Below are 70,509 nucleotides of genomic sequence, written 5' to 3'. Positions count from 1 at the left end.
CATACACCAATAACTATTTAACTAACATCACACCACTAACTATAGAGAGCAAGCACATCAAGCATGGCACAAGTTTCCCAAGATCTCAGGTGCTCTAACTCAGTCATCATTCAAGGCATACGTCACACTTAACAATATACAAGCAAACACTATAATTGGAATCTGCCAATTTCTGGACATGCAAACAGCAGCTACAAGATTTAGCTATAACTGGAGTTACACAAATCCAAATGACTTGCAAGAAGACATTTTGGAAATATTATGAAATTGTCTACAATTCATATCTAAACCTATCAGCATGATTCCAAAGTTAACAAGGTTAAACATGCACATTTATCAAGGCTGGTCCAGAAATTTCAGAAAGCTACAATTTCTGAAGACCAACTTAGAACAGTCATAACTCACAAACTACTTGGCCACCTGCCATGAAAATTTAACACAAGCTAGTTAGGTGAGTTATCTATAACTTTGTTATTATCATCATAAGATGATTCTACAGTTAGAAGGGTCAATTAATCCAATAATTGCATCTCTGTCCAAAACATAGACAGAAACTGACACGCCACTTTAAACAGCTATAAATGGAGTTATACATATCCAATAAATGTGGTTCTAGACTTTTTAGAAATCTTATCAAATTCTAAACAACTTTGTTGTAAACACCTAAAGCAAATTATACTATTAAGAAGGCCCCACAATACCAACAAGGTAACCCTGTCAGAGTTTGGGCAGAAACAGCCACTGATATTTAAGCAAGTATAACTCAAGATCTACTTAACCAAAAATCATGATATTTAGCTTTTTGAAAAGCTTAATAAAAGTACTACAACTCATGTATTATCATGAAGTCATGATTCATAACTTAACTAAGCCAAATAATTCAAGCATGCAGGACTATTCAGGGTTGGAGCAAAGCAATACAGTACATTTGTTATTTTTATAACTCTTAAAATATAAATCCTACACTTCTGAAATTTTTACCAGACAACAACAATAACCTTATGAGCACTCCATAAAAATTTCACATTTATTTGATTAAAATAACTGCAGTTATAAAAAGAACAAGACATGACTAGCATTAAGAACCTAACTTCCTAAATCTATTTTTACAGCTAAACCTTTAAAGTAAAACATGTAATATTATAGATCTAGTGCATATAGAATTTCACAAGGATTCCAAAAAGTCCACATTTGTTATTTTAGGATTTTTCTACTAATTAATACGGATTTTCAAAGTGTAGCATTCAAATCTGTAAAAACCAGAGAAAACAAGGAAATTGAAATATTGCATCGGGGACCCAGGAGTTTCCACAAATCAACCAAGCCCGGATTTGTAAATGTATGTGTCTGGCTATTTTGCAAAGTGAACACGGTAAAGAGTTTCTATTCGCATTTCACCCCTTCTTCAACCTAGACCGAGCTGGTACGAGGACAGACCGTCGTCGGGCGTTGGGGGCCGTCGTCGGGCCGGCCAACGAGGGCTTCGGTCGGCTGGGGAGTGGCTCCAGCGGCCAAGGGGAAGGGCCACGGCGGCCAGCTTGGCGCAGCCAGCGGCAGCCAGAGGCTCAGCCGGCTCGGCCTGGCCGGCAGCCTGGCCGGCAGCGGCGGCGCCTAGCGTGCTGGGCCTGCCGGGCCGGCAGCAGCGGCCGGTCTCCGCCGCGGCTAGCCCCAGCTCTGGCTCGGCGCTGTTCGGCTGCAGCCCGCAGGAAGGGCCAGAGGTGGCTGGGCGCGGTGCCTGCTGGGCGGCCAGCCATGGCGGCCTCGTCGCGAACAGCAGGGAGCGGAGGTAGAGAGCGAGAGGGAGAGGGAAGGAAGTGAGGGAGGAGAAATGGAGCTTGGAAAGGCTCGGCACCCCCCTTCAGGACGAGCAGGGACACGACAGGGAGGCGGCACGCGGCAGCAAAGCCCGTCAATGGTGGCCACGTCCACGGACAAGTGTCGCCCGTTGAGGCATTTCACCGAGCATGTGGCGGGCAGCGACGTGGGCAAGGTGGGACGCCGTTTTGGGCTGCATCCAGGCCGAATTAGACATTGGGCCATAAACGAAGTTTGTTCACCTCGGCCTACTCTACGTTTCTTATTTAAGGTGCCCGGCCATTTGAGCTCTGTAACAGCGGATAATTAAGCTCCAAAATGATAGTGTCAATATGTTAACAGCGATCACGGAAACTCGCTTTCGGAGGTCGAAACTCGATCAAACTTAGTGCAACTTTTTGCATTCTCTTCTCCATAACATAACCTTGAACTTTTATTTTTGGACTAACTCAAGTTGCTTAGCAAAATTTGGAGAACGCGGAATGCCAACGTCATTGCTTAGCGAAACTGACTTAGAATAATTCTAAGTGTTGAAGACTGCAGCAAAATCAATCTTGTGCCCTTTGTTTGTCAAGCTTAGAGATAGATTTAGACTTAGGTCCTTCAATAAAGTTTGTAGTACACAAACTTTTCTTCAACTTTCATTTTTGGTCAAACCTCATATCTGGTCCAGAAGTCGACTTTATTTCTCGGTCAACGCAAAGTCCTTTCTGCTACAAAATATAGGGTTTCCATTATTTTCGGACATTTTCACCACCTTCGCTCAACACGAACCCTTCATAACTTTTGTTGTAGAGTTCAATTAGAGTTGTTTGAGCAAGGTTACAAGGTTTGGTTGACTTCATATGTTTCCATTCACTTGATAAAGCAATTCATGCAAAGATATGACTTATCATTTCCTGTGACTTTTTGATTCCAAACTTCATGAAACTTTTTCACGGGTCTAGATGGATGCATGTGGATGTAATGTACATGGAAGAAGCATGTTTAGAATTACTCTTGCATAATCTTAACAAGGGTCCATATGTAAGCAAGGGTGCAATATCCGAGTTTAGGTTGGGGCTTATTTCCATAGGTTTGACCTTGACATCTTCATCATCACTTAATATACCATGTTTTAGCTCAAACCCATTGCTTAACTGGTGGCAAACACCTAGGGTGTTACAGTAGTTAGTTCAATTAGTTTTTCATGCGAGTTCGGAGTCGTGGTCCCTAGATTTTTTTGGAGCATAGTCGGAAGTGAAGCTGTTACACGAGTTCGAAGTCACGGTCCCAAGCGTAGCCGGATGTCGTAGATCCTATCGATGCAAGTTTGGGGTTGCGGTCCCTAGATTTTTTGGAGTGCAGTCAGAAGTGAAGCTAGATGGAGCCAAAGCGTAGTTAGTTAGCTAAAGATCGGACGAGGTGGTGCTTGTGGATCCTAGCGTCGGTGCGCGCCATGGGACCGGGCGAGTCATAGTCATGGATCTGGCGAGTTCGAGGTCGTTGTCCTTGGCGTTTGTCTTGAGCCCCCGAGCCCTATCGGGCCTTCGTGGGGGTCGATGTGAGTTGTGTGCGTAACCCCATCTAGCTCCTCATAACCGGAGGGGCTGAGTTTCGTCGCTTGTCCCGATCGCTCGTTGTCGAAGACCAGCTCGGTGAGTTCACTAACGGGTGTGATCGAGCGAAATCTAGGTCTGTTGTTCGTGACGGGGTCGGCATAGCTCTCTTGTAACATTCCACTACTCCTTTACCTGCAACCCAGCAGATGCCTAGGTCGTTTTGGAGACTGACCCAGGTGGCCTAATGGCCTCCCCTCGATGGAGATTCTGTAGGCCGGGCGAGAGGTTCAGGATCGAACGAGAAGGTTGAGATGACCCGGTCTGCTGGACCAGGCGAGGGCCACACGGTGCTCATCTATGGTTTTCTCCCCTAGCTCTATTGGTTGCTCATGTCGAATGAGGCAACCGCCGCTTCGTGATGCAACATGGAGCGTTCTAATGCATTTCGCTGCACGTGCGGTGCTTAGTTCCCGAGCCCCCAGGCAGTTCATGTCCTGAATCGTCTGGGAGGCGTGGGCGTATGGAATGAATGTGCGTATGGATGTATGAAATGATTGTAAGGAAATAGAGGGGGTTGGTAGTTCTTACCTTGATGGCTTTAAGTGACGGGGTTCGAAGAGCTTCAGTCGGAAATGTCTGACCGGGACATGAGCTCATCAATCGTGGGTGAGCCCTTGTGTGAATAGTTTTTGTATTAATAAACACATGCTCACTTTGATGACCTGAGTGACGGGGTTCGAAGAGCTTCAGTCGGAAATGTCCGTCTAGGACCCATACTCGTCGTTCATGATGAAGTCAGCATGGCCTACATGGGGCGCCCCTTTGCTTCCTACCTGTGTCTCATGGTGGATGTTGAGCGATTCGATCGACTCAGGGGGGCAATTGGTCTCCCAGCGGAGATTTCGTTTTTGGTCTCCCCAGGTCTGTCCTGGGGAAGCGGGGAGCCGCCTGCGTGCGGTGGCGCTTCGGTTCCTATGCCCGTCGTGTGGTAGTGGTTGATCGTGTGGTAGTGGTGGTCCATGGCTAGGCCACGTCCCTTCTGATCAGGAGCCGTTCCGTCAGGCAGAGCATGTCTCATCAGCCAGGGCACGTCTTATTTGCAATAAATGGAAAAGAGAGAGGTTCTCGCTCCGTCGTTCTGGCTTCCCCGATCGGCGTGTCCTTCCCTAACCGTTGTTCCCTTTTGTCTTAAGTAGGAGAAGGGGGAGGGTTTTCGTTCCGTTCTTTTACCTGTTCTTCATCTGCCACCGCCTTTTCTCTTCCTTGAGCGTTCCTAAGAGCCACGGAGGTTTCTAGGAAAGAAAGAGGAGAGAGCGAGGGAGGAGAGAGGAACTCACAGAAATGTCGGACTAGAGGTCGTCCACCGTGAGGACGTCGATGCTGGAGGCTTTCGTCACAAAGGGGTTTCTGTCGCCGTAGGAGGTGGCGCACTGGAGGGTCCCCAGGAGGGAGGAGTTCCCGCAACCTCGTCGCGACGAGGTGGTTTCTTTCCTTACCTTTCATGAGCACGGATTACGATACCCCACGCACTGGTTCCTGCGCGGGCTCCTCAACGAGTGGGGTCTGGAGCTGCAGCACCTCAATCTGACGGGGGTGCTGTACATTGCTGGTTTCGTCACTGTCTGCGAGGCTTTCCTCGGGATGGAGCCGCACGCGGATCTCTTCTGGCTTTTCTTCTCTGGGAGAGCTATGACGGCGGGGAATTCGGTCAAGACTGCACCAGTGGGGGGGTTCGCCCTGTAGAGGAAGCCAAGCGCAGGAGGTTTGTATCCCGCGTACACCCGATGTGACTCCAACCGGGGATGGCATGGGGAGTGGTTTTACATCCGGAATCCGGCGGAGGCGCCATTTTCGGCGTTCACTGGTGGGAGGCCGGTGAAGTAGAAAAGTTGGTCGTGGGGTTGTGCCTGCATAGAGAGGCGCAAGGTGGAGTTCATCAAGGAGGAGCTGTGGAAGCTCATAAGGAGTGGCCTTGACGGAGTGCAGGTGTTCCACACCCTCTTCTGCCGCTGGGTTGCGCCGTTGGCGGAGCGGACGCGGCCGATGTGGATGTACGGTGGCCGGTCGGACCAAGACCGTGTGTCATCGGAGGATCTGCCAGATGATGAGGTCTGGAGTCACCTTGGCCGGGTGCTACAGCTGAGGCCCAAGGATACGGTTGTGGGGAAACCCATACCGTTTAATGCCTCGGTCGTGTCTAACCTGGCATGTCCTTTATTCTGTTCGTGTTTCTTCCTCTGCTTTTATTGTTTCTTGATCCTAGGCCATCCGTTCCATAGGGGCTTGAAAGGTACAAGTCTCGGCCGCACCTTCCTAAGGGACCAGAGGGCAAGGCCCGGTAGGCCGCCCAGAAGGAGGCGGTAGACGCCCGAAAGAAGAAAAGAACCAGGGAGGTTTAGCGGAAGCAGACGCGATCACCGCACCCCTCGGTGGTGTCGCCGATTCCGTTGTCGCCTGTGGCGGACGCGGCTGAGTGAGCCGAGCGGTCCGAGGAGTGGACTAGTATTTGTGCGCTGATGGGACTGGTGCCAATGCCTGGCTCGCAACCGAGGGAGGCCCTGCATGCTGTGGGTGCGGTCGAGCAGTCTGGGCGATCTGAGGAGCAGACTAGAGCCTAGACGATGTGCGACTTGTAGTCAGAGGACGCTCCACCCGCTGCTCCGATCGGGGAGCCCCAAGACGAAGGTCGTAGTGACCCGTAGGCCAGGCAGGAGCTTGTCGGGATGACTCCACCCCCGTCTAAAGTGAGGGGGCATAGGTCGTAGCCTGGGAGCGGTCCTCGTGCTGCAGGCCCGTCGACATTGGGCTCTGCTTTTAGAGTCATGTTGCTCACCTCCCGGTATGTTTTTCTTTCTGTTGTTTTTTGTTGCGTTGGTTTCTTTCTTCAGCCTGTTCCTGAGCTTGTCGCCCTTCCTTCAGAGCTAGATGGAAAGGTGAAGACGCTGGAGCAGGACCTAGAGACAACCAAGGCGACCCTCAGCCGGAATGCGGAGGAGCTGGCCAAGTCCCATGAAGAGCGACGTGCTCTCAAGGGGGACCTTGACCGGATCCATAGCGTTGCCTAGCTCGTCGTCTTGGAAGTCTTTGGGTTAGTGCCAAGTACCTGCGTGCCCATGGTCCAACTGGCGGAGGTCCCGGACGTAGTCAAGGACCTTGTTAGGAGCGGGCTATTTTACGGGGCATCGGGGGTGCTGACCTCGGTGGCGACGAACCACCCAAATTTGGACTTTGCCACTATCTACAGCGGGTATGCTGAAGGCCTGAGCATGGAGGACATCCAGTCGATCGGGGAGAGCTTGCTGCCGCACGCGTGGTCGGTGTTGGAGCAAGTCTCTGCCGAGTGGGTGATGGACGTTTGCCGTGAAGACATGGCCCGAAGCATGCATGGGGAGGACGTTTTTGAGCCTGCAGATAGCACGAAGCCTGGTTCAAGGGGGAACGTTGCCTCGGCCCCGATCGAGCCGAACGTCGTGCTGCCGGGGAGTGAGAAGCCTGCGCCTTCGTCGGTCGCGCCGTCAGCAGATGTCGCCGGGCCAGTTTAATAGCTTGCATAATATAAGTAGTTAGTAAATGTAAAAAGTTTAAGTTCATGGGGGAGCCCTTGTATAAAACGTTCATGTGTGTTTTAATGACTGCAATCGGTTTTTGTTTTTGTGATGGACTTGCTCCGTTCGGGGAAGCTTGTTCCCTTTCGTTCCTTCGTTTTCCCTTAGCATAATTTTGTTTTTTATTTCTTTCTTTCTCGTACCTATCCGTTTGTCCCATAGGTTGCAACCTTGTGAGCCCAGGGCATGGCCCATGAGGCTCGGCCGCTCGTAACCGTAGGAAAAGGCAGGGTGCGATCAATCGGAATGTTTTAAAGCAAAGCTACGTAAGGTAAATCAAAGGAACGAACTACCCTTTTGTTTGGGTAGGAAGGAGTTTCTCCATATGAAAGTAAAAGAGTACTCAAAGTAAAAACAAAATAGAGGGCTAGTAGAGCCCCCTAGTGGAGCCCCCAAGCACCCCGAGCTGAAAAGTGTTCGGGTTGGGGTGCTTTTATAGGAGCGTTCGCTAAGTAAACAAAGGTAAGACTGAAACTTAGGAAAAGGAAAAAAAGACATACCTGTTCCAAGGTGCTCGAAGAGAGCGTCGTTGTTGTTGTCCTTCAGTTGGTAGGCGTCCGGTCAGATCACTTCATCCTTCAGTCGTCTGGATCCTTGCTCGCTGCGCCCCCTTCTTCGGTTGCTGCCTCTTCGCCTTTTTCTTTCCTTGGCATGCCAGTCTACCTCAGTAGGCGCTTGAGGAGCTGGCAGTCCTTGTAGAGATGATTGACGGGATAGTCATGGTTAGTGCACGGGTTCTCCATGAGCTCGTGAAAGTGGTCCGAAGGGTCTTGCTAGGGCTGAATGCCCGCGTGATCTGCCGCGATGACCAACGCAGAGTTGGTCGGTCGGCGGCGATCCTTTCTGTTCTTTTTTCCCCTCTGTGTGGAGGGGCCCTTGTCTTGATCCTGGCGCTTGGCCTTACCTTTGTCGTGGCCTCCGTTGAAGCATGGTGGGAACGACGCTTGCTGGAGGTGTTGGACAGAGGTCCATGGTCCTAGGCTATTAGCGCTAGGACTCTGGTCGACGCTGCGCGTGTCTCGGTTCGGCCCGAGCCACGTGTAGATAGGCGATCGACACGGAGCGGTCATCAAGTCGAGGTGAGGTGCCATTGCGGCTTCCTATGTTGCACTCTATGGTTGTTGCGGTGATAGGGCGTAGTGCCCCATCTGCTACGTCCATGTTCCCCGGACGGGGAGTGAGGTCATGAGTCGGTGTCGTGATACAGAGCACTTTGCTTATTGAATGGTGGCGGTCTCCAGCAGTGCTCAGAGGTTCCGGTGGATCGGCCATTCGCTAGGGTCGTTCGGCTCGGACAGGCTGCGCAGGAGCATTGTCGCGGCGGCAATGTTCTGACTAGCCTGAGCAAACTGCGGGTGATCGGTCCCCCTAACCGGGGTGTTGCGCTGAACCTGACGGGCGCGACCCCAAGCGTCGTTCGCTGATCTATGCGCATGGGGCACAGTGTGGTGCGTTGAGCGCGTTGGTGCAGTCGGTGGCCGATGCGGCCACTATCGTCGTAGATCCTCCCTGTGCTCAGGTGTGAGAACGAGGGTCTCCGCATGAGGGCCTAGGGGGGCATGAGCCCGTAAGGACTCCGTTACCCCTAGCGGCTACTGCGGAGCGTCCGCCATAGCGCACTCACGGGACGGACGGTGGCTAGGTGCCACGTCGCCGATGCTGGAGTCGTCACTCCTGGTGTCGTCATCCATGATGTCGAGGAAACAGGTGGGAGCATAGCTCACCATCCCCACGAATTCAGACATGAGAGGGAGCGGCGCCATAATCTTTTGGAGCCCCCGGGCGCACGTGTCCGTAGGAGACACGAGGTCGTAGGGGAACCGGTCTTACGGTGGCGGCGATGGGGACAATGGCAACCCTCTGGGTATTTGGCAGAGGATAGAACATAGTAAGTGAATAACGGCATGTGTGTTACTCACAGCGGGGTTTGAGCAGAGAGTTTGCTCGAAATGAAGTGCAGATGCCACGTCGTCGAAGTTGCGCGTCTCGGAGTTAATGGAGGACGTCTCTCCGACGGGTGTCGGGTCACAAGTCTCCTCACGGAGGTGGAGTACGCTGAGCCGATCGACGATGAAGTCCAGGCTTCTGAAGAGGAAGGCCTGGGATGGCTCAAAAATGGGTGGAACCCACATCCCGGTGGGCGAGAGTGCAGGAAACTCCAACAAGCCGAAGCGAATCGTATCGCCTGAGCTCGCCACGCCGGGGGTGGCGGAAGAATGGGCCATCAGATGACCAGAAAAGTGTTGAACGTATAGCGTCTTCCCCACGGACGGCGCCAACTGTCGGTACAGAAAGTGACCAACTAGTGAATATTTGTAGTTTTGTTGTACGTTGTGATCGGAGGTGGCCTAGCACTCAATGACACAGGATTTATACTGGTTTAGGCAACGTGCCCTACGTCCAGTTTGGGTCAGTCGGTGACTTTATTCCTAAGCCCAGGTGCTCAAAGTTTGTTGTGGGGTTACAAACGAGAAGGAGAAAGATGGGGTGTACAAGAGTCATGGTTGGCTCCGGTCGAAAGGGCCGAGAGCGACGGGGACTCCGCTATGAGCTAAGTGTTCAAGCGGGTGCTTGAGGTCCGAACCTGGCGGTTTTGTGGTTGTGAGCTATTGGACTAATGAATCTAAAGGGACTGAGCTTGAATCAATCCGTCCGTCCTGTTGGAGGGAGTGCATCCCCTTTTATAGATGAAGGGGATGGCTTTACATGTGAGAGGGAGAGGGTACGGTTGTTTTTAAGCCTTGTTATCCACGCCGATGAGGATTGGATAATGGCAGGCGTCCACAACACTGTTGATGTCACTGTAGAATGTCAGGTGCATGTGTTAGGTTGTGCTATCTTCTTTAGGAAGGGTTGACGTCGGTACCTGCAAAATATCACTGGATGCCTAGAGGCATGTGAGGAGTCTTACCACGTTTATCGGGTATGGTGAATCCCGGCGCCTACAACACTATTGATGCCTAGAGGCATGTGAGGGGCTTTTTGCCATACGGGAGTCCGGCGGCGCCTACAATACTATAGGGATAAATGTCGGTGCCTACAATACTGTTTGTGTCAGGGCAGTTGTGGAACACTGTTCCCACAGGTGTACAGGGTATGGTCCTTGTGCCGTGGTTTGACTCACGTGCTGCTTTCTCCATTCGTCACTGGTCCCTTCCGAGCGGGCGTCCCCGGTCGGATGGCCCCAGTCGGCTTTGGTTGCGCCGGTCGGAGAAGAGCGGCGAGCAGGGTTCTTATGTACCTCGGTCAGAGAGATGCAAGGTCAGAGTCGGAAGTAGGGCTCGGGGCAGGCCTTCCGATTAGAGAGGCCGTCTAGAGACGGCTGGATCCCGAATCGAGCGCTACAGTTGGATAGGTGGGCCAAAGTAGCTGATGAGCGGGCATTGCTCTTCTTGGGCCTAGCCTTCCGATCGGTTGCTGGACCGCCCATTTGCCCTGTTGTTTTTAGACTCTTGGGCCGAGCCTTGACGCAGAAGCCGGTCCCCGAGGGACCCTGGGTTTATGAACCCGACAATTTCAAAGGTGACAACCTCAAAAACTAGTTGTGGACATGTGCTAGGTCCACCTGTGCGAGGCATTGGGAGAAGAACATGCAGAAAATGAAGGAAATAGATGCAGTTGCCCACCAATGGTTGGAGCAAATGGCACCAAATACTTGGGTCAAAGCCTTTTTCAGCACTTTCCCAAAATGGGATGTGTTGCTCAATAACAACTATGAGGTCTTTAACAAGTACATCTTAAAGGCTAGGGAGCTACCCATCCTAAGTATGTTGGAGAGGATCAAAAACCAAATAATGACTAGACACTACAACAAACAAAAGGAAGTAGAAAACTTTGTTGGAACTGTTTGCCCAAAGATAAGGAAAAAAATGCCAAGAATGCTGAATTTGCTAATATTTGCTATGCCATGCCTGCTGGCCAGGGAATATTCCAAGTGTAGTCCAAGGAAAACACATACATTGTTGATATTGTCAACAAGCAATGTGAGTGTAGGAGGTGGGATCTCACGGGTATTCCATATTCCCATGCCATTTCCTGCTTGAGACATGAGAGGATACCTCCAGAGACAGTGATCCATGCCTGTTACTCTGTTGAAGCTTTTGCAACTGCATATGCCAACAACATTTGGCCATGTATGGACATGGCTCATTGGGAGAAGACTGATGGACCTCCAGTTGCTCCACCAGTTTATGAGAAAAGGATTAGGAGGCCACCAAAGGCAAGGAAAAAACAAGCATATGAGGTTCAAGGCAGAAATGGACCTAAGCTAACAAAGCATGGGTCCAAAATGCACTGCAGTTGGTGCAAATCACTATATCACAATGTGAGGACATGTGAATTGAAGGCAGGCATCAATCCAAGTGGCATTGAAGAAATACCTCCAATAGTTACTGATGACCATGGTGTATGTACTATGTTATGTTCTGTTACACTAGACAGTCAACCCTTCAGTTGTTAACATTACTGTTCTTGTAGGATGACATAGAGGCCGAGGCACTACCTTTTGATTACCCAATGCAAGAAGAGCTGACACAGAAAACAATGCTTTCACAGATGCTTTCTCAGGTTTGTGTGATTTCAATTTTACTCTACTGTTTGTATGACCAATTTTACTCTACTAATCTCAATCTGCATTTTTCTTGCCGCCTATAGCCCACTCAATGCAGCAGCCTAAATCAGCAGTTGGGACCCTTGCCAGACTCTACCTTCATTCAATCCAACCAGCCAACTACAAGACCAGTAGTTATCACTGTTGCAACTAAAGCAGGTGGGGCAAGAGTGAACAAGAAGAAAGTAACTACTGTCGGCAAGAGCAAAGAAGCTGGACAAGGTGGAGGGAAGAAGGGTAAGAAGACTGGAGGAGTTCAAGGGAAGAAGACCACAGCTGAAAATGCTACATGAAACTGTGGACATGCCAACCTGACTTTTATGACTAGAATAGGAAATAGTTGCCTTTTGTTGATAGCAACATGGAATAGGGTAGCAGTATAGTTGCTTTTGTGGATAGCAACATCTTTTGTAATGCATAAACACTAGTATGCATGTCAAAAGTCTAGACATCTTGTATAGATGGATGTATGCATGTGATGCAATGCCATTGTCTTAGGCTACAAACTTCATGACTGGATGTACAACTTTGGTTGCTAAGCATCACAATGCAGTTTTGGGTGGCTGGGGCCTGAAGTTCCTTGAGAAAGCATGACTAAATCATTCAGAAGGCAGTAAAGAAACTGATGTTCAGAACAGTAATGGTGCCACATAATGTATAACTGTTTATTTGCAATAGAATTTTATGGTTACCTTCAGATATCAGAATCACTACTAAGCCATTTGTAGTTTTGTTTATGAGTAATTCAGGTTTTAATGTGCAAGGATGGTTTCAGATTCTGATCTTTACACCATTACTTTTCAGGGTGGAAAGAATGAAACAATTGTGCACCGCCACGCACCTAAGCTTTGCCCCAAACTATGAATTGTGCACAGCCCTACACCACAGCTCTGCCCCCAAACTATGAATTGCAAAGCTTAGTGTAGCTAAATTACAGAGCTTGGTGAAGCGCTATGTGTAGATGTAGATAGTAGAATAGGAACATTTCTTGTCATTTATGTCAGATAACATACATGATCAATACCATAAAGCATTACCAGTTCTTACATGGAAATATTACAAGTTCACACATAAACAAAAGCATTCCTACTCCCCAAACCTACTTCACATTCACCATTCACTTCTTCATCTGAACAAACACCAGCAGCAGTTGCACAACTACAATTATCAAGCACATACAGAGAATGCATTTCAAGAGCCCTGCAATATCATATCCTATATTGATCAAAGTTCTAAGCTCTACTTCAACAGCTGGGGCATGCTCTACTTCAATAGTTGTGGCATCTCCATTTCTCAGGTCGATATTCTTCTCCAATAGGCTCTCAGTAACTTCATCAGATTGCATCCCAGCTGCCTTTCTTTTGCTGCTTCTGTCTCCAAGTGGTTGATGTATCCTGCCTCCCAAAGAAAAAATGGGCAACCAGTTCCATCCTTCTGTAGATTCATCAAACAGACAAAGCACACATACTGAAAACTTGGACTCTAATACTCGGATTTGGAATGAACTCAAACTGGCAAACCTAACTTACATTGTGATCTGGGCAGATGTAGAAGATTTGATCCAATGACCACGGCTGCTTCGAATGACACTTTACTACCTTATGACGATGGCACCTCGGGCACGTAATCAGTCGTGGCTCATCACCGCGCCTCCTGGTCATCGCCACCGAGCTCGATTCGGCGGCCCTCTCCCCCACCGCCCGCGCCTAGAGGGCCCTCTAGGCATGGCCGTCGAGTCGTCCTCACTCTCCGTCCGCGCCGCCTCCACGAACAGCACCAGTCGTTGGCGTCGCCACGCTCCGCCCCTTTTCCCCCTTTCGTCGAGGTCCGAGAGAAAGGAAAGGAGTGAGGTGGAGAAGATGAGATTGTGCTGGGGCTTTTTGGCTAAAAAGCCAGTACCTGCCGAGGGTCACGTGTGCCTCACGTGTGTACGTGGACAGCCACGTCGACTGCTTGATACCGCTTGGGCTGTTTAGGACATACATGGACCGAATTAAGTAGATTGGGGAGGCAAGAGTACGATTTCATACTTTGGGGATCCAGACGAAATCAGCCCAATACTTTAAGGACCTGCCGTGCAATTTACTCTAGTTTTTTTTACCGTTCTTCTCTTCCATGTGGCATCTAATACTAGCTTAGAGCTAGCCATCGAATATGCTCTTAGGGGACAAATTTTGAAAGCTACAAAATGGCACTCTTTTTTGGATGGAATATGTCCCCGAGAGTCTTCCCAAAAAGATGCAATTCCATATCTGGTCAAAGTCATACTATCTTATATTTGACTAAATTTATAGAAAGTAATATCAACATGGATGACTTCAAATAGGTATACCATAAAAATATATTTCATGGTTAATCACATGATATACTTATTTAGTATAATAAATATTTATATCTATTTATATAAATTTAGTCAAAATTCAAATTGTTTGGCCTAGCATTATTCTCGAATTGCATTGCTCCTAGATGGAGAGAGTATATACGTACAGAAGAACCTTGTGTGCGTGTATAGAAAGGTGGCTAGCAAGCGTGCATGCATACATGTGATTGCTGATGCTCAATTGAATGCTGAAAGCACATGCAAGGAAGCAGCTGGATAAGGACTCGCTAGCAAGGGTTTGTTAGCCACAGAGACAAGCAATGATTAGCTGATCTTCTTGCAATTATTACTCTGATGACATGCTTAGCGCATGATGCGTTAAAATAATAGGAGGAAAGATTGATACACAACAAGGTACTTATGTCAGTCACATTCTTTTCCTCTGAAGGCACCTGCGGCGCCAGTCTTTTGTACACATGGCACAAAAGAAAAGGGATCCTAGCTCTGGATAAGTCTCATGCTTGCTTTGCCATGTTGCCAACGGCTGATATATAGTATGTTCGCTTGGCTTATAAGGCGTATTTTTTTAGCCAACGAATAGTATTTTTGTCTCACAACAAATCAGTCAAAAGTACTTTTAGCAATGGCTTATCAGCGAAGCGAACAGGACAATAATAACATCCATACATGCCAAAAAAATATATTGGCAGTCAGTTGAGACTATAAATGAGAGTGCTGTTACGCTCATTGGAACATCGTTTTGTTTTTCTTGGGAGAAGTTTTTGTATATGCACCTGCCACGGTAATAATATATTACTCCATTTGTTATAAGACGTTTTGACTTTTCTAAATATATTGATTTTACTATGTATTTAGATATAGTGTATATCCAAACATATAGTGAAAATTATGTACCTGAAAAAGCCAAACATCTTATAATTTGAAATTGAGAGAGTATGATAAAACATAGATGTTTATTTTTCTAGAAGACATTAAAGTACCTAGACTGGTAGAGATATTGGCACGCACTACTGATCTGCCTTAGCTTGCTTACGGAATTCGAAGTACATTCGGATCAACAAACATGGCACTTAATTTTTCTAAGAAAAAGAATGCACTACACATATATAAATGAATTTTACAATCCCCTCCCATTTTTCAGAGCTAATATAATAAGTTGTCTTTGTAAATGACCAGACCTAGAAATCAATTTTCAAGGATATTTGGCTAAATAAAACTGCCCTAGAAAGTTGCCTGTTTTTTAACGACATAAAACAACCACCCCTAAAATTGCACTGCCCCTGAAAATGAGTGTATTTCTAGGGGGCGCAAGTCAAGCGTTCTTCAAAATGATTTTTAGGTCAACTACTTCTAAAAATAGATGTTGAACAAATAAATTTATAATTTTCTCAAATAAAGTTAGATAAAGACAAACTTTATAAAAAATAATAGAGCTTAACGAGATCTAAAACTTTATAGTTGATGTTTTTTTATTTGTGATCGTTTACCCAAAATTATGTTTTAAGTTATTGAATTTTTAAATTCAATTTTTTTATTTTTTTAAATAACCTTGGATGGAGACACACCATATATCAAAGTTGTAGAGCTCGAGAGATGTAAGACTTTATAATTGAAACTTTTTTCACTTGAAATCGTCTAGGGATCGAATATTTAATATAGATTCGTAGAAGTGAAACACAAAAGGACATTGCATCGTATAATTAGTCACACATGATTGTGTGGTGTGGTGGTTGAAGCAAGAAGCACCTATGAAAAACTGAAAGATTGAAGCTCTCGAGCAAGGAAAAATATTATTGTTTTTTAACTTTTTGACCAAATTTAATTATTTTGGTGTTTTTAAAAATATTTTTAGGGGTAATTGACCAAGTTTAATTTTTTGTGGTTTAAAAATATTTTGTGACCTGTACGTTGCTTAGCGCACGAGCCCGCGTGCAAAATATTCAAAATAAAATACTGCGTTTTTGTTTTTTGTTTTGAGCTAACTCGAACTTGTGAAGAGGCCCAACGAAAAGCCCATTAATATGACAGCCTACCTATACAGCACATATAGATGACGACGACGTATTGAGCCTAAGTGACATATGGGCCTCATAGGTGGGCTGGATCTGAGCGATTCTGCCTGAAGATTTCTGTACACAAATATGGCTAGTTGGGATGATTCTTTTCAACACAAATTACAAGTACATTCTATGATTGTTGACCTGTTGCCTATACTACTATTTGCTTTGCTAGTTCGGTAATCCTAGCACCTGGACGTCTGGCGCGCGAGACGCGTCCGGACGCCGTGCCCTTCTGAAACTCGCCCGTTCCCGCAGGAATAGAACGGGACGCCGCTCCCTTCCCAAACCCGCCTGCCCCTACGTTGCAATAGAACGGATGCCCCCCGCATCACCCCGTTCCCCTATCGCACCCCCTGTCTCAAGAGCACGAAAACGCTTTAAGTGCAACATTACAAGACATATGTAAAAACTATGAAGTGCAACATCGAAATATGAATACTGTAACATGGAAAAAAATATATGTAGTGCAACATCGAGAAATATGTAGTGCAACATTGAAAACATGTACTGCAACTACGAAAATTATATACTGCAACATCAAAAAAATATGTACTGCAACATAAAAAATATGTACTGCAACATCAAAAAATATATACTGCAACATCAAAAAAATATGTGCTACAACATCGAAAATTGTGTACTACAACATCTCAAGCAATAGTACTACAACATCGCAAAAACATCTGTTGCAACGACCCAAAAATCCCATTGTAACATTCGAAAATCATTTGTTGCAACATCCCAAAATACCCATTGAAACACGGAAGAAACAGCAAAAAAACCTACAAAACAGCCCCTGGCCCATCACCTCGAGCTCGCAGGAGGGAGGAGGGAATAGGACCCCAGAGCTCGCCGAAACCCTAGCCACCGCCACGTCCCTCAGGTCCAGAGGAGGGGGAGGAGGAGGAGGGCTTAGATCTAGAGGAGGAGGAGGAGGAGGAGGACCGACCTACCTTGTCGGAGCAGCCGCCGCCGTCCTCGTTTCCGGTGGGGGAGCGGGAGCCAGGTCACTGGGGGCGTGGGGTAGCAGGTCACGGAGGGGGAGAGGGAGGGAGCGCCAGCGGGCGGGCGGGGCAGCCAGCGCGTGGTGTCCGTCACGGCGGGCGAGCGAGCACTGCAGTAGAATGGGAGCACGGGAGCTGCGGGGGTGCAGCTCAAGGAAAGGATAAGGAGGAGGGAGGGAGGCGGCGTGCGGCACGGGTGGGTTTGTTCGGCGTGAGTCGGGTGTGCCCGTCCCCGTCTAGACGCCCGTTGTATATCATTATCGTTGCCGGTTTACATATATATGTTCTTGCAATAAACACAGTCATATCCGTAGCGCCTTCATTCATGCCCTATTCATCGATATTAAACCTCAAATCGATAGCCATAAACAGGCACGGAAATTCTTCAATTCATTAGTAAATTATTAACCGGCTTACCTCACCAAAGTGTGTTTTAGCCAATCACTATGGTCACAATCACAAGTTGTGGAAACACCACGAATGCATCTGTCGATCGCTAAAATCTTTTCTGCTAGCATTGTCTATGGTGAATGGTGAGACACCTGTTATGGATTTTCTCTTGTACCCTCTTCATCAAGGAAATGCCTTGCTAACCTTGTTTCAGTTTCCAGGTCACAAGCGCCTTTCTTCTCCATGTTTTTAGTCCACAGCATAGAATACAAGCCAATCACTATGATCGCCGTGCCCATAACACTGTGTGAAATTACGAAAACGATTACAGTTAATTACCAATACATTCAATTGTTCAGCAATCCAATTTGAAGTGTTCAAGTTCAAAATTCTTTACCCTCCAGTATAGAGTTGATCACCAAGGAAAATTGCTGCCAAGATGGCTACCATGACAGTCTGCAGTGGTTGGGCCTCCCTTATTTATGCACCAAATCTTAAGGGACCAGGCAAGACCCGTGGCCACAATACCCTGCATTTGAATGATATGTGCAGAAGTTTTGATGCATTCACTTATACAGATCTGTTGTTTGTCTCCTATCCTATATTCCAATGTCAAAAACTGTTCCCTTATAGTTACAAAATTGATGATTTAGATTTCCCAAGCTTCACCTACTCCCCTATATATATGTTTCCAAAATCATAGAAAGTTATGGTGTACACTAATTTATGATGTTTGTAGTAAAGCAAAAAAAAGTTTTCATTTTCTTTAATTCAATGAACATATGTAAGTTATATTCGTGCAACCATATTCTAGTGTCGCGTCGCCGTGTGCCGCGCCGTGCTTCGCCCCTGAGTGCTCCCATTGGTCCACGCCATGCTTCGGCTCCGACCAACCAGCCGATGCTCGAATGATGGGGGAAGCAAGTCATCTGAGGCAACAAATCGTAAGCATTCGCTGGTTGCCGGATGCCTCGCTCGCATGCCTCACCATCCTCTTCCAGGTGCTTCTAGACTCCAAGGGAAGGGCACTCTGCGGTTCTACTCGTCAGGCTGTTGAAATATTCAGAGTGTGTTCCAGGCTGTTCAAATGTTCAGAGTGTGTCTCGCGTAAATAGCGGAGTTGACTGTTGGCAGTTCAATAGCAGAGTGGATAGATGGGATTGTAAAGTGATATTGTGAGTAAACATTTGAGGTTGTGACCACTGAATTGTCAAAATGAATGACTGGATGTATAGATTGTTGCAAAATGATCATGTCATGTTTGCAAAAGAGTTTGTGATAATCTCATTTCAGTGAACATTTACACATGTTTGCTCCTAAACATACATACAGATCATCATAACTATTTTCTGCAGGCAAAAGGCATTCATACGAAGTTGCAAAAGACATTCAGATTAAATATCCATACTTTCTTCCATCTCAAATATGCTGATTTCATTTTTTATGAAAGCAAGTTGACATTTTCTTTAACCAATTCCAACACCATCTGAGTGGGAGAGAGATGGCAACAAAATTAGAAGAATAAATATTGCTGCAATCTAAATACACATGAAGAGACAGGATGCAAAGCAGCAAACCTGTTCCTGGGATGGAGAGACCAAGAGATGCAGTGCACCAGCCGATTGCCGTCAGCGCTCACCCTCATGTTCACGCGAAAACAATATGCAACGTAACAGGTGTCATTCATTCTCGGAGCTAGAATCGATGTATGAACCTTGCAATGATTTTGGCCAAGGCATTACCTGATGGATTGATATAATAATAATGCTGACGAACAGCCCCTATGAGCCGCACGCCATGGAGGGCAGACTGGTATGAATCTGTCACCAGTGCCAATAGGCCTGCTACTGAAGACGATGGCGATCTGAGCGCGAAGACTGATGACAACCAGAAGTTGAAGGCTAAACGGGCCAGGAGGCCGAATCCTAAGGTGATGGGACCTGCGTGGCTGTAAATGGGCAAGGCGGTCCATGTAAGCGTGATAAGAGAGAGGCAGCCAGGAGAAGGCAAACTCGACTTGTATTCGATATTCTCTGAACCGTGCGGCAGTGCCGGCGGCGGATCCGGCTCCGGCTGGTCCGACGAACACAAGTTCACCTACCAAACTCTATCAGTAATATACATCGTGACCTAGTCGGTAACAATTTGGTACCGGAGCTTCGACCCTGGCATCACATCCGTACCTCACACGCCGTCAGATGGCCATGGCGACGCCGGAGGAGCAGTACGGCCAGATCCTGGCGCTTCTCGGTCAGAACTCCAAGGGGATCGAGGAATTGCGCAGTTCCATGGTGGAGATGCGGGCCTTGAGGACCGACATCAACACTTGGAAGCCCATCGTCGACAGCCGGGTCACCGACCTGGAGCACGCGGTGATGGATCTCGGCGAGCGCATGGAGCAGGCGCTGGGGACTCTACTACCGCGAGCACAACCGGTGGACTCCTCGACGGCAACGCTGTCAGGCTACGTCACCATCGCCCAACCTCCACCGACCACCGCTCCGGGGGACCTCTCTGCCTCCGCGAGCCTGAAGGTGCCGGGCTCCGCCCATCTGGAGCCTACCCCGCCGCGGGCGTCATCTGGGCCTAAGGACCACGGCGAAGAAAATCATCACCGGGTGGCGTTGGGGTAGTGTATATACCCCGTGCCACAGGATACATGGGCCTCGATTTAATGGGTTGCAGGCCTTGTGAGTTTATGCTAGCGACAATGAGTGGCGGCTATATAGGAGAGAAGCTAGACACGGAGAGGCGTACAGCAAAATATCCGGAAACACGATCGGATCAGGAAGGTGTTCTTCCTCCTTGCGATTGAGATCTTATCCTTTGATTTTCCCCCGTGATAGCTCACGTCACCGGATTGATCTCACCGGTGGCCACGGGTTGTGACAGTGGTATCAGAGCCGACTTTCCTCGGTGTGGGTGGTGGGCAGCGTCAGCTCCTGCTTCGACGCTGGTTATCGGCTTCTTCTTCGTCTGGACCAGCGGTGGCATGACCTGGTGCGCGTCGACGGCGGATCCAGTTGTCCAGCTCGACGACTTCATCGATTTGGCAAGCCCATCCTCCTCAGCTCCGGTCGGCGCTCCAGCAGCGATCGGCTCGGGCTCCATTTCGTTCGCGGCGGATTTCCTTCCTCGGTGCGGCAGCGACTCCTTCACCGAGCGTGTGCTGCAACGACGGCTTATACTTTGGTGGCGTGTGGTGGCGGTAGACCTTCAGATCGATGCTCGACGGGTGGGCGGCTTCCACTCGAGGCACTCTGACGGCCGGCTGCGGCGACTACCACAAGTACCTACGCGCGGCATCGACGTACTTCCTCAGCTTCCCTGTTGCGGGCTAGCTGCGTGATTGAGGTCTCTTCTCCTGAGCATCCATCTGGGTACAGGGAGAGTTGTTACACCTTGGAGCCGATTTCGAGTGAGGGTGGCCTTGGTTTGCAGCAGCGAGCACCTGCTGTGTGTTTTGCCCCCCAGGTGTTTGTGGGAATGTCACAGCAAGAGAGTCGACGCCCGGTGCTTGATTTTCTGTCTCATTCAGAAGCGGTTTGGGATGAGGAACTGCAACATACATTTGATGACCAGCATGGTTTACTGAAGGAGCTAGCTCAAGGTGGAGAGCGTCATGTTGGTGAGAACAAGTTCATGGTCAAGGGACCCATGGATGAGCCCACTCTTGACACTGGTGCTCCTATCCACTTGGAGCTTGGCATGGCTTCTGTCGATGTGATGTATGATGAAATGCCCCAGCTGGATGTGGTTGAGGATGTTGCACTGTTGCATAACCTTGACTCACAGGATGCATTAGTTCAGCACGTAGCTCAGTTTGATAAGTCCTTGGTTTTGGACAACAGAGCAATAGTTGATCTTGTCATCAATGATTTGATCCCTCATGACAGTGACATGGATACTGCAGATAAATTGTTCAATGATATGCCGCTTGAGGTAAGATGGGATGAGGAGAGGCAATCTGACATTGGCACGCATGAAAGCCTGTTGCAACACCTAAGCTTGAGTGTAGATGATGAGCTAACAAAGCACATTGTCAAGCTCAATGCCAGTGTAGTGCTTACTCCTGTCAGCACCTCATGTCTTCTCAACCAATGTATGAATGCTACAGACCAAGTATTTAATGAGTTTCTGCAAGGGGAAGAGTCATATGACAGTTTATTGGAGTTATTAGCTCATGGAGAGTGTTCGATTGGCATGGACAACAAACCAATTGCCGAGCCAGTCTCTTTCAAGGCTCCGATGGCAGGGGAGTTGTTTGATGAAAACCATGTATGGGATGACGATCCACAGTATGATACTGAGCCACCGGATGACATGAGCTTGGATGTAGATCATGTGGTAGAGCCACTCACCAAGGACTTTCAGGTACTCCCCAATGTCGAAGGCTCTGCTAACGAGATGGAGAACATCACAGAGGAGATCATCTTGGTACTATGCAATGATGCATTGTGGGATGGCAATGTTGCTGGATTATCATTGTTCCAAGAGTCTGATACAAAAGTTGCAGATATCATATCAATTCCATATGCATTCAGTTTGGGCAATATTTTTCCTTTGAGGAATACTGATAATGTACAGGTTGTTAGTCTGATCAACCAGAACTACTGTGACCTAGCACACTTTGGCACGCTTGTTCGGCAGCATGATGCAATCGTTGTTGGACATCAACCTGAGCTTGGGATGGATGCGGTGGATACCGTGTTTGATGAAACACCTCCTGAGATGTTTGTATTGGCTGCTGAGTTTCTGTCTGATGTTTGTGCTGCACATGGATTGCTCAACGGCATTTTCTATCAGGATGTGCTATGGGACGATGAGCTGTTGCATGGCATCCATGACCTTGATGGTCTGTTGCAACAGCTAGATCCAGAGTTGGATGACTTGATGCATGGCAAGTTGCTGTCTGAAGAAGTGATTTGTGATAGCATGGTGTGGGATGAAATACAAGCTGAAATTGGCACGCACCATGGTTTACTGCAGCAATTAGCTCAAAGTGGAGATTACTTTGATGAGAAACTGATTGGGTCAGACAAAGAAATACTTTCATTGAGGGCAGTAGCTAAAGACTCAAGAAGGAAAGTTCAGCAATTGAAATACGTTGTAGATGAGTTACAGTTCAAATTTGACTGTTCACTATCTCATCTTGGAAGCATGTGCAATAGCTTGAGGAATTATGAGTGGACGAAATGCCCCTCCTTGAACCTGAAGAAAGGAAGTCTTGCTGGAATCTGTCCTAATGAGAAAATATATGCTAGTAATGGATATGGAAATGAAACTTATTCTGAAGTTGAGATTTATGATCTGTACCTTGGGAAATGGATATGTAGCTCATCTACGCTGCTCTGTCGGTTTGCTCTTGCTGCATCTGAACTAAATGAAGTCGTCCATATGTCTGGTGGCTATGATGGAAGCGTGTACCTAGAATCAGTAGAAAGGTATGATTCAAGGGAGCGTTTCTGGGTCTGGCTTCCAAGTATGAGTACTAAAAGAGGATGCCGCACCTTAACTGTCTTTGGAGACACCCTATATGACATTGGGAGGGCACTGTTAGCAATATGTTTGAATGTACCATGGGATCCAGGTGGCAATCATGACTGCTTCATTCCAGCCATTGCTTGGGGACAAGCAATGTTTTGTGGGGGCGGTAATGTCATACCCCGTACAACAGGATATATGGGCCTCGATTTAATGGGCTGTAGGCCTTGTGGATTTGTGCTAGCGACAATGAGTGGTGGTTATATAGGAGAGAAGCCAGACACGGAGAGGGGTATAGCAAAATATCCGGAAACACGAACGGGTCAAGAAGGTGTTCTTCCTCCTCGCGATTGAGATCCTATCCTCTGATTTTCTCCCGTGATAGCTCACGTCACCGGATTGATCTCACCGGCGGCCACGGGTTGTGACAGTATACCACTACTCGGATCCCTGCCCCGGTCACAGGTACGCCAATTTCCTTTATCCCAACGCTCTGCAATTTGGATCGATTGGTTTTGCATCTAGTGGCTTAGCTCTGAATTGGAATTCTGCCATTTTCAATTTCCCCAAATTTGATGGTAGCAATCCGAAACTCTGGATTAGGAATTCTGAGACATTTTTTTATGTATATTCTATACCTGAGAACCTTTGGGTCAAGTTAGCCACCATGAACTTCTCCGGGTCTGCTTCCCTTTGGGTTCAGACTGTCCCTGATTTTGCTCGTAATCATTCATGGAAGGATCTCTGTTCTGCCATCTGCAGTAAGTTCGATCGGGATGAGCACGATCACTTACAGCGCAAATTTTTCCACCTTAAGCTAACTAGTACTGTTACTGAGTATATTGAAGCCTTTAGTGATACGGTCCATCAGTTACTTGCTCATAATCCTCACTTAAATCCTTCCTTTATCACCAATCGATTCATAGATGGTTTACGTGATGATATTAAGGCTGTTGTTTTGGTTCAACGCCCCCACGACATTGATACTGCTAGTTCTGTGGCGTTATTGCAGGAGGAGGTGTTGGCGGGCACAAGCAAACGGGACTTCCGTCGTCCTGATATCTCTTATGGCAAGAAAGTGTCGATTGATGGTGGCCGGTCTTCTATGCCGCTGTCTCCACCTTATACCAAGAGTACTTCTTCAAATCGAGCTGACACCAGACCACCTGAAGCATCTTCTTCCAAGTCACCCGCTGAAGCTATGGCCGACCTCAAGTCTTTTCTCCGTGCCAAAGGCTTATGCTTCAAATGTGGTGAGAAGTGGGGGACCCGGTCACAAGTGCCTGCCCCAAGACTATACCTCTGAACGCAGTTGAAGAGATTTGGAAATTGTTCGATGATAACTCGGATTGCTCAGTCGACTGTCCAGCTGTTGATACTGATTCAGGAGATGATTTGATGCACATTTCTGTTCAAGCGGTCAAAGGCACTGAATCCAGTAGGACTATCGGGCTCCAAGGTTATATAGCTGCTCATCAAGCTTATATCATGCATTGCACTCATCAAGTTGATTCTGGAAGCACTAATTCCTTCATCAGTGAGCAATTAGCCTCTGCTATACCTGGATGGACAGCTCTCAAACAACCAATTCAGGTCCGAGTTACCAATGGCAGTATCATGCATTGCACTCATCAGCTGAAACACTAAGTTTGGGGAATCTGTGGGCACACTTTCAGCACTACATTCAAGATAATTCCACTCAACAGTTATGATATCATTTTGGGCATGGACTGGCTGCAGCAGCCTAGACCTATGCAAGTTCATTGGCAGGATAAGTGGCTGCAATTTTCACAGAACAATCAATTGATCACCCTCAAGGGCATCAACCCTTCAGCAACAATGGGGACACCAATCACAAATGCTCAGTTAGCTGCTCTCATCAAAGAGGACTCAATCTTGTATCAAGTGCAACTGCATTCAGTTCAAGATCAAGCAGCAACTGTACCTACACTACCTGCCCAAATTCAGGAGATAATCACTGAATTTGCTGATGTTTTTGAGCCTGTGTTTGGACTACCTCCAAGTCAACCTAGGGATCATACTATTCCTCTACTTCCTGGTACTCAACCATTCAAGATCAGACCCTATAGATACAACCCAGCACAGAAGACAGAGATTGAAAATCAAATGAAGGAGCTGTTGCAAAAAGGTTTCATACAATCAAGCACTAGTCCTTTCTCATCACCTGCTCTTCTGGTCAAAAAGAAAACTGGAGACCGGAGATTTTGTGTGGATGTTATGACCGGCGTCACATATACCAGGCGGAGGCCCATTAGTGGCTGAGCTTGTGCGCCGGCATTAGGGGGCTAGCCGCCCATATTATCTATTATTTAGCCTATTTATTAGATATATCCCTTATTTGTGAGAGCTATATATATGGCTTGTAAGACATTTGGATAATTAAGCAGAAACAAATCTATTGTTTTCGGTTTCCCCCGGGAGCCGGGAGTTCCTAACCCTAGCCGCCTCTACTGCTCATGCGTGAACAGTACCTCCGTTACTGTAGCTACGCGAGGGTTAGGGCTACAGCCGCAGCCGCCCATCCTCCACCACGGCGTCCAGCCGCCGGCAGTGAGGTTCCCAGCCTACTCCACCTCCCTCTCACCCCTACAGACTCCGTGATCTACGCGGTAGGATCCGTAATCCTATTAGTGGACTTCAGGAAGCTAAATGCTTATACTGTCAAAAATAAATATCCATTGCCTGTCATTGATGAGATATTGGATGAATTGGGAGGAGCATCTTGGTTCACATCTCTTGATCCCAGTTCTGGCTTCCACCAAATTAGATTGGCACCTGGAGAGGAATATAAAACAGCATTTCAGACCCATAATGGTCACTATGAGTACCAAGTCATGCCATGTGGTGTCACTGGTGGACCAGCTACTTTTCAGTCTGTAATGAATTATGTTCTTGCTCCATTCGTCAGGGTGTTTGTGGTTGTCTTTATTGACGATATCCTCATCTACAGCTCCAATTGGTCTGATCATTTGCAACACCTAAGACAAGTCTTTGAGGCCTTAAGACAGCATAAATTCCAAGTGAAACTCAAGAAGTGCACCTTTGCTCAACAAGAATTGAAATATCTGGGTCATGTTATTAGTGCTTCTGGTGTTGCCACAGATCCAACTAAAGTAGCTATTATTCAGAATTGGCCCCCACCAACTACTGTCAGAGACCTCAGAAGCTTTTTGGGTATGGCTGGATACTACAGAAAGTTTGTTAGGCATTTTGGTCTTCTCAGCAAACCCCTCACCAATTTGCTCAAGAAGGGTGTTCTATTCACTTGGACATCTGAAACACAAGCTGCCTTTGAAGCACTAAAACAGGCACTTGTCTCCACCCCTGTGCTGCAACTCCCTGATTTCACCAAACCCTTCGCCATTGAAACTGATGCATCTGACAGAGGTGTGGGAGCAGTTCTTCAACAAGATGGGCATTCTCTAGCCTATGTCAGTAAGGCACTTAGCTTGAAATCTCAGGGCCTCTCCACATATGGCAAGGAATGCCTGGCCATTATGATAGTAGTGGATCATTGGCGATCTTATCTCCAACATTCTGAGTTTCTCATCAAGACAGATCATAAAAGCTTACTCCACTTAGATGCTCAGTGTCTGACTTCACCTTGGCAGCACAAGGCATTAACAAAATTGATGGGCTTGAATTTTAGAATTATGTACAAGAAAGGTTCTGAGAATGCTGTTGCCGATGCATTATCACGTGCAACCCACCAAGACACAGCCGAATTTGCTGCAACTTCAGTCATGCAACCTCTGTGGCTCACAGACTTGCAAACCCCTCCAAGATGAGGAGTTGTCGGAATTGCTACAGAAATTGTCTGTCACCTCACCCATCGGTCATTTTTCTTTGCAAGGTGGATTGATCAAATTCAAGAATAGACTTTGGTTGGGTTCCCTCAGTGCTATGCATCATCAGATCATGATAGCTTTTGCATGCTAGCCTGTTGGGTGGCCATTCTGGCATTGAGGCCACTTACCACTGGATCAAGAAGCTTTTCGCTTGGCCCAAGATGAAACAATACATTGCTGATTATGTGTCTCATTGCTCCATCTGTCAACAGGCTAAACCAGAGAGAACTCCTTATCCTGGACTGCTTTCACCACTACCAGTACCTGATGCAGCTTGGCAAGTGGTCTCTCTGGATTTCATCGAAGGATTACCCAAGTCCAAAACCTTCAATTGCATCTTGGTAGTAGTCAACAAATTCTCCAAGTATGCACACTTTATACCTCTATCTCATCCTTTTACTGCCATGCAAGTAGCCCTTCACTATATGGACTCAGTTTTCAAATTACATGGCCTAACTCAAGCTATTATATCAGATAGAGATAAGGTTTTCACTAGCAACTTATGGCAGACTCTGTTCAAGATTACTGGTACTGAACTTCGCATGAGCTCTGCCTACCATCCTCAAATGGATGGACAGACCGAGCGAGTGAACCAATGCTTAGAAACAAATTTAAGATGCTTTGCTCATGCCTGTCCAACTAAATGGTCCCAGTGGTTGGCTTTGGCCGAATTTTGATACAACAGATCTTTTCATTCATCAGAACAAGACACCATTCTATGTTCTCTATGGCTAAGAACCATGACAGCTTGGTATAGATGTTGAAAATTGTGAAATAGAAGATCTGGATCAGTGGCTTCAGGATAGATCTCTTATGCAGCAGCTCCTGCAACAGCACCTATTGCGAGCTTAGAAGAAGATGAAAATTCAAGCAGACAAGCACCGCTCTGACAGAAATTTTACAGTCGGTGACTATGTTTATCTAAAGTTACAACCTTCAGTCCAATCTTCTGTGGCTCTGAGATCTTCCAACAAGATGTCCTTCTGTTATTTCGGGCCTTACCAGATCCTGTCCAAGATTGGTTCTGTTGCATATACTCTGCAATTACCTGCTGGCTCCAGGATTCATCCAACTTTCCATGTACCCCAGTTGAAGAAAGTTGTACCCTCTTCACACTCGGTATGTCTAGAATTACCATCTTTCTCTGACAGTCTTCAGGTACCTCTGGAAATCCTTGATCGCCGTCTACATCTTCACGGCAACAAGACTCAACCTCAAGTGCTGGTACGCTGGTCCCGTACACCATTGGAGTTGTCGACTTGGGAAGATGAGGACGCGCTTCGCCAAGAGTTTACCCGAGCGCTGGCTTGGGTCAAGCCGTCTTTCAAGGGAGGAAGAATGTCACTAGTGCCAATAGGCCTGCTACTGAAGACGATGGCGATCTGGGCGCGAAGACTGATGACAACCAAAAGTTGAAGGCTAAACGGGCCAGGAGGCCGAATCCTAAGGTGATGGGCCCTGCGTGGCTGTAAAAGGGCAAGGCGACCCATGTAAGCGTGATAAGAGAGAGGCAGCCGGGAGAAGGCAAACTCAACCTGTATTCGATATTCTCTGAACCGTGCGGCAGTGCCGGCGGATCCGGCTCCGGCTGGTCCGACGAACACAAGTTCACCTACCAGGCCTGACCTAGTCGATAACAATTTGGTACCCTGGCATCACATCCGTACCTCACACGCCGTCAGATGGCCATGTCGACGCCGGAGGAGCAGTACGGCCAGATCCTGGCGCTTCTCGGTCAGAACTCCAAGGGGATCGAGGAATTGCGCAGTTCCATGGTGTAGATGCGGGCCTTGAGGACCGACATCAACACTTGGAAGCCCATCGTCGACAGCCGCGTCACCGACCTGGAGCACGCGGTGATGGATCTCGGCGAGCGCATGGAGCAGGCGCTGGGGACTCTACTACCGCAAGCACAACCGGTGGACTCCTCGATGGCAACGCTGTCAGGCTACGTCACCATCGCCCAACCTCCACCGACCACCGCTCCGGGGGACCTCTCTGCCTCCGCGAGCCTGAAGGTGCCAGGCTCCGCCCATCTGGAGCCTACCCGCCGCGGGCGGCATCTGGGTGTAAGGACCACGGCGAAGAAAATCATCACCGGGGTACTGCTTCGGGGTAGTGTATACCACTACGATCCCTGCCCCGGTCACAGGTACGCCAATTTCCTTTATCCCAATGCTCTGCAATTTGGATCGATTGGTTATGCACCTAGTGGCTTAGCTCTGAATTGGAATTCTGCCATACCTCCGTTCAATTTCCCCAAATTTGATGGTAGCAACCCGAAACTCTGGATTAGGAATTGTGAGACATTTTTTTTATGTATATTCTGTACCTGAGAACCTTTGGGTCAAGTTAGCCACCATGAACTTCTCCGGGTCTGCTTCCCTTTGGGTTCAGACTGTACCTGATTTTGCTCGTAATCATTCATGGAAGGATCTGTGTTCTGCCATCTGCAGTAAGTTCGATCGGAACGAGCACGATCACTTACATCGCAATTTTTTCCACCTTAAGCAAACTAGTACTGTTACTGAGTATATTGAAGCCTTTAGTGATACATTCCATCAGTTACTTGCTCATAATCCTCACTTAGATCCTTCCTTTATCACCAATCGATTCATAGATGGTTTACGTGATGATATTAAGGCTGTTGTTTTGGTTCAACGCCGACGAAACCTTCGAGCCGCCACCGCCCCCCCTACCGGAGGAGCTCATCAAGGAGATCCTCCTCCGCTTCCTGCTCGGCGAACCGGTGAGCCTCTTCCGCGCCGCTCTCGTCTGCAAGCCATGGTGCCGCCTCATCTCTGGCCCCCGCTTCCGCCGCAGGTTCCGCGAGCTCCACCGCACGCCCCCAATGCTGGGATTCCTCTGCAACACCAGCTTCGTGCCCACAACCGCCTTCTGCCCGTCGCTTGCCGGCCGCTTTCACTGGGGTGCGCTGGACGCCCGCCACGGTCGTGTCCTCATCCCAAGGTATGTTCCGGAGGAGGAGGACGTCCTCGTGGTCTAGGATCCCATGATGGACGAGCAACGGGTGCTGCCCATTCCGCCGCGGCCGACAATCGGCTCGACTGCTGCGGTTCTCTGCGCCGGCACCGGCGCCAGCGCTGGTGTCTGCCACCACCTTGATTGCCACCGTGGACCCTTCCTTGTGGTTTTTTTGGCTTTGATCCGTGTGAAACGTTCATCTACACTTACTCATCAGATGTTGGTGCATGGAGTGAGCCAACAGCACTCAACACCTTGATTACAGCTTGGTTGATTTAGAGGAGCGCTCTGTGCTTGTGGGTAATGCACTCTATTTTGGGATTCGGTTCGCGAACATAACTCTGAAGTACAATTTGGAATCACGTGAAATGTCTTGGATTCAGCTTCCATTCGAATGCTCCAATTGGCGGTGTCATGTGCTCACAACCACGGAGGAAGGTGTGCTGGGGCTCGTCAGTGTAGTTAACTCCAAACTCTCCATGTGGTTGAGGAAGGATGCTCCTGAAGTTGATGCTGGATGGACAAAGAGTAGAGTGATTGACCTTAAGACGTTGCTCCCTCTTGATGGCGTCTTTACCTCACCTCATGTGTTTGGTTTCGCGGATGGTCTTGGTATCGCTTTCATGATGGTGGGAAGCATTCTCTACACCATTGATTTAAAGACCTATAAGGTGGAGTTATACCAGGACACAGGAATCGGCTATGTTGTTCCGTACATGAGCTTCTACACTCCAGGTACATGTTTACTTAGTTTTTGGTTTTACAATATCCTGAACAAGTAAAGAATTGGTTACTAACACGGCATGGTAGGCTCCAAGAATAACAAATTTTTGAAAGTGCAATATGTGTTCTACTGGTTCTATCCTACCTAAATCCTTTTAATATTGGCAATCTTGATATGCCTAGGAATTTATTTATTGACCTATGATGCATGTTATGCTCTCATGGTAAGGTCATGATAACTTAGGCTCAGCCAAGAAGGTATATAGCTCGAGAGGTAAAGAAAAAGTAATTCCTTGGATGAGCTTCTACACTAAAGATGCCTTGTACATATCTCTAATCCAGTTCATCCATACTGCTAATCTGTCAATGAATGGTGATATCGGGGTGCTAAACTTAGTAATATTGTTATCTTAGCGAGTTTGAGTTTGTGCAGGTGTTGCTGTTAACTGATGTTGCTGTGAATAATATAGTACTGCTGCTTGGTTGATGAGAAATAATTGCGCATTGAGGAAAATTTGATTCATTATTCAGCTGATGCCATTCTCAAACTTTTTAAATTCCTGCAGAATTGGAAACTGCTTGTTCAGGTGAGGGACCAAGTGAGGGTGGCTCAAGTGAGATTGTTGTTGGCCTTCAACTTTTGTGTTTTTTAAGTAGCAGTGGTCAGATCCCCTTCTCACTCTCTTTCCCTAGTTTTTTGGTCCCTAAAAAATGACTCCTGATCTCTCAAACAAAGGGGGTTTCATCCGGAACAAAATCCTCTAACTGCGGCCTGGATGACTACAAAATGCAGCCGAAGAAGGATCACCATTCGTTGAGAATCAGACGTCCGCGCATCGACGCACTTATGGATGCATTCACAGCCTCCCGATCTGGCCCAACGACCGCAGGTTTGCTCGACGAGAACCTAGGCGCCGCCGCCTAGTGTCGCGCTGCTGTGTGTCGCCCGTGCTTCACCCATGAGTTCTCCCCTTGGTCCGCGCCATGCTTCGGCTCTGACTGACCACTTGATGCTCGAATGATGGAGGAAGCAAGTCATCTCAGGCCCCATATCATAAGCGTCGCTGGTCACTGGATGCCTCGCTCGCATGCCTCACCATCCTCATCCAGGTGCTTCTGGACTCCAAGGGAAGGGCAGTCTTGACTCTGCAGTTCTACTCGTCAGACTGTTCAGATATTCAGAGAGTGTTCCAGGATGTTCAAATGTTCAGAGTGTGTCAAGTGTAAATAGCGGAGTTGACTGTTGGCAGTTCAATAGCAGAGTGGTTAGATGGGATTGTGAGATTGTAGTGTGATATTGAGTAAACATTTGAGGTTGTGACCACTAAATTGTCAAAATGAATGACTGGATGTATAGATTGTTGCAAAATGATCATGTCATGATTGCAAAAGAGTTTGTGATACTCTCATTTCAACGAAGATTTGCACATGTTTGCTCCTAAACATACATACAGATCATCATAACTATTTTTCTGGAGGCAAAAGGCATTCATACAAACTTGCAAAAGACATTTGGACTACACATCAGGGGCAAAAGACATTCACCAAATATCCATACTTTCTTCCATCTCAAATATGCTGATTCCGTTTTTGATGAAAGCAAGTCGACGTTTTCTTTAATCAATTCCAACACAATCCGAGTGGGAGAGAGTTGGCAACCAAATTAAAAGAATATTGCTGCAATCTAAATACACATGAAGTGACAGGATGCAAAGCAGCAAACCTGTTCCTGGCATAGAGAGACGAAGAGATGTAGTGCACCAGCCGATTGCCGTCGCCTCAACCTCGTGTTCGTGCTAAAACAAGAGGGAACTCGCGCCCAAAAAAAAAAAAGCAGCGACGGTGCCCAAAAGAGCAAGTGATAGTGTTGTTTTTGAGCCGAGACCTAGATAGTGGAGTGTAAGCTCAAAAGAGCAAGTGACATTGTGTCTGGTTGAAATCGCGAGCCGAAGCTCAAAACGTCCGATCCCCAGCTAATGGTGATCCTGCTTCGACTGCTCTCTAGTGCCGTCGAGGTTGAATTTAGAGAATCTCGTTCTGTTTGGTTTCTAAATATTAGAGACTGCTTCGACTAGAGAGCAGTGTTGTATATTGGAGACTAAATCTAAATACTTCTCTAATAATGATTCAATAGTCGACTATAAGCAATATTTAGATTTAGTCTCTCATATTGGGGCTTTCAACTCGTGTAGAGAGCAGTCGACTAGACAGGCTTGCAAACATGGGGACGAAAGGCACTCGGTGAAGCTGTTTAGGACTCACCAGAGCCGTTCCGGTGTGGCACCGGAGTGCCCACCAGAGTGCTGGAGCAGTGCACTAACTCGTGTTAGTTCTCAGCCGAACACATTGCCTTCCGGTGCGCACCTGAGCGGTGGCACCGGTGGGCTGCGGTGCTAGCTGGTCTTGCGGTTTTCAGTCCCTCGCCGGAGTCGTCCGGTGATCTCACCGGAGGTCCCACTGGACATGAACTCCAGTGAGGGTTGCAAACTGAAGCTTTGGGCGTTGCACTCAGTGCAACTTTTCCAGCCGTTGGGAGCCATTAAATCCTAAAACAAATAAAGCCGTTAAATAAGTAATAGAGAGTTTGTCATACATTGCTTACCGTTAAAAAAATAAAGCAGTTAAATTCTAAAACAAATCTATAAAAATGCATCTTTATAAACATACAGTAATAGAGAGGTATATTGGTGTCAACTATTTTATCCAGAACTTGTTATTTGTATTTTTTTATTAAGAATAGTACATCATCCTTTTATTTTTATAAGGTGTCTCTTGATTTGAAAGCATTCTATAAAAATATTTTGACCTTTATTTGAGTATGTTATCAATCATTATAAATATACTCTCATAAGAAATGCAATTCTTACTTTTTAAGGAGTCAAAAGGTTTAAAGTTAAACAAAGTTATATTAAAAAGTAATAACACTTAATATACATTAAATTAAATATAAAATATTTTTCCAGTAAACCTAGTTGGAAACATAAATGTTAATACTCTTCACCATATACATGATCAAATTGTAGTTTGCATTGCATAAATCTCATAGTTGCATCTTTTTTAAGTTTAGAACCCTGCTCTTAGCATTAGCAATAACAAAGACCGTCTACAGCATCCAGGTGGATAACACCTTTCCAACAAGTCTACAAAGCACACATCTAAGAATCTCTCCAGAAAAACATCACAGTGGGCTCAAAAACCAATTACATGCCCCAATCAGAACCCAACTTCAGAAAATTAACCCATTTCCCCTCTTAAAACACATCCCCCAAAGGCAAGAACTCTAGTTGACTTTTAGCTTCAGCCGGAACTTCTGTCAGCTCCCAATCAAACGTAGTCTGCTAAAGAAATTTCTCCCATTTATCGTCCACTTGATTTAACCATGTAGCCTTAGGGGTCTGATGGCTAATAGTTTCATCTTCTACAGCCTTGTATTGAACTCCAGGATCTTTTCTAATGGGCAGGGTATACTCTAACCTTGGAGCATGACTGTTATCTTTAAAAGAAGAGACTTCATATATTTTCAAAGAGGTCCCTGAAAGCAAGGACTGTTTCTTAATTTCCAAAGCCTTCACAGGGCATAGTTGTATGTATATCTTTTTATTGACGAAAAGAGTACATCATATTAGCTGATGGTTTTTGCGGCTAATAAGCTGGCTGATGCTGTTTTGTTGTGAGAGAAAAATATTGTACCATGGCTGATAAGCCGGGCTGATAAGTTCAAGCGAACAACGCAGATGTCATCTATGTGTAACTTTTTATATACATTAAACTTACATATAATCGAATTAATTGTCAGTCAAGATTCATAGAAATTATAATATTTTTCAAGCTCAAATACGTCTTGCAAAAATGAACAGAGGAGGAGCACGCATGTTTTCTCCTAGGAAGTGACAGCGACAGAAGCCACCTTATTTCGGGGGTGTTTGATTCGCGCTCCTAAAATTTATGTCACATCAAATATTTAGAGGCTAATAAGGAGCATTAAATATAAATTAATTACAAAACTAATTACATAGATGGAGGCTAATTTTCGAGACGAATTTTTTTAAGCCTAATTAATCTATCATTAACACATGTTTACTGTAGCACCACTTTGTCAAATCATGGACTAATTAGGCTTAAAAGATTCGTCTCGCAAATTAGTCGCAAGTTGTGCAATTAGTTTCGTAATTAGTCTATATTTAATACTCTATACATATGTCAAACATTCGATGTGACAGGAATTTTAGGAGGAGGGGAAGGAACCAAACAGCTAAGAGCAAGTATAATAACAGGCTATAAGCCGATTAAATGCTGAGATGGAGGAGAGAGGGGAGAAGAGAGAGAGGAGAAGTGGGCTGTAAGCTTACAGCCGGCTTGGGCACAAGAACCAAAAAAGTCTGTGAGAGAGACAAGTGGGCTATATATTAACTGTAAAGAATTAACCACTGTATAAATGGGCTAAGAAAAAACTGCAAAGAACCTTACAGCCAGCGACCCTGCTGTATTATTAGCCCTTCCTCTAACCGCAGACCGAACTTTGACCTTCCGCGTAATCCGCCGCTTCTGTCGCCGCCGACCACTTCTCCCTTCCCCCGTCTTCCACAGTTCCACTTCGGCTGTTCGGCACTTCCCATTCCTCCTGCTCGGCGCGCTCCCACCTCCTCTCACAACCATGGCGACGACCCACCCGGCGCTCCTCTTCCTCGTCGTCCTAGCATGCACCGGTGCCGCCAGCGGGTTCTACCTTCCCGGCGTCGCCCCCGCCGACTTCCGCAAGGTCTTGGCTTTATTTCCGCCGCTCTTTCACACAGTCTCACTCATTTCTTGGCCCTTATCCTCACGTGCTGGATCTCTGTGTGCGTGTGGGTCGTGGCGGCTGGTTGCAGAACGACTTGCTCGCCGTGAAGGTGAACCAGCTGAGCTCCATCAGGACGCAGCTGCCCTACTCCTACTACTCCCTCCCCTTCTGCAGGCCGGACACCATCATCAACAGCGCCGAGAACCTCGGCCAGGTCCTCCGTGGCGACCGAATCGAGAACTCACCCTACGTGGTAATTCCTGTAGGACTGCAGCAGTTTGTACCATTATATATTTATTCGCCTCCTGCGAGCTGCTTTTGCTTCAAAATGTTTTGGATCGAGTTTCATTTGTGTTCGCGAAATGCAGTTCGAGATGATGGAGCCTAAGCTGTGTCAGATCACATGCAAGATTGTTCTGACCGAACAGGGAGCAAATGACATCAAGGAGAAAATCGAGGACGAGTACCGTGTAAACATGTGAGATCAGATGCTGCTTGCTAGCTGCAAAGAAATTCAGATAACTGGAATGGGAGGATGAGCCCTGTTTGCTTGCCTTGCAGGATTCTTGATAACCTTCCTCTGGTCGACCCAATTACGATGATTGATAGAGATGCGCCTCCATACTATCAGCAAGGTGTGAATCTGGGTGTCAAGGGCCTGTACGTTGGGGTGGGTTCATCTTCTTAATTATACTAGCTACCTGGGAATACCAATAACTTATTTTTCAGCCAGTGACAAATGTGTTCTGATCTAATGTCACTGATGCAGAGTAAAGATGTCATGTATTTCATCTACAACCACTACTCATTTCTGGTGAAGTATAACAAGGAGGCACAAACAGATCTCGCTAGGATTGTGGCCTTTGAGGTTAAACCATACAGGTTAAACATTTCATCTCACAGAGTGGAGTTACTTTGTGGTGTTCTCACATGATGCATGATATACAATGTCATTTTACAATTTTTTTGTGCTCACAGTGTGGGTGGAGTTTCTCTGTGGAGTTCTCGCATGATTCATGATATATATGCCATGTCATGTTACAATTTTTTTTATGTTCACAGGTACAGTGTACATTTAATCATTTATTGTGTCTGTTGCAGTCGTAAACATAAACCTGATGGTGATTGGAAGGGTAATGCAACTCGCCTTAAAACCTGTAATCCACACTCGGGGCTTCTAGTAGTGTACTCTGATGGGCCTCAACAAATAGAGGCAAACAAAGAGATCATTTTCACCTATGATGTTAACTTTGAGGTAGTTTCGATTGTTCGACTTGTCGAGTTGTTTCTATACAACCAACCTTGTTATTGAGATGTAGGCATGTAGCACTCCTACTCAAGCTTCAGATAAATGGTCTAGTTTTTCATTGCAAAGCTTCAAATTTCGTGACCTTTTCATTTTTGCTTACATGATGTGTCATCCAGGAAAGTGATATCAAGTGGGCATCACGCTGGGACACCTACCTTCGCACAACTGATGGTCATTGGTTTCCCATTGTGAATTCTCTGACCATGGTCCTCTTCCTCTCTGTAATGGTTGCCATGATCATGCTCCGGACTCTGTACCGTGATATTTCCAAGTACAACCAGCTAGAGAGCCAGGAGGAAGCCCAAGAGGAGTCTGGGTGGAAGCTTCTCCACGGTGATGTGTTCAGGCCTCCTGTCAATGCTGACCTGCTGTGCGTGTATGTGGGTACAGGTGTACAGTTCTTTGGAACACTGCTTGTCACCTTGTTGATCGCGATCCTGGGGCTCCTGTCACCTTCAAATCGTGGAGGGTTCATGACGGCCATGCTCCTGCTCTGGGTCTTCATGGGCCCGTTTGCAGGGTACTCCTCTGCACGTTTTTACAAGATGTTCGGGGGGGTGGAATGGAAGAAGGTTGCCATCAGGACGGTCTTGGTATTCCCTGGAGTCGTCTTCCTAATATTCTTTGCCCTGAACATGCTTCTCTGGGGCGTGAAATCATCCGGTGCTGTACCATTCACCACCATGCTCGCACTGGTTTTCCTGTGGTTTGGAATCTCTATGCCACTGATCTTCATCGGCAGCTACCTTGGGTTTAAGAAGCCTTACATAGAGGACCCAGTGAGGACAAACAAGATACCACGCCCGATACCGCAGCAGCCATGGTATATGAACCCAGCCGTCTCGATGTTGATCGGAGGTATCCTACCCTTCGGTGCTGTGTTCATGGAGCTCTTATTCATCCTGACAATAATCTGGATGCACCAGTTCTACTACATCTTTGGGTTCCTGTTCCTCGTCTTCATGATCCTAATAGTGACCTGCGCTGAGATCACCATTGTGCTTTGCTATTTCCAGCTGTGTAGCGAGGACTACCAGTGGTGGTGGAGATCCTACCTGACGCCCGGCTCGTCAGCTCTGTACCTCTTCCTGTATGCAACATTCTATTTCTTCACGAAGATGCAGATCACGAAGGCAGCCTCCGGTGTGCTCTACTTCGGCTACATGCTCATTGCCTCCTACGCCTTCTTTGTGCTCACCGGCACCATTGGCTTTTACGCCTGCTTCTGGTTCACCAGGCTTATATACTCTTCGGTGAAGATTGACTAGGAAGCTAGAATGGCATCACTTCATGGTCGGCATGAGAAATCAGAGGTCAAAGTTGTGAAAGAATACATGAAAATGTAGCATGGCTTATACACAGAAGTAAGGTATAGGATATCTATTGGTCTATAATTCAGTTACATTTTTTGTGTCAGTGACTTGAGGTATGTGTGTGCATTATTATCGCACAGCTTACAGAATTGAGATGGTACTTCAGCTCCAGGAATTGAACATATGTTTCTTTTGCTGAAATGCTGAGCATCTCGTGTTGTACTCCCTCTCGTTGATACAAAATATAAGTCAGACATTTAGGCATGGGCATTGCCACGGTGTAAATGATAATACTTTGACTATATTTTCTATGAGGAAATAATATTTCAATTAAAAGACTGTATGCCATTGTAATATTTTCCATCATAAATCTAGTAAAAATTATTTATGGTGCCATTGTATGTATTATGTACAGTAATAATTAGTTGATGGTGGAAGAACTTATTGTAATCTTAAAACGGCTTCTATTTTGGATCGGATGGAGCAGGTGTGCATGGACATGTATTTGTTCAAAACTCGAAATTAAAAAAAAAAACAGTGACCAGGAACTAAGCGGTTATTTCATTAAGAAGAAAATAGACACTCAATTTCGAGCTGAAGAGGAATCAAATTTAGGTGATTGGGTGCATGTGCATGACTACACATCCAACTCCACCAGTTGAGCTAGGCTCATTTTTTGAAACCTCTTGAAAACTTGGAACTGCAGGAACTGTGACCTTCTTCACACATTCCAAAAGATTGATACCCAATTTGAGTGGCAGTTTGTATTGACACTCCAGTACAATTAATTCTGGTGAAGAACGTTGACACTTAATAACGAAGAAGTGATGTCCTCTCTCTTCAAACACCCCACCCCTACCCACCCATCCAAACAATTCTGATCTCCAACATAAGTATGCATTGTATTGCACCCGTTCGAGATTGCAGTCTATGTACTTCCAGATTATCTAAAAGTTCATATGTATTTACATTGATAAAAAAAAAGACTATGTTAAGATCATTGTTTAAATTAGCGCATTATGGTGGTGTTATAGCCGGCTGGAGAGAGCAGCCACAACGATATTGTACATATTTGTGGTCTCATGTCTTACTGATAAAACGGTGATCACTCTCCTCCCATGAGGCATCGTCATGATACTTCTTCCCCCTCTGATTGGGGACCCTCAAGTGAACTTCCGGATGGGTAGAACCGCAATGATACTGTTTTACGTGAAAAATTCAGTGGAGACTATCCTTATGGAGCAGCCGTAGGAGAGTACCTGTCGTGAACTGTGGACATGTGTCTATGCACAGCCATTTTTTTTCGAAAGCTTTTGGGGTGGGGTGGGGGGGGGGGGGGGGGGGGGTGGTTTACAGGGTTACACAAACGAGCCTAAGCTCGACACTACTAAGCTGAACCACTACTAAGACAGCACTGTCTAGACTACACAAAAAGAAGAAGACGAAACAACAAAGACACCACTCGTCACCTGAACAATAAGAACAAGAAGTACAAAGAGGGCGTAAGCTCTACTGATTAGCTGCAACATTTGGACTTGTGGCTAACTGAAATTGATCGAACTCCTCCTTTATGCACAGCCATTCAATGTATTCTTTCCAACTACTCCAAAATTTACGTAGCAAGTATCTATGCGTTGATGATTGTGTATAGAGGCGTATCGTAAATCTACGATATATGCTCATGACTGTTCCACGAAAACCGTCTCCACTATCCACTAAATATTTGTTTTGGTTTTACGGACACCGTTTCCCTTGTTGAAGGCATGATCCTGAGCTAGCTGGCCTTGTGCGGTGTTATGACGGGGCACGGTCTCGCGCAACCAAGGTGGATTTCCAAGCAAATAGCTGTGTTCCTGATGTCGAGAAGTACAGTTTTCAAGACCTACTGACTTCTTTGATACTACTACTAGTAGATCCCAGTCGAAAACAACTTTATGACAAGGACCATCGCGAGCCTCCACAGCACCGCTAACACGTTCTGAACATATTATAAATAAAAAAGAAAAAGTGCACACGACGCCACGACAGTGGGTCACTCTCACTCGGAACCAAAGAGACAAAATTGTAGTGCTCCATCTCCAACTCTCCATGGACCGCTGCGCTCGTCCGTAGTGGTGTGTGCACACCTGTTCTTGGGGTTGGGCAGACGCTGGACCCGCGACACGCCCGCATCTCCACTGAGGCCACTCGGGCTCCAAAAATGCTGCATTCATGTCTGTTCGGACTTCGGAGCATGCAGTCCACGCACTCCACAAACATCGTCAACAAAAATCAGGCAGAGGCCGCCAGGCCGGTACACACGCAACGACAAAATTTATTTATCAGACAGATTAGCATGAGAGTCAAATGACCTTTGCATTCCTATTTATTGAGTATGTATCTTCTATAGAAAAGATTAGTAGTCATGTGTATCAGTAAATTATGCATGCATTTCGCAAAAAAAAAAGAGTAAATTATGCATACAATTATAATTAAATAGCTTCCATGCCGTCGACATAAGGATTGAACAAATAGAAAAAAAATGCACGGTTGATTTGATATACGTGAAACTTACTAGATAGGATACAATGAGAAATTTCAGTACTAACAAGTGTTTTGTATCTAGTCATTTCAAGGGCATGTGACCTCTGTTTAGCAAACGACAAACAACTTGAGCTTAGATCACAGTTAAAACAACAACAACAACTACTAGAGCTTAGATCACGGAAATCGCAATTCAAGGGCGTGTTCAGCTGGCTGGCCAGCCAACTCACGGAATCACTGTTCATGTCCTACCAGAACAGTATTTCCCTCTCACAACAATCAGCCGGAACAGTGTTTTTCAGTCCTGCCTAACAGGCCCCAAGCTCGGTAGGAGCTGAGCTCGAGCCGGAACCCTAGGCTCGCGAGCCCCGACAATCCAAGCTCAAAAGTCGCTCGTTAAAGCTCATTTTAGTTCTATGTATCTCTTATCAGCCTGCTGCTGCAAAATACGGTAAACCAAAGTAGAAAAAAGTAGTGTACAAACAGCCTAGAAAGAAGTGCAGCTAAGCAGGGCTTATATATTTTTTTAAAAAAATCTGTAATAAATATTTTTGTTAGTATGTTATAAATTGATTAATACAATTGATGCATGTAAAAGATACTTTGTTTTATAATCAATTCATTTATAAGATTGTTTCATTATTTTATTATTTATTACCTTGTGAAATAAATGACGCTTACCTTCTCAAGCAAAGCTGTACCAGCAAGCTCCTGAGTTTGTGCCAGATCGCTCGACAGCTCGTTAGCAGCCCTAAGTACTACTTTCTCTGTCTAAAAAGCTTATTAATTTAGTTTTAGTCTAAGTCAAACTATCTAAAGTTTGACCAAAATGACACATTAGAATATTAATATTAATATTATTAAATAAGTATAATTAGATTCGTCCCGCAACATAGTTTTGTAGTACACTTATTTATAGGTATTATCACTCTAGATTTCCTGTATTGTTTTCATTTTAAAATGTGACGCTCTAAACTCTCACTAACACGCAAGCTGCACGGTGTAATGTTACGGCTGTGTACCGTTGTACCCTAAACCACCGTAATTAACACGGGCCTCATCCGGCGTCGTGATTCGCGCACCACGGCGGGCCCCACATCCCACCTGACATCCTGACCCAACCCGACCCTCCGGAATCGGCGATTCGGTTCGGTGGGCCACGAGGCGAAACACGCACCCGGCGTACCGCGAGGGGTTCCGGGCCCACCTGACAGCCTCCCGCCTAAACCCCGTCGCCGCGCCGCCCCGGGCCGGGAGGCTGGGGGGGAGACCCGTCAAATCCAAGCAAAGGCCACCCCGAGGACGGCCGGCGACGACTTCCCCCTTCCAACACCCTCCTCCTCCTGCGTCCCTCCCTCTCTCCCTCCCCGCGCGCCCTGATCCCCGCCATTCATCCATGACGACGAACAGCGCGGTGATGGTGCTCCTCCTCCTCGCTGCCGCCGTACTCGCCTGCGCGGGCGGCGCGCGCGGGTTCTACCTCCCCGGCGTCGCCCCCGCCGATTTCCGAAAGGTCTCTCCCTCCTTTGTTCTTCTTCTTCCTCTGTGTTTCGATTTTGTGTTTTTGCTAGCTGGGTTGGTTTGTTGATCTCGGTGAGTCCTCTCCTCACGCTCTGAGCCTGTGTGGATTGCAGAAGGACCCGCTCGCCGTGAAGGTGAACCAGCTGAGCTCCATCAAGACGCAGCTGCCGTACTCCTACTACTCCCTCCCCTTCTGCAAGCCGGGCACCATCGTCGACAGCGCCGAGAATCTCGGCGAGGTGCTCCGCGGCGACCGCATCGAGAATTCACTCTACGTGGTAAGCCTGTGCCGCACTAGTATTAGTGATCCACTGTTCACCTGTGTTTGTCAGTACTTAGCGGCCGTTCTGGGAGAGTCTGAGCAAAAGGTCGCTCGTGTATTTTTGCTATAATTAGCTCGGTGCTCTTATGAAATTTCAATCGTCCTTGAAATGCAGTTCGAGATGATGGAGCCTAGGCTGTGCCAGATCGTGTGCAAGATTGCTCCGAACGAAGATGAAGCGAAGGATCTGAAGGAGAAAATTGAGGATGAGTACCGCATAAACATGTGAGAGGGCATATGCTGCTTTTCATAGATTTAGATCAATAGCCCATTTATTTCAGGTGACTAGAACGAGGAAGTGAACCTTGGTTTTTGTGGCTTCGCAGGATCCTTGACAACCTTCCTTTGGTGGTCCCAATTAAGAGATTGGATCAAGAGGCACCTACTGTATACCAACAAGGTGTGCATATCGGCATCAAGGGACAGTACTCAGGGGTGGGTTGATAATCTGCTAGCTAGAATGTTGATGTGTTCAGCTTACGTCAAGTGTGTTCTGATTTGACTGTTATTGATGCAGACCAAGGAGGAGAAGCATTTCATTCACAACCACTTCACATTTCTGGTGAAGTATCACAAGGATGCGAACACTGATCTTGCCAGGATTGTTGCCTTTGAGGTTAAACCATACAGGTGTAATATTCTATCCTTGTTTCTCAACTTATAGCACCGTGCTTGCCATCCTTTTCCATTTATATGATTGTTATAACAAAAAGTTATCGTATCTGCTGCCTTCTGCAGTATTAAGCATGAACCTGATGGCGACTGGAGGGGGAATGCTACACCCCTTAAAACCTGTGATCCACACTCAAGACGCCTTGTCGTAGACTCTGATTCACCTCAAGAAGTAGATGGCAACAAAGAGATCATTTTCACCTATGATGTGAACTTTGAGGTAGTTTCAACTGTTTTTAATCTTGAACTTTTTGTCTATGATCAGCCTTAATGCATCATGACAGAAGTCTCCACTGTAAACCTTCAGATAGATGGTATAGTTTTTTTCCCCCTTGAGATTTTCAAATCTTCTGACACTTTTTTGTTCATATGTGTGTCATGCAGGAAAGTCCTATCAAGTGGGCATCACGCTGGGACACCTACCTTCTGATGGCAGACGACCAAATCCATTGGTTTTCTATTGTCAATTCACTGATGATAGTCCTCTTCCTCTCTGGGATGGTTGCCATGATCATGCTCCGGACTCTTTACCGCGACATCAACAAGTACAACCAGTTAGAGGACCAGGAGGACGCCCAGGAGGAGACAGGATGGAAGCTTGTCCATGGAGATGTGTTCAGGCCTCCTGCCAATGCTGACCTGCTGTGCGTATATGTCGGTACAGGCGTACAGTTCTTTGGAATGCTGCTTGTCACCTTGCTGTTTGCCATCCTCGGGCTCCTTTCACCTTCGAACCGTGGAGGGCTCATGACAGCAATGCTCCTCCTCTGGGTCTTCATGGGGCTGTTTGCAGGGTACGCCTCCTCGCGCCTTTACAGGATGTTCAAGGGCTCAGAGTGGAAGAATGTCACCATCAAGACTGCACTGATGTTCCCTGGCATCGTGTTTGCAATTTTCTTCGTCCTGAATGCACTCATCTGGGGCGAAAAATCCTCAGGTGCCGTGCCATTCACCACCATGTTTGCTCTGGTGCTCCTCTGGTTCGGCATCTCCATGCCATTGGTCTTTGTCGGCAGCTACCTTGGCTTCAAGAAGCCTGCCATGGAGGACCCAGTGAGGACAAACAAGATACCACGGTCAATACCCGAGCAGCCATGGTACATGAACCCGGTCGTCTCGGTGCTGATCGGAGGCATCCTGCCCTTTGGCGCAGTGTTCATCGAGCTCTTCTTCATCCTGACATCAATCTGGCTGCACCAGTTCTACTACATCTTTGGGTTTCTCTTCCTGGTCTTTGTCATCCTGATCCTAACCTGTGCGGAGATCACCATCGTGCTTTGCTACTTCCAGCTCTGCGGTGAGGACTACCAGTGGTGGTGGAGATCCTACCTGACGTCTGGCTCGTCAGCGCTGTACCTCTTCCTGTACGCCACGTTCTACTTCTTCACCAAACTGGAGATAACGAAGACGGTCTCCGGCGTGCTCTACTTTGGCTACATGCTCATCGCCTCCTATGCCTTCTTTGTGCTCACCGGCACCATCGGCTTCTATGCCTGCTTCTGGTTCACCAGGCTGATCTACTCTTCAGTCAAGATCGACTAGAAATCTAGACTACGGTTGATACACTGTTGTGGGTTTGCGAAAGCAATGAGCAAAAGAGAAATAATAGGTAACGAACATCAGAAGTTGAGAATGTAGCATGCATTATACAAGGTGAAACTTTAAACGTAGGGTGCTTATTCAGGTGTTTTAGGGTATTTACAGTTTGATTCTGGAACACTAAATTAGTTTACTTCGAAGCCAGTAATTCAGTGTGTATCCTTACAGAGCAGGTTTGTGATGTTACAATCCAACAATTTAACATTTTTAAACATATCTTGTGTTGGTGACATTCTGAAGGATCCCTGCATCTTCTTTTCCGTTGTGTGACGACTGGTTACGCTGAAAGCGTCAGACAAGCTTCGATTTCTGTTGGTTTTAAATTGGAAACAGCAATCGTATGGAGATCGAAGTCTGGTTCTAACAATAAATGATAAATCATAATTCACAAGTGAGACTTCTATATTCGGTAATAAAATTGGCATGTTCTACACGGATAGTAAGATAGTAGCACAGGAGCAAAAAGCACTTGAGATTTTGCACATATGGGACACGTACACATCACCCGCCAAAGAGCCTAATAGCTTATTACTGGAACATCTCGGTAAGCTAGCTAATGGACGATCTCCACTGCCATCTCTAAGCCCGGCGGCTAGGCTCCTGATGGTCGCGCCCGTTCTTCTTGCGCCCGGCCCCGAACATGAGGTAGCCGAGGCCACCAACCACGATGAGGCCGCCGACCGCCAGCGTCGTTGGGCTGTAGCGCCGTAGAGGGCTCGACGGATGCGCCGATGCCGACCCCGCGCGCTTGAGCGGGTCTTCTGCCCACGCGTTCATCTTCTCCGGCCACATGACGCACAGACGATGCTCCTTTCTGAATTCTGATGATTATGGCTACCTCCACTACACGGACTGGCTAGGAAGCTCTCTGTTTCCTGCTCCGTGCTGAAACGTGTTATGGGGTGCTAGAAGCAGCTTTATGGTGGTAGCAGGTTAAGCGGCAAGAGGACACGCAGGGAGTAACACGTGCAAGCGTGACATCGTAGCACTGCCACGTAGCCCATGCAACATCAAGTCACTGGTCTGGTCTGCCTCAGCAATGAACTAGTAGCAGCCTACTAGAATATATGTAGTGCATCATGAGTAAAATGCCAGATGGAAGAGAAACCCTTTTCTTGTTTAGAGCGAGAAGGATCAGGAACATCGTTTTGGTGAAACCATCTTATCCTAACTGATGATGGCAAAGGCACAACAGTACAGCCACTTGGATGTGGAATTGGGAAGTATTATTTCTATACGGTATTATTTTCCCTTATACAGGACAGGGATCATGTCAAGAAAGTTACAATTTCACCTGAATTCTCGGTAGGCATGCCCTAAACCTCTAAAAGAATGGTAATTTACATCGGCAGAAATTCAGGGTTCTGATCAAGTACCTTACATGGTGAACTGATTCATCGGTCCTATGGCAGGAGGGCATATACACTCTACAAAGGCATCAGTCTCTTGTACTTGAAGAACCAAAGGAAGGAGCAGAAGATGAAAACGCCAACCACTGAAGTAATTACAAGGACCCACTGGAATGCATTCTCTATTTTGAAAACTGATGTCTCAAAGTTCATCCCAAATATCCCAGCTACCACTCCGAAAATGGCCACAACAAATGTTGCAGTCGTTAGCAGCAACTCAAACTGGATCAGCTGGTTCCGCACATTGTCCTAGTAACATATGACACTCAGTCAAATAAGTTACACAGACCAGCAGTGTGAGAAATGCATAAATCTGATATGCATATCCCCAATAAGGAGAGAATAAAATATGTTGACGTACCAGCTGAATGTTGATGAAGTCTTCGGTGTCATCAATATACTCTTTAAGCTGAAAGAAGGAAAAACAGATCAGATCCCTTGACTCCACATAACCAGATTTAAGATATGCTGGGGATATGGCTCGGTACCGATGTCAGCTTGTTCAGAGTGCTGTCTATAACAACGAAATAAGCTTCCAGTAACATCTCCAGCTCCTGGATATGCTCTGTCGTAGTGTTATCTGAGCCCTTTGTACTGTCATGCCTACTTCTACACAAACTGAAAGTTTTCTCCAGCTTTCGTGATTCTGTGGGTGATGAGACTGGAGATACAGGAGCTGAAACTGAAGTCCCAGCAGCGCCTGCTGAATTGTAGCCCAACAAAGACTGGTCACCAAAGACTGATGATTCCATCCTCATCTTTTTTTCGGTGAGATACATCTCGGCCATATCACCATCGTCATCCATTAGTTGTTCTATTTCATCTCTGACCTATTGGAAGACAAAATAACAATTAGAAAACCGGTCTACACAAATGGTCTGCAACAAGGGAAATCGAGATTAGGCTATAGTTTACTTTTTGAACTCTTCTGGTCAATGCAACTAGTCTACTTTTTAATCGCCGGACACGTTCCAAATTGAGAGTACTGATTTTGGATGTCAGCTCATCCAATAATGGATATGCTTCAATTTCCAATTCCGCTGCCTGAAGAGAAACAGAAAAAAACACACACATTATTACATATGCACTGATTTTATTAATGTCAAAAGGCAATCAGCATCATTCTACACAAGGCATGCCTACACCTAACTTGCTTGGGACGAGAAACCTAGAAGGTTCTGTTGTTGATTTGATCATGCAAGAGGGGTGCTTCAATCAGTGAGACATAATATGCATAAGACCATATCAACAGTCAACACTCAACAGAGAATTTTTGTAGCTAAAACTCTAGCCAAAAAGCCATGAGTTCTCGGACAGCATGCACTAGAAAACTTGTGGTCAGTGTTGCTTTGTGTTTTAGAAGTTACTGTTGGGTGTTGGCAGAGTTATCTCTAGGCACATTTCTTGTATTTTTATCCAGCTTTTACAAACACAATGTTGCCAATAGTAAAACCAAACAAAGCTCTTGTCGCCTCTATGCTAACTTTCAGAATTTTAGCATCCATGGATGCAATCACTCAGTATTAACCTTTTTTATCAAATCAGAAGGACAGTTACTAAATATGGAAAACACTAAACCACACATAACTCATCCTGGTAACAGCTAAACACAGACAGTTACTGTCCCATTGATAAGTTGGGCTGGTAGAATCAGGTCATTTTGAAAAATCGCCACTTATAGAATTTCCCAGTTATAATACCAAATGATATGCTACCGATGCATTAATTAATACACTAAAAATCATATGTTCAAGGAGCTACATATTCCTGTGTCGAACAATTCAATTTGCCATCCTTTTTGGTCACTTTTGAAAGCCTCTTCAACCTCAATTGGTAAACTCAAAACAATTCCTAAATTATTAGTAACTGAAGGAAAATAAGTATAAGAAAACTACTTGTTTTCAATCGTTTGAAAAAAGAATCTCAGATTACTTCATGTTCTGAACAGGAATTTGTCCCAGATTACTTCATGTTCTGAACAGGAATTTGTCCATTTATTGTGCTTAGGATCATTAAACAGATGAGTATTGATAAAGCCATCAAGGTTTGTTGGAGAAAGCATCGATTTCTTGGGTACCAAGGGAAGAAGGCATTAAAGAAACTGCCCGAGGAAGGAAAGAGTCTGCACATGAAAAGGCTGTTACAGTGAAAGGAAGAAACGATTTGTATTTCTTGTTTATATTATATATGCTAATATGTTACTTAACATGCACCAAATTTGAAAGATTCTCTTAAGCAGCAAACATCCAACTTTTAAACTTTGATGGGCTCATTCTAACTATACTACTACCTGAAATTGCAAAAGCAGGAGAATGATGCAAGTGTATGCCATAATCTAAGTAGACACCTAAAGGGAAAAGGAGGCGGAGCTGCTAATCTTTGTACAGTTGGAAGAAATAACTGATGCAAAACAAATTCTCCCACTGACAACATGTGTTCAAATTGCCATCAGAAAGTCAGCTGCAACATTTTTACTTGATTGATGCTCAGAGCAACAATTGGGAAGTTGTGGTATCCCATTCATCCAGCAAGAACTAGAACCAGCAGTGGTTTCACAAATTTTGATTCTATCACGCGCAACATGATACTCAGTCACAGAATAACCTCAACCTCATTATGACTCTTGTAAAAAAACTGGGAAGCCAAAACACAAATACTGGACCATTAAGCCAGCCAATTGCACAGTTGCAAACCATGTTAGAATATCATCATTGTCACGCCATAGCCCAATCGTGGGAACTGAACCCACTCTGATTGGAATAATAACCAAACTAAAGCACAATATCAAATACAGTTCAGACGCAGACATGGAATTGAGGAGTTTTGATGATCACCTGTGCATCGAGGAAGGAGCATGCGGCCTCGAGGGCGAGCTCGAGCGCTCGGAATTCGAAGGGCAGCTCGTCGCCCTCAGCGCGCTGGAGGAGGCGGCGCTGGAGCTCGGCGGCGTACTGGAGGACGTAGCTGTCGAGGGAGTTGAGCAGGAGCACCTCGTCCGCGGTGATGACGCAGCGGATCTGCTCGAGGTTGACGACGATGGCGCGCTCGCGGCCCAGGACCGTGGACGGGTACACGAACAGCGGGTCGAGCAGGCGGAGGTCCCGCGCCGGGAGCTCGCAGCGCCGCATCATGGTGGCCTTGTCGATCTCCAGCGTCTGCACGGAGGCCGTGGCGGCCTCGACGCGGATCCAGCTGCGCGTGCCGCCGCCGCGCTTCTTCAGGTTGGGGACGTCGAGCCCACCCGGGAAGCGGCGGCCCGCGGACCCCGGGGCCGCGGACGGGAGCGCGGGCGACGAGGCCGACGCGACGTGCGACGGGTACGCGCGGTGGAGGAGCGGCTGCTTGACGGAGTCCCCGGCGGCGGCCATGGCGCGCCGGCGGGTGATTATTGGCCGGCGGAGTGGGCGGTGGGGTCTTTTCGCGGATGGGCCCCTGCCGCTCGCGTGTCGCGTAGAGTCGTAGTCGAGGGGAGAGGGGAGTCTGGTGCTGTTGGCCCTGTTGTTGGTGGGAAACGTGCGGCTCAGGCCTCGGAGGACGGCCGGCCATCTTTTTGCACTTTTAAAATTTGCAACCTCACATTTGCATCTTTTTTTATTTGTATATCTTGGCCAAGCGATAATGGAATCTAGAATATCTGATAACACTCTAGCGTAAGCCATATGCACTTCTTCATTTTTTATGAGATGCGAGTAGCTTGAACATGGAATACAGCAATTATGAATTTTACAGCTGTATATATATGCTCATTACGAATAAAACTGTGAGTTTCAATTTTATCATCAGCTAAAAATTATTAAATTACTGCATGGAATCTGAGCAGGGCTGTCAGCATCGCCGTCTTGAATTGAATTGAACATTTGTCATCGTGTATGATTGATGAGTGAGAAAACAATTAGGGGCGATGGTGAAGTTACGTCATTCTGAAATCTAGATGGACCCTAGTTGTGACACCATTGACAAATTATCTTAGTTTATGATGAGTGGACCTGGTGTCATATATGGCTAGGGTTGTGGCTTATTCAAAAATACTTTAATTGAATTTACTTTTATTATAAAATAAAATGAGTTTGATTTTCAGTGACTTTCAACTTCGCCTCGGCTCATTATGCTCGGGTAAAGTTGAGTCTCAAATAATTTAGACAACCATAATAAATAATAAGATTGTATTATTTTTGAAGAAAACTTGAAAAAAGTGCAGTCGACTTGTTATCCACCCATGTATATGGGCAACTAGGGTGCTAAGTAATGTAAGCACATAATCCCTCTGTCCTAAAATTAATACAATTCTACATTTTTTGATCAACTTTGATAAATTCTATAAACTTGATATGTAAATAATTTGACTAAAGATAGAATTACATTTTTCTAGGACGAAGATTGTAGCGAGAGAATTTGAACATTGCCCTCTTTCTTCTTGAGTCCTGTTTCTTCTAATTCCCTTTGATTTTATGCTATTCTATCCTTAGATAGACATAAGCAAAAGCCGCATGAGTCTGCAAAGAGACCATTTTGACTCGAGCCTAGATCTTGTGCCCAGATCTGTCCTGAAGATATGTTTAAGCCTAATATTTCGGGTCGGGCTTGAATCATGCCCCCTTGGCCGTCGGATCCTTTAATTTGGAGCTCTCCTTAGCTCCCCCCATCCCCCTAGAAAATTTTGTCATAGATGCAACTTGAGGAGAGGCTGAAGCCATCTGGAGGTTGAATAAACCCCTAATACGTTTATCCTGAATCCGCCGCTGAAGCTAAGTTTCTTGAGATTAGACTCAGCCCGTCACACTGAGTGGGATCAGATTTGTTCAGGTCTGTTTCTCGCATAGCCACAAATCATCGACTAGGAACACTTTGATTTATTCGTGCCAAAATAACACAAAGGCACAAGGGACTTTAAGAGACGTGCTGAAAACCTTGTTAAAAAATCTTTGCACGTGCCTTATCGTTGGCTGTCAATTCGCAAGGACACTGATATGAAACGTTTTTTTTTTTGGTGTGGGGGGTGGGGGTGGGGGGTGGGGGCGGTACTTCAGTGAAGTGATTTATGGGAATATAGTGAATCGTGGACCCCACTTGTATCGGGAGGACGAAGTAGTGTGATAACATTTCCTTTTGCCCCGTTCGGCTTACTCAAAAACCGACTTGTTTGGCTTGTTTTTTTAATCGGAATATTGTTTTTCTCTCATAATAATTCAACCAGAATAGTATTTTTCAGTCAGTTTTAGCTAAAATTCAGCAAGCCGAACAGAACCTTTGTCTAAATCAAGTTGAGTAGGCTACACCGCCCATTTGCTTTTCTACAAGGCAAAATAAAAGCATATACGGTTCTAAACACTGCATAAAGGCATGTTGTCTTGAGCACCAGATGTGCTAGTCCGGCCCAAACTTCGCTTGGCTTTTAGAAGGCAACTTCTGATTACTTAACTGCATGGATCCTCGTTTCGGCAAGTGCTTGATGTGTTGCTAATCCAAAGAAGAGCACACATTGCAAAAAATTTTAAAAAATGGACATGGAACAAAAATCAATTTAGTGCGTGAATGAGCGATCTGGTGCCGGTTTAGATGCACTTGCCATGGCAAAACTTTTGCTCTTAATCTTTTGCTATAAAACTTTAGCCATTCTAACTTTTGCCTGAGGTGTTTAGATGCATGGCAAATGTTTAGCACTGTATCAAACAAAGACTGATTTGTCCTCATTTAATGACTGATTTGCTTCATTAATTGTTAGTCATGCATAGCCATGCGCAGCCCTGCTACCCGCGTGTGCTGCTCGTCGTCGGGCTGCATGGTTCCCCGAGCAGCTTGGCATTGCTGCTCGGTTTGTTTCCAAACATTCTAAAATTACACTTTATTACATAATTATTGAATAGCCTAAGTACTGTGTTCAATTGTCCTCAACCATGCAAATCAAGCACGCACGTTACAATTCAAATACACAATTCAAATTGTCATGATCTATTTAACGAACCAATGGCTATTTGGTCACGGAAACCATTCATGTACGCAGATTCATCCTTTTGTCGGCGGTTGACAAGTACGTGGTTGAGAGGCCGATGTCTCAGGTGGAACATAGTTCTCATCACGATCACAACGATCAAAGTCCCTATCCACTATTCCACTCGATGGAATGAAGTTATGGAGTGCCATGCATGCAACGATAATTTGGTTTTGTTTATGAGGTGCATAACTTGGCATATGCAATAAAATCCTCCACTTCATCTTTAAAACTCCAAATGACCTCTCGATGATATTTCTAAGAGATGAATGTGCGTAGTTGAAGATCTCTTTTTTACCTTGTGGCTCCTGGCCGTCTCGATACTTCGGAAGATGGTACTTGGTTCCCTTGTAGGACGCAAGATAACCCGGACGATTTGGGTAGCCCGAGTCCACCAGGTAAAATTTTCCTACACAATGGAACAGTTTTGTAAGCTTTAACTAGTTGAACTAGAAGCCACTAGTAAAGAAACTAGCTGTACTCCCGGTTCTCAACCCCTTTCAGTTCCGGTTTTGGAATCGGAAGCACGAATTCGGGACTAAAGGGCCCCTCCTTTAGTCCCAGTTTTACGTCCGGGACTGGTAATACCAACCGGGGCTAAAGAGGCATCCCGGCCTAGCCACGTGGGCCGACCCTTTAGTCCTGATTGGTATTACCAACCGGAACTAAAGGTTTTCTTTTTTTTTTTTCATTTTTTGTTTCTATTTTCAATTGATGATTCGTTTTGGTTTTCGAATAGGTTTTCGAATACGCATTCTACGCTGCTAATAATATACGTATTCTACACGTTTATAATGTTCGAACATTTTGTACAAACTAAAGTATGAAACTAACGTGTATATATATATATATATATATATATATATATTGTACGTTATTTTATGTACATATAATATGTATATATATATTACAAATAAAGCTTGCATCGTATATTCTATCATATTCTTGGCATAACAAATTCACTCCATCTGGTTTGGCTTTCATATTTCGTTCACATCATTGTAGAACTCGCTGGCGGGGTTTAAGACCTGGTCATTAAAAAATCCTGCTATGGTCTCTTGAATTGCTTTTAGTTGGTCACGTCGTATGACTTTTTCCTTCAACCATTGAGTCTTCAATAAAAGTTAAAGGAAAAGTATGAATATATATATATATATATATATATATATATATATATATATATATGTGTGTGTGTGTGTACTTATATATATGAGCAATAAAAGAAATTGTGAATATATGAATATATTTATATAACGTACTTTGAGGTTCTCTTCAGGAGTTCTTTTTTAGTACGCCATGATGAACTCGTAAACATAGTATCCGCAGTAGTTGTTCTCCTGTTCTTGCCTCAGAATCCACTTTTACGAGAAAAAAGATCCGGTGAATTGAAAGCATGCATGGTGTTAATTGAATTATATATATATATAAATATAGCTAGTACTTACTTTGTGTGCGATTACATCCAGTGGCGCTTTGCAATGTTTCATGTGGTGTTCCTCAATGAAACTTTTCCAAACACTGCGCCCAATAAAATAAAAAATTAATTTGGCCTTTAATAATTGTTGCAGTTAAGAGATCGGGGTATATATAGTTGCTAGAGAGACCAAATTACTCTTGGATAATATCTATCATGTCTTGGTACTCTGTTTGCTCTTTTCTTAATGAGTCTAAGAAGCTCAACCGACTATTGGTCATATCGATGACCATCAATATCCAGTGATTGTTGCATATGTTTTTATACATAAATATGATCGACATTAACTAGAGTCAACATATATATATGGGAGATAGCTTAGCTAGTAAGCAAATAACTGAACAAATGTTCATATGATCGACATTAATTATTTAACACTCACTTGAAGTTGTAGGGGAAGAGTATGTCCTTGTTTTGTTGGTTCACTAAGAACCTCATGAGATTTTTCTCGAGTTCAGCTTTCTATTGAGGCGGGAGATTAGTGTATTTGAATACGACATTTGGATCAACGAAACCAACATCATTATCCTTTCTCTTTTTGAGTTCTGTCATCTCATATCTGCATATATAAAAATATTGTGTGAGGATATATAATTTATATATATACATGTAGCTTTATATATATACTCCCTCCATATCGCTTTTAGAGGTCGTTCTGTGTTTGGACTCGAGTTGATGAAAAGATGTCGTTCTGCAGTAAGTACTCAGCTTTGGACGCCGCTGCCCCTCGCGCTTGGGCTCCCACGCCGCGTGAGTTAATAGTGCCGCGCTCGACGCTCGACAATGATTGGTCTCCCAACCGCGTGAGTTATTAGTGACGTCTCCCATCCGCTCAACGCATGCCACACGCCGCCGCTCGCCCTCGCCCTTGCCGCACGCCCTCGCCCTCACCGCACGCCGGACTGCATGGATGCATCCTCGATGGACTCGACATCGGCGTTGGCGCCAGAGTCCATGAAGATGACGATGAAAGACGGCCTCGAGCAGGAGATGGAGCTCGCGTTGGACTCCATCACATAGGAATCGCTGGAGGCGGAGAAGGTTGTCTCACTGGCGTCGCTGGAGCTCGCGCCGGACTCCATGGAGATGATGACGGAAGACGGCATTGAGCAGGAGATGGAGATGGTGCCGGACTCCATCACATCGGAATCGTTGGAGACAGAGAAGGTCATCTCCTCGGCGCCGCTAGAGCTCACGCAGGACTCCATGGAGATGGTGCCGGATTCCTTGCCGCCAGGCACGTTTGTATGCGGTCGCTGTCATCTCGTCCATGAGGACCACGAAGCATGGAACCGTGCGCACTCACGGTTCTATCCATGCCCTCGCCGTGGTCTCGTCCACGCGACTACCTAATCGACGCCATGCTCGGCCGCAGCAAGGTTGACTACGAGCTTTTCATGCAGCATTACAAGGGTTTGCTGCCGACAAAGGACGACACCAAAGCATCGGTAAGAAGCATGTTCATAATGCTATCAGGCACGGCATGTTCATAATACTACTAGCAATGCTAAACTGTTACAAGAATGCCTCTACTACTAATTATAGCATCAATCAAATTGTTTCATGCAGCAAGAGTAGCCTCAGCTTCATGTAGCAATGATGGATCACAAGGATTACAAGATGGCAGCCGATCTTCTCTTCCTAATGTTTCTTTTTCATGTGAGGTATCTTGAATTTGTTGCAACCTTTCACTTTCATAGCTTCCATCAAGACACCTTGTAGTGTTAGAAACATTCGGTTTGCAAGGCGTGGCAAGTACTCCAAAAATGCCTACAAAACAATTGTGCAAGAAATGAATGAATGAGCAAATTTGTTGTTCAAAAAAACATTGAAACATGTGTTGTTCAAATTACCTCTTGCACGGCTGGAACTAGAGCCTCTATTGTTTTTGCATTCTTCTTATATTGAATTGCTTGTATAGCTCGAAAGAAACCCAAGTCAAGAATGCTGAAATCCGGAGAGTTTGGTGGTTGACAAATTAGGCGAATATCGAATCCTCCTAGCTTAGCGGCCTCACAAAAATAAGGATCATCCAATTTCAAATGAGAGGGTGCATTATCATGTTGGATGAAGATTGGTTTACCCACATCTTCTCTTGGCCATTTGGCTCTAATGGCCGCAACACTTGGTTGATCATGAATTCTCTAATCACGTCTCTTGTGATCGATGTAATGGGCTTCATAACCAAGTCTCCACGGACACGGCCAGTTCTCTCATTACCTCTCATAGCCAGTTCATAACGAACAAGAGGAAAACATCCAATCCTACCATCAAAAATACAATTCCCATCCCTAAACCATGGTCGAGCGCAAACACACAAGAACATGAGCCTAGGGATGTAGTTCTTATTCTTACAAGTCCGATGGGGTTCATCTTCTTTGGGTAGCAAATAATATCTTTTAGATTTTTGAGATAGGTAGAACCATTTCTCATCAATGAACACAAAGTCATACAACTCCTTAAACATTGGATCATCAAGCAACTCCTTGTTAACCATGTCAACACACCATTGTAACCTAGACCTCTTGTTAGCTTCAGTGAGATATGGCTTGATACTACTAGAGTGGCGCCTAAGGTAACCTTTTTTCAAATACCTTTGAATCTACCATTTGCTCATGTTTAGTGTGGTGCACACATCATCTATAGTCATTCTTTGCTTTAGAGGAATGTTTCGCAATGCTTCTAGATCAACATGGATTTTCTTACCGCCTACTTTTCCATTCTTTAGACTAGAAACCACAACCGGAACTGAGTTTGCAAGTTTTATTTTACCTCTCTTCCATAACCTCTAAACTATCTGAATATGAAGCCCAAATTGCTCGGCAACAATTGCAGTGTCATTCTTGCGTAGTTTTCCATTGTTGCTTCTAGCCAACAAAGCTTGATAAACTTGTTTTCGGAGGTGTGCAGACATTTCTTTCCTTCGGTGGGGTTGTTGAACGTGTTCTTCCACGGTGGGGTTCTCCACAGCATGTTCTGTTCAAAGAAAACTAACATTAGTTCTGGCAGCATTTTGTCCACAATGTTCGCCACAGCATGTTCTATTTATAGGAAAAAAACAAGCACATTCATGCAACTTACACACGGCATGTTCTAGCTATAGGACAAAAATAAGCACATTCATGCAATAGTTACTACTTGGACACGGCAATAGTTACACACGACATGTTCTAGCTCATTTGTAAACCTTACCGGGGAGATTTTGTAGAAAATCTAAATCAACGGCACCGTACTCGTCTAATGGCAAGTTTAAATCAAACCCTGACCAAAAAAAATAAAGAAGATGAGAAACAAAACTACACGTTGTTGCTTTGAATATAAAAAAAACAAACTGAGTAGTAGTACATTACCATATGTGATGTGATCCTCCAACGTTGGCTCATTGAGATCAAATGGTAGATTGTCGTGGTCATCTTCTTCTAAATGGATGTTCAAATCAAGTGGATTAGCCATTGCAGAACATGGAAAGAGAAGAAGTGGAGAAGGAAAGGAAAGGAGTGGACCACGGCACAGATGCAGGCATGCAATGCCGGTTAAATAGGAAGGGGTAGATGGACAGACGGCCGAAGGAAACAAGAGCGTGCACGATGCGAAAAAACAAAAAAAAAACCGCCAAACCAACCTGCTTGAATAAGATCAACGCGCGCGTGGGCTGCTAAAACACGCAGGGCAAAAATGAACCAAAAGCCGATGGCGCGCAGGGCAAAACATTGCCGCGGACGGCCAAAATGCACGCGCGCATGAGCAGCTACGAAGGCAAACGAAATCCATGCAAGCAACGCCGGCCATGAGCATAGTGCCATGCAAAATAGAAACGACATAAAAAATAAGCGAACCCGCAGGGACTCGAACCAACGACCTGCTTCCTTGGGCCGCTAAGGGCTAGCCACTCAAGCTACGCATCTATTTGTTGTATAGGTAACAACTGCAACCCTATTTAATAGGGGTAGACAGGGAAAAATACCCCCTAATTAATCACTCCTTGGTAAGCGTTCCCATGTCCTAAACGACCTCTAAAAGCGATATGGAGGGAGTACATTTTAATAGTAGAAAATAATCACACTTATAGACAATAGCAGCTAATGAGACTTTTGTCGAGAGAGTCCAGGTGGCATAGTTGGTGTAATTCTGAAAACTCGACATATATAATGTCATCACCACGGAAGTAATGTTGGTTTCTAGCTCTGATAGAAACAAAGGTCTCTCCCCATTCACACACCGCCATGTACCACTTGTTTAGCAGGTACGTTTGCGTACCCAGTTCACCTAAGGCCTCAGGGTTGTATAGACTCTTTCCATGTTCAAATTTCTTCCAAGGATCCACTTTCAGAGCAGATGGTCCTTCAGCGAGCACTTGGGCAAGGTCCAAACCGATATCCTCGTAAAACCGAGCTAGGTCCTCAAAATCGATGTCCAATACGTCTAAGTTTGAACCATATTCATTACAAATGACAAGAGGGGGGACTGGTTGTTGCAATTATTGTTCGAGTTGTGCAACATCTTTCCCTGCTCTAGTCTTTTTCTACTTCACCTCAAATGACTTGGTGAGAGAGCGGTCGTAGTCCGATTTTGGCAGGGTCTTTTGAGATTCCCACTTTTTTTGGTCCACCTTCTTTCTTAGAAGATCTGGAGATAGGTAGAAGTACGGTTTCTCCGGGTTCTCCCTCGCTTCTCGTTGCTTTCTTACTTTTTCGAAGAAACTGCTCACATCTTTTTATACTATAGCATTTAATTCCTTTTCACTTTTCTTGTAAGCCAGTTTTTGGGGAATAACTAGATTAGAGGAGGTTTTCTTCTTTGCTGGCTGGTGGGCCAACGACTTCGTTTGCGGGGCAGACCTCTTAGGAGGTGGCTGCTTCTTCATCATGAAGGGAGGCGGGGCAGCCGTTGGAGACCTTCTTGGAGGCGTTGGAGACCTCCTTGGAGGTGGCGGCGATGGCGACATTGCATAATCATTGCCTGGAGCACTATGATGATCTGGAGATTGAATAATTGGACTTAGGTTGGCGGAGACCCTGCTGTGTGAGTACAAAAAAGAATAATTAGGTATAAGAAATTGTTATTATTAATCATGCATGTCAATAGAAAATTAGTGAAAAAATTGTTTCGTTCACTTTTGTCCGCACCTATTATCTGGCAGTTGAGGAAGCGGCGGTAGACTAGAGACCCCAGGAATAATGATGTAGCACTTGCGCCATAGTATGAATGTCTTCTCTGCTTCTCCTAGAGTCTTCTCCCCGTCACCTCCTGGAATGTCAAGAGCTAGATCACTAAAACATTTGTTAACTCTATCCACTAAGACGCTAACATATCCAGGTGGTATTATTGCCCCATGGATTCTTGGTGTCTTGGTAGGATCTGAAGGAGAAAAAACACCGAGAGCCACCATGATTGTGTCATTCCCTTTTGGAATATGTAGCTCACATGATATAAACGGTGCAGTGATGTCATCCACGGGAAAGCGTAGCATTGCGTCATCTTAATTTGGCAACTCCATGGAAGCGCAGCTGCTTTTCAACTAATCAGGGGGCTAATATTAATGTTGATTCCTGGATCTGATGCCTGCCTTTGGGCACTCATTGCTATTTGCACTTGCTTTATGATTTCGTCCTGCATTCTAGCTTGCATGTCTTTTTCGCGCTGTTGTGCTTGAAGCAACTCCTCCCGTGACTCACGAACATATTCCTCCAACCTGCTGATCCACGCTGCTTCCTCATCCTTCCTTCTCTGCCAGCTTCTATAGGTATCTCTATCGTTAGGGAAACCATGCTCCCAAGAAATGTTCTGTCCTAAACCTCTCGTTCGTCCACTGTGTTCAGTAGTCCCGATGGCATACGTCAGTTCATCCTTCTCTCTATTAGGCCTGAATGCACCAATAGCTTTAGGTTGTAGAGCATAAGAAAATCTTTGTGTTGCTCTTCCGAGTTTTGGGCCATGAACCAGCTTCCTGGTCTCTAGGTCCAGTCTTCCCCCATGAGCGAAAAACCAATTCTTCGCGCGTTTGGGCCAATTGAGTGATTCTGGTGTGATACCCTTGGCAAGAATGTCCGCTTCCATTTTTTCCCACTTGGGAATGGCAGTCGCGTAGCCACCTGATCCCATGCCATGGTGGTATACCTTCTATCGGGCATTCTCTTGGTTCCTTCTCACCCGTTCCTCACCCTCTTTCGATGCCTTGTACTATACAAAATCATTCCAGTAGGGCCTCAACTTCACGAGCGGGCCACTAGTATTGAAATTGGGCGTTAGGTTCTTCTTGACGTATTTTGTGTATAGGGATTTCTTCCAAGTCTAAAATTGTGTGGCCATCTTCTTCATAGCCCACTTTCGAACTAGTTCCTTCAATTCATCATCGTTGATAGCATCATAATCATCCGCTTGCAATGTGAAATGTTGAAGGATGAAAGGATCAAGATGCCCAAGAGGGAGGGTGAATTGGGCTAATTCTAAATTTCTTTGCAATAATTAAATCCTATGGTTAGCCCAATTAACCCCTTGTGCCTAGAAAATGTTTCTAATTGTTCTACCGCACAAAAGACGTGCAACCTAAGTTCCAATTCTACTCTAGCATGGCAATTCTAAGAATGTAAGGACATGAATTGAATTGCACAAAGTAAATGCTCAAAGTAAATAGAGAGGAAGGAACGCGGCGATGTTTTGCCAAGGTATCGAAGAGTCACCACTCCCCACTAGTCCTCGTTGGAGCACCTGCACAAGGGTGTAGCTCCCCCTTGATCTGCGCAAGGATCAAGTGCTCTCTATGGGTTGATTCTTCGACACTCCGTCGCGGTGAATCACCCACAACCGCTCATAACTTGAGTTGGGTCACCCACAAACTCCACCGGGTGATCACCGAACTCCCAATCACCACCAAGCCGTCTAGGTGATGGCAGTCACCAAGAGTAACAAGCACGAACTCTCACTTGACCACGACAAGCCTAATGAGAAGGTGGATGCACACTTTGCTACTCTTGATCTTCACTAATGAGGGCTCTCTTTGGGATTCTCAAATATCAATCACCTCACTAGGACCTTGCTCTTCTTGACACTCTCTAAGGTGTTTCTCAGCTGTTGGAATGAGCAAAAGTACCCCCACACACGAGTAGAGGTGGTATTTATAACACCGGCTGAAAAACGAACAGTTATGTGCCTCTGCGGGGTGACCGGATGCTCCGATCATGTTGACCGGACGCTCCGGTCAGTATACCCTAAACTCCAGTGTTTACAATGTGACCGGACACTGGCAGCATCTGGTCAGCACTGACCGGACGCGTCCGGTCACGATTTTCCCTCTCTGGAACCTTACTGGAGTCGACCGGACGCTAGCCCTCAGCGTCCGGTGACATGACCTCATAACATTCGGTCAAACCAGACGCAATCACCTTGGTCAAATGAACTGACCGGACCTTGAGCCAGCGTCCAGTCACACCGGAGCCAGCGTCCGGTCAGTATTTGACCCTTCATTCACTTCCAACTCTCGAACATATGTGAATGAAGTTTGCTCCATTGGATCAAAGGGCTGTTGTGGAGCTATCTAGTGCTAGTTTTAACAAGTGTGCACCACACCTAACTCACTAGACTCACCTAGGTCAAGCTACCCGTTCATACCCCCCTTAATAGTACGGCCAAAGGAAAAACAAAGTCCTAAACTACTCTAAGTGTCTCTTCAATTCCAATCGACACTTAGAACTAGTCCATCCTTAACCGAAACGATTTCCATCGTAGGGGCATGACAACCATGATTGCCCAATCGATTTCCATTACCGTGACCTAACTCAATTGTTTCTGCAAAACACACGTTAGTCACAGTAATCACGTATTGTCATTAATCACCGAAACCCAACTAAGGGCCTAGATGCTTTCAAAGGATATCATCCCAAATTAAATTCTTATCAAGATCAGAGACAAAACTAACATGAGGCTCGTTGATCTTTTGCTTCCATTTACGGGCACTGATCGGAAGTTTATCCCTTACAAGGCACCCACAGTGTTGCACGAATTTCCTTGCATGTGGAATAAGTGGTTCGTCTGTCTCGATATTGAATTCTGATATTATGTAGCGCCCCTCCAATGGTTTTTTCGGGCCTCAAATATTTTTGCTTTTCGCCATTGTGGTCATCGATCTAGAGGGCTACGTATAAAAAAGAATAAATAAATATCATGTGTACACATAATAGATGATAAATATTCAAATATATATATATATATATAATATTCAAATATATATATAAATATATATACCTCGCCACTGTTTTCTTGCACAATATTTTCTTGGTTATCTTCAAGAGCCAGGTATTGACTCCCGTCATCTACATCCTGCTGGTCACCATCGGCCAATTGAGTGCCGGTGTTGATAATATCCATCATTTCTTCATCCATGTTGTCTCTCGGGGCAGCCATCTAGCTTTTACACCACTAGATATATCTATAAAAAAATAAAAACTATATCTATCAATATCCATCAAATTCTAGCTCAAAAATATGTTTAAATAAATAACCATTCGTACTAGTTGACCTTGCTTACGTGATCATCTCAGCGAGCATTTCTCCACCGGATGGCACCGTACTTGGCCACGGAAGAGCTCTGATTCTATGAGGAAGGGAACACGGTCTTCCACGACTGTTGCCGCTCTCCCTCGTAGAATCAAAGCTCCTCCTTGACGTCCGTTGCCGCTCGGCAGAGAACATGCTAGCCGAGATGAACACGGTCCGCCTACGTGATCAACTAGTATATATTTTCTACAATTTTCTAAGTTTTTCATTTCATGGAAAAATTAATTCTAAAAAATAAAAGGCATGATTTCTAAGTATTTCATTTTATGCAAAAATTAATTCTAAGTGACCTGCTTGACATCGGCGAGCTCACGGGCGTTTCATGGAAAAATTAATTCTAAGTGACCTGCTCGACAAAATTGAGAAAAAACACATGCTCTCATGACCTCACACATCTTATAAGATCATGTAAGCTTCCGTACTAGTTGACCTTGCTTACGTGATCATCTCGACAGGCATTTCTCCACCGGATGGCACCGTACTTGGCCACGGAAGAGCTCCAATTCTACGAGGAAGGGAACACGGTCTTCCACGACCATTGCCGCTCTCCCTCATAGAATCAAAGCTCCTCCTTGATGTCTATTACCGCTCGATAGAGAACATGCTAGCCGAGATGAACATGGTCCGCAAGTTCAACTAGTACGGATTTTCTACAATTTTCTAACTAGTCCGTGCCAAGGAGGCGGAGGTATGCCTGCCCGAGTACGAGAACTACATGCCCTGCTACTACAACGTCACGGACGCCGTCGAACATCTCAGATCTGGGGGCCGGCATTGTCATAAGCTACCGCGCAAAAAGGAGGAAACGACGAGACACCGGGCCGCGCCCGTGCTCCACTGAGCTCGATGGCTCAGCGCAAAATCGCATTACAAGATTGCCGGCACGAGAGCTCGGCACACGCATCCATCCAATTACAAAAGGTTGGAACAATTAATCCATCATAAATGGATTATATATGGTGGCGGCGGTGGCTCACATCCAAGGTGTCAAATGCGAGGTCTAGCTCCTAGACCCAAAAAACATGTTAGAGACTTAGACTTTACTAAAAAACAGTAATAATCTGTTTCATTATAGGCTAATGGTAAATACGGCTGCCCATCCATTTGTACACTGCATCTCACAGAGCCTAGACTCCACATCCTACTAATCGTATAATATTACTACCTAGCAGGCTAGCACTCTGTAATGCTTTTATATTGGCACTGTGACTTGCCATATAGCAAACAAGGTAACCATCGCTATGACATGTAATATTCTATATATATAAATGTGGCCATATATAATCAAACAAAGCTGTTGTAGATCTCTTCTTTTTTTAGAAGTTTTCTATTTTACAAAATGGCTAAATAATGGAATTTGTCAACTAATTTTAGCCAAGTTGTTGGAGTTGCTCTAATAGATTTTTTATTTATATGATAGAATATTTAGTGCTATAGAAACCATCTGAGATGAAGAGCTTGGACTGTCATCCTCTCTCAAATGTGCAAAACCCTGCTGCTCTCTTTGGACTTGTGATCCAACGGTGATGGGAATTGTGTCAGGCACATGGTACAACATCCGCGTGGAATGATCGCATTATTGTCGAGCCGACACCGGTTACTGGTGACTGTTGAGTGGTGAAGTCGAAACAAAAAATGCAACAAACACAAGATGGAGCCGAGATGACGGCATACAGAATCCCAACAGAACATAGTCACATGTAGCGTGCAGTGAAGGACATAGTGGAGGCCCACGGCCATGGCATGACTCGACGCCAGCCACCCCAGGCAGCCCGCACCGGTGGGCACCTACCTTCTCTAACTCCCGGTGGCGGTGCGCGCGGGCAGTGGACCACGCCATGCCACGACGTGTCAACTCTGATGAAAGCGAATCCACCAACAGACAATCGGGGCAGGCGGCGGTCGTAACGTATCTAGTGCCATACAGCAGCAAGTATGTCGCCCACATTCTAGCACCAAGGAGCCTAACATATAAACAGAAGTATGCACTAATTGCAAAGGCTACTAGCTAGCACCAAATCGAAGCGATACATTCATTGAGCAACGACACTGATCAATGAGTTGGCCATACAGCAGCAAGAGAGTGTAGAGGAAGAGGGAGACCGGGCCAAACCTAGAAAAGACATGCTGTAATAGAGATGCTGTGGCCTACTGTGGATCTTGGAGAAGACTGCGTCTCGCAGATCTAACACAAGAATGAGGGCTTCAAAGTTCAAACATAGCACGGAGAGGAGGATGAAGAAGGGGATGAATTGGAGGAGATAGACACCTTGAAGAACCTTGAACCGCTTAGGGGTGAGGTGGGCCGGGGACAAGGACGACGCAAGGCGTGCGCTGGCCAACTGGAGAAGAAGCGCGCATGCGCGTGGGGCCGGTGGGGGCGGCGGTGCTGCTGGATCCGGTTGGAGAAGATGAGGCGATGGAGAAGAAGGCTTCGGCTACTGGATTCGGTTGGAGAAGAAGGCGGCAGAGACAGAGAGGAAGAGAACTAAGGGAGAAGGGCATGGTTTATAAAGGGGGATCTATAGTCCCGGGTGATTGTTAGAATCGGGACTAAAGGTTCATTAGTCCGGGGTGATGGTTATAACCAGGACTAAAGGTCTGACCTTTAGTCCTGGGTGTAGCCACGGCCCGAGAGTAAAGGGGATTTTGGCAGGCCGCGAAAACGCAGCCCATCTTTAGTAGTCCCGGGTGATGGTTAGAACCAGGACTAAAGGTTCTTTAGTCCCGGGTGATGGTTAGAATCGGGACTAAAGGTCTGACCTTTAGTCCCGGGTGGTTGGTCCACCCGAAAGTAAAGGTGGGCTGCAGTTTGGCTTCCCGCCAGTTTGTAGAAGTTTTTCCTTTTTTATATATTTCGTTTATATAAATATGAAGAGTGTTGTTAATTGCCTAGTAAATAAAATATTAGCAAAAAATACAAAAAGAATTCCGGGACCTGGTTTTGCATTATTGTACCTAAGAAAAATCTGTAACCTAAACTCTTTTGTTTTACCGTATAAATATTTAACATAGTGTAAATAATAATCATAATTTTCACCATGCAAAAATGTACTACTTAATTAAAATAATTAAAACTATTGCTTTTCAACAGGAAATTAGTTTTCACATCTTATTGATGTTGATCATTTGTTTTTTTATCACACATTCTCCACAGGAAATCCACCGTCAAGCAGAAAATTCATTTAAATGGTAGAAAATATGAATACACGACAGAAATATGAATACACTATATATATCAAGCGGGCACAGTAGTGAACTTCTTCTTAACGTATATCCCTTGGTTATGATCACGCCGTAACCATTGATTGTCCTCATCATTTAGCTGGATGCTTGGGTCTTTGTTCACTGTGAAGGGTGGAATTCGGTCATCCTTTTCATAATCTTCTGATATGTCTGACTTGTCTTCAATTCTGATGATGTTTCTTTTCCCTAAAAGAACTATGTGGTGCTTTGGCTCATTGATTGGGTCATTGTTGTTTTTCCCTCTCTTCGGATTTGTAGACATGTCCTTGACATAGAACACCTGATTCACATCCTTGGCAAGGACAAATGGTTCATCTTTGTACCCAATATTGTTGAGATCCACGGTTGTCATTCCATACTGGTTGTGGACTGCTACCCTGTCTCCAGTCGCCTTTACCCATTGGCACTTGAACAAAGGTGCCTTAAAAGTAGGTGCATAGTTTAGTTCCCATATCTCCTCTATGCGGCCAAAATATGTTTGCTTATTTCCATTAGGGTCGGTGGCATCTATGCGGACACCACTATTTTGGTTGGTGCTCCTTTTATCTTGGGCTGCTGTGTAAAATGTATTCCTATTTATCTCGTACCCTTTGTATGTGAGGATATGCCACGATGGCTGCCTAGCTAACAAATACAGTTGCTCATCAATACTCTCATCACCCTGACATTCTTTTTGCAACTAGTCGCTGAAAGTTTCTATGTGCTGACGCGTAATCAAAGCTTCAGACTTCCCTAGAAACTCGGATCGGAGCAACTCTTTATGTGTCTCGATATATGGATCCACCAAGGAGGAGTTTTGCAGAACTATGTAGTGTGCTTTATTAAAATAATTGTCCTGCGTACCAATATATATTTTCTTCCCTAGTGTCCCCCTTCTACTTAGTCTCCCCTCGTGTCGTGATTCAGGAACACCAATCGGGTCAAGGTCGGGAATAAAGTCAACACAAAACTCAATGACCTCCTCTGTTCCATAGCCCTTGGCGATGCTTCCTTCTGGCCGAGTACGGTTGTGAACATATTTCTTTAGGACTCCCATGAACCTCTCAAAGGGGAACATGTTGTGTAGGAACACAGGACTGAGAATGCTAATCTCCTTGACCAGGTGAACTAGGAGGTGTGTCATGATATTAAAGAAGGAAGGAGGGAACACCAACTCAAAGCTGACAAGACATTGAACCACATCATTCTGTAGTTTAGCTAGATCCATTGGATCGATTGCCTTATGAGAAATTGCATTGAGGAATGCACATAACTTCACAGTGGCTAGATGTACATTTAGAGGTAGAATTCCTCTTAATGCAACTGGAAGCAATTGCATCATGAGCACGTGGCAGTCATGGGACTTTAAGTTTAGGAATTTCTTCACTAGCACATTTATTATACCCTTTATATTCAAGGAGAATCCAGATGGTACCTTGATGCTTGCTAGGCATTCAAACATGCTTTCCTTCTCTTCTTTGCTAAGAGTGTAGTTGGCAGGACTTAAGTAATGGCATCCATCATCTGTGTAACAGAACTGACCAATTTATAAGAGCACAAGTATGAAAGCAATCACTGAAGTGATCAAACAATTATACTTGAACCCATATAAACCTGGTAGTCAACTAAAACCACGAAGGATGTCAAACCAACTTGCATACAACCAAGATCACAGTAATTCAATATAACAAGCCACATGTTACATCCATTTCACAAGTAGTTCACAAGTACCTCATACATCAGAGTACACGTAGTTATTACAAAACGAGTTCACAAATAGCGGAAGCAAAGTAGTTTGAGACCATCACACACACTTAGTTCAAATACCAGCCAGCACCATAGTCATATCCAGCAAAAGCAGTAAGATAAGATAACATAGATGATCATGTCCATGATCTAGTCTTCATCCCCTGCAGGGTGGAGACAATACTTGCAGTCCCGTTATAGAGCACGTCATCTGCAACAAGGGGGAAATAAACCCTGAGTATGAGAATGTACTCAGCTAGACTTACCCGTCGTAAACCAGAAATAAATGACACCAAGGAGTATGCAAGGCTTTATCGGTGGATCTTGCTTGACAACCATTTTGCATAAATGCTTTAGTGATAAGAGAGCATAATTTAATTTATGAGTAAGCAGCAAGTTAACAATATTAACCTATCAACTAGATTAGCACCTGTACTAGAGCAAGCAATTGATTAACTCCAAACATTAGTAACCATATCCGGTATAATGTTGTATCATCATCATCGATTTAACCATCAAGTTCCATTAAGTGCATCTACGTTGCCGCTGCTCAGTCAAGTTCTCACTATTCGGGAGAGACGGCAATTCAAATCGATTCCTATCCAGCTGGAGGGGTATTCCTAACACAAACCCAGGCATACCGCGCGAAGGCAGCCTTAGGTCACCTTTGGTACAACTCAGGAATCGCGGTTCTAAGCAGCGCCGCACCCTCAGAGAGTCCACTCTGCCAGGTGATCAATCTCACCTCAGACTTACGCCAATAGCTCCTCGCACATCCATACTACCGTCAGGGTGCGCAATTTCACTTCCCAGACTTCCGGCCTGAATTGAGCTACTCGGCTTCACGGTCGGAATGAGTTATCCGGCCAACTAAGTGATAGGTATGCGTTCAATATGACATGAGGACGTACAGCGAATCGGGCCTTAACCGACACAGACAGGGCTAGATCCACACCCAAGACCTCCTTGCCTTGTTGCGTCTCTATCGACATCCCGCCCGGTCACAATTCATTATTAACACATGGTTATTTTCCATGATAGCAAATATAGCCAACCGTGACCAGACATCATCCTAACTTGCAGGTGACAGGAAATCACCTAACTTTTACCGGTCTAAGCAAGGTTAAGCTTTGACTCGCTCCTGGACCTAAATAGGATTCAGGGTACGTATACTGGCCAAGGAATAGATATATATGCAATAAGTGTTTGCATCCAATTCCTATCACTTAATGCATCAACAAATAAAGATACTCAAAGTAACCATTTTCAAAACATAGGAGACTTAGAATGCTCTGGGGCTTGCCTTTTAGAAAAGATGAAGGTTGGTGATCGGGGCACTTAAGAACTTCTTGGTTGACTCCTTCTTCGGGGGCCTACACCTCCTGCTCTTGAGCTTGTTGCTGCTCCTCTGGAAGTACTGGCTCAAATTCTAGAAGCGTGACTCCCTCCGGAACACCTATTGCATGCATATGCATAGTATAAGAATCATGCATGCACACGAGATGGAAGGTGATGATGAAATGTACAGCCATGTATGAATGGAGGCATGAAAGACATAATGATACAAGACTAACATCGATTTTACCGAGTAGGTGCATATCTCTTTTAGAAAAGAAGAACGGCACACTCACCAAGTTCTAATAACCTAAGATAAAGTTGTTCATCTTTAGTAAGAGGTCTAGCACCTGCAACTAACAATTTATCTTAATTAGCCTAGCATCTAAATTACCACATCAACTCATATAAAGCAAGCAAGTCATTCACTGCAAACAGTTTTCAGGCTGCAAACAGTAGCTACAAGTTTGATCCATAACTGGAGTTCTACAGATCCAAATACCATGATTTAAGACTTTATGGAAAGCTTATAAAATTGTCTACAACTTTCATTTAATCATAAAAGTCCAATTCAAACTCAAACTAGGTCACCTAGACTGATCTTGCAAAACTATCCGTAGATTCCAGAGAGTAGGCAGTTGGGAGTGCTGTCTTCCAACTGAGATAACTCTCAAACTACTAGGCCAAATGTCTTGAAATTTTGACACAAGCTATATAAACAAGTTTCCTACCACTTTGTTATTGACCAATTTCACAGTAAACATCAAATTGACCAGTTAATCCGCTTAACTCAAAAATCTGTCCAGAAAGTCACTATAATAGAATTATAGTGAAAATAATACTTCATTACATACACGAATAGCACCACGAGTACTACCAATATTACCAACAGTTAACATACATCAAATGAACATAAGCAAACATAGTGGCCCTTCCTAAATAAATCATTTTCATTCCTTTATTTATTTATTTAGATAATTAGGTTAAATAGTAAACACCTATCCAAAGTATACAGAAAATTCTACAAAAATTACAGTAGCTTAGATATGTCTCCAATAGGCTACTACATAAATTTCACATCAATTGAACAAGTATCTCATGCTACACAAAAATTACAAGGCATAAAGGCTTAAAATGACATAATTAGGAAACCCTAGTGAAAAGTGTCAAGCAATAGATTTTATATTTTTCCTAGCATCCTTAAGGTACTAGGACATTCTAAAACAATTTTCATGGTCATTGGATTCATAAATAAATTACTAAAATTCCTACAAGGATCATCCAATGATAAAAGGAAAATCTATAAATCAAAAACCATACATGCTCTGACTCTCAAATTTTTACCAGCGCTTATACTAAACAAGAAGAGCTCACCCACAAAATTTCATAATTTGTGGAGCACAGAAACTCAAGATATAATTTAAACAAGTTTGCTTGTTTTTAAAAACACATTTCAAGTTCCTATTTAATTCATCCAAAATTTCCACTTCAAGTGCTCATGTCATATTTTTCCTAAATACTAGACTTCACTATGATTCTACCAAAATTAGAATCACTCCATTTGGATATACACACAAAGAGATACAAAATTCACAAAATAGCATCAAAATCTGAACAAATGCACTAGCTTTTCATTCAATAGACGCTGACAGCTGGGGCCCTCCAGCTAATCGGGCCCGCATGTCAGTCACACCAGAATAGAGGAGGCGGCTCTGCGCTACGCTGCTCGGTGCTACCTCACCGTCGGCGAGGATTCCGATGAGGCCGAGGTCACCGGCGTGCTCTACTCATCTATGCGCATCGATAGGGGTAGGTGATGGGAGGGCGGAGCCACCGGAGGTAGCTCGCCGACGTTCATGGCGGCACGGTGGAGGAGCCCAGTGGTGCGCCGGCCATCTCCGGCTAGTAGAGGTTTGGCTAGGCCTGATTCAAGCATTAGGGTACTCTGGGGAACGAGAAGGGAGAGAGCGGAGGTGACGAGGTACTCCAGGTGGGGCTGGCCACGGAGCACCCAACTCCGGCGAGGTTGCGACGGCGCAGAAATGTTGAATGCGGCCTCACCTGAGGTCGATTGACTGCGTGGAGATGACAATGAGCTAGAGAAGGTCTCAGCGGAGCTGTGGGAGTGACGGAGCGAGGCGAGGTACGATGGTGAGTACACGGGAGCTGGTCGGAGCTCACGGCGGTAATGGCGCTCCGCCACAGGAAGAAGGAAATGTGGCCTCTACCTCGACTCTCAGGCTCAACGGCGAGGTGGACGAGCTACAGGAGGCGAAGGTGGAGTGGTGGGCTAGCTAGAGTGAGCCACGACAC

General features: G+C 45.5%; 4 protein-coding genes and 2 long non-coding RNA genes across 11 annotated transcripts; 3 read left to right on the top strand and 3 right to left on the bottom strand.

The window, feature by feature from the left end:
- Window positions 1-17,356: 17,356 nt before the first annotated feature.
- LOC136522258 (uncharacterized) lies at window positions 17,357-20,121 on the bottom strand. Of its 2 annotated transcripts, XR_010775827.1 has the most exons (4): window positions 19,549-20,121; window positions 18,943-19,313; window positions 17,763-18,851; window positions 17,357-17,668 (listed from the first exon to the last, which is right to left on the bottom strand). It is a non-coding gene; the product is annotated as an uncharacterized lncRNA (long non-coding RNA). The 2 variants fall into 2 exon arrangements; XR_010775826.1 differs by having other exon boundaries at window positions 17,763-19,313.
- A 7,936-nt stretch (window positions 20,122-28,057) lies between these two features.
- LOC136520977 (uncharacterized) lies at window positions 28,058-31,923 on the top strand. 4 transcript variants are annotated; one of them, XM_066514692.1, is made up of 4 exons: window positions 28,058-28,870; window positions 29,362-30,438; window positions 30,993-31,088; window positions 31,220-31,923. In XM_066514692.1, the coding sequence occupies exons 1-2, from the start codon at window positions 28,500-28,502 to the stop codon at window positions 29,723-29,725; spliced, it is 735 nt and encodes a 244-aa protein (XP_066370789.1). In that variant the 5' UTR covers window positions 28,058-28,499; the 3' UTR covers window positions 29,726-30,438; window positions 30,993-31,088; window positions 31,220-31,923. The 4 variants fall into 4 exon arrangements, 1 of the variants encoding a protein (XP_066370789.1); XR_010775458.1 differs by having other exon boundaries at window positions 28,062-28,870; window positions 29,339-30,438; window positions 31,220-31,921; XR_010775460.1 differs by having other exon boundaries at window positions 28,062-29,467; window positions 29,542-30,438; window positions 31,220-31,912.
- A 3,096-nt stretch (window positions 31,924-35,019) lies between these two features.
- LOC136520838 (transmembrane 9 superfamily member 8-like) lies at window positions 35,020-38,161 on the top strand. Of its 2 annotated transcripts, XM_066514499.1 has the most exons (8): window positions 35,020-35,185; window positions 35,295-35,459; window positions 35,575-35,684; window positions 35,768-35,876; window positions 35,976-36,088; window positions 36,308-36,461; window positions 36,632-37,373; window positions 37,532-37,623. In XM_066514499.1, exons 1-8 carry the CDS (start codon window positions 35,081-35,083, stop codon window positions 37,537-37,539), a joined length of 1,506 nt encoding a protein of 501 aa, XP_066370596.1. In that variant the 5' UTR covers window positions 35,020-35,080; the 3' UTR covers window positions 37,540-37,623. The 2 variants fall into 2 exon arrangements, with proteins under 2 accessions (XP_066370596.1, XP_066370595.1); XM_066514498.1 differs by having other exon boundaries at window positions 36,632-38,161.
- Window positions 38,162-41,596: 3,435 nt separating this feature from the next.
- LOC136520190 (transmembrane 9 superfamily member 8-like) lies at window positions 41,597-44,701 on the top strand. Its single transcript, XM_066513635.1, has 7 exons — window positions 41,597-41,864; window positions 41,986-42,150; window positions 42,310-42,419; window positions 42,521-42,629; window positions 42,712-42,824; window positions 42,933-43,086; window positions 43,251-44,701. Exons 1-7 carry the CDS (start codon window positions 41,748-41,750, stop codon window positions 44,406-44,408), a joined length of 1,926 nt encoding a protein of 641 aa, XP_066369732.1. The 5' UTR covers window positions 41,597-41,747; the 3' UTR covers window positions 44,409-44,701.
- A 604-nt stretch (window positions 44,702-45,305) lies between these two features.
- LOC136520248 (magnesium transporter MRS2-B) lies at window positions 45,306-49,388 on the bottom strand. The gene is made up of 5 exons (XM_066513706.1): window positions 48,709-49,388; window positions 46,790-46,918; window positions 46,363-46,704; window positions 46,236-46,283; window positions 45,306-46,123 (listed from the first exon to the last, which is right to left on the bottom strand). The coding sequence occupies exons 1-5, from the start codon at window positions 49,240-49,242 to the stop codon at window positions 45,893-45,895; spliced, it is 1,284 nt and encodes a 427-aa protein (XP_066369803.1). The 5' UTR covers window positions 49,243-49,388; the 3' UTR covers window positions 45,306-45,892.
- Window positions 49,389-55,201: 5,813 nt separating this feature from the next.
- Window positions 55,202-56,966, bottom strand: LOC136519701 (uncharacterized). The gene is made up of 3 exons (XR_010775022.1): window positions 56,688-56,966; window positions 56,530-56,598; window positions 55,202-56,313 (listed from the first exon to the last, which is right to left on the bottom strand). It is a non-coding gene; the product is annotated as an uncharacterized lncRNA (long non-coding RNA).
- Between the last annotated feature and the right edge of the window lie 13,543 nt (window positions 56,967-70,509).

The sequence above is a fragment of the Miscanthus floridulus genome, chromosome 18, assembly GCF_019320115.1.
Source record: "Miscanthus floridulus cultivar M001 chromosome 18, ASM1932011v1, whole genome shotgun sequence".
NCBI lineage: Eukaryota > Viridiplantae > Streptophyta > Magnoliopsida > Poales > Poaceae > Miscanthus > Miscanthus floridulus.
This window is presented reverse-complemented; position numbering and strand designations above follow the sequence as displayed.

What these genes read in the sequence shown, in the direction of transcription:
- LOC136520838 (XM_066514498.1), top strand. Translation starts at nt 35,081, where the DNA reads ATGGCGACGACCCACCCGGCGCTCCTCTTCCTCGTCGTCCTAGCATGC. An exon ending in GACGAGTACCGTGTAAACAT is followed by an intron (nt 35,685 to 35,767) that starts GTGAGATCAGAT and finishes CTTGCCTTGCAG; the next exon opens with GATTCTTGATAACCTTCCTC. An exon ending in TTTGAGGTTAAACCATACAG is followed by an intron (nt 36,089 to 36,307) that starts GTTAAACATTTC and finishes TGTCTGTTGCAG; the next exon opens with TCGTAAACATAAACCTGATG.
- LOC136520190 (XM_066513635.1), top strand. Translation starts at nt 41,748, where the DNA reads ATGACGACGAACAGCGCGGTGATGGTGCTCCTCCTCCTCGCTGCCGCC. An exon ending in TCGAGAATTCACTCTACGTG is followed by an intron (nt 42,151 to 42,309) that starts GTAAGCCTGTGC and finishes CTTGAAATGCAG; the next exon opens with TTCGAGATGATGGAGCCTAG. An exon ending in CCTATGATGTGAACTTTGAG is followed by an intron (nt 43,087 to 43,250) that starts GTAGTTTCAACT and finishes TGTGTCATGCAG; the next exon opens with GAAAGTCCTATCAAGTGGGC.
- LOC136520977 (XM_066514692.1), top strand. Translation starts at nt 28,500, where the DNA reads ATGCGGGCCTTGAGGACCGACATCAACACTTGGAAGCCCATCGTCGAC. An exon ending in GATCCCTGCCCCGGTCACAG is followed by an intron (nt 28,871 to 29,361) that starts GTACGCCAATTT and finishes GATGATATTAAG; the next exon opens with GCTGTTGTTTTGGTTCAACG.
- LOC136520248 (XM_066513706.1), bottom strand. Translation starts at nt 49,242, where the DNA reads ATGGCCGCCGCCGGGGACTCCGTCAAGCAGCCGCTCCTCCACCGCGCG. An exon ending in GCTCCTTCCTCGATGCACAG is followed by an intron (nt 46,919 to 48,708) that starts GTGATCATCAAA and finishes GTTTCTCTTCAG; the next exon opens with GCAGCGGAATTGGAAATTGA. An exon ending in CTCTGAACAAGCTGACATCG is followed by an intron (nt 46,284 to 46,362) that starts GTACCGAGCCAT and finishes TCCTTCTTTCAG; the next exon opens with CTTAAAGAGTATATTGATGA.